At 33.5% G+C, this 72089-nt stretch overlaps 4 protein-coding genes and 2 long non-coding RNA genes across 6 annotated transcripts; 4 read left to right on the plus strand and 2 right to left on the minus strand.

The window, feature by feature from the left end:
* Positions 1–725: 725 nt before the first annotated feature.
* LOC123539473 (uncharacterized) lies at positions 726–7301 on the minus strand. The gene is made up of 3 exons (XM_053529533.1): positions 6458–7301; positions 5681–5794; positions 726–5113 (listed from the first exon to the last, which is right to left on the minus strand). The coding sequence occupies exon 3, from the start codon at positions 2376–2378 to the stop codon at positions 753–755; it is 1626 nt and encodes a 541-aa protein (XP_053385508.1). The 5' UTR covers positions 2379–5113; positions 5681–5794; positions 6458–7301; the 3' UTR covers positions 726–752.
* A 2815-nt stretch (positions 7302–10116) lies between these two features.
* LOC123539249 (uncharacterized) lies at positions 10117–12464 on the plus strand. Its single transcript, XM_045323808.2, has 3 exons — positions 10117–10444; positions 11887–11949; positions 12173–12464. The coding sequence occupies exons 1-3, from the start codon at positions 10259–10261 to the stop codon at positions 12266–12268; spliced, it is 345 nt and encodes a 114-aa protein (XP_045179743.1). The 5' UTR covers positions 10117–10258; the 3' UTR covers positions 12269–12464.
* Positions 12465–22867: 10403 nt separating this feature from the next.
* Positions 22868–31768, minus strand: LOC128550451 (uncharacterized). Its single transcript, XR_008368295.1, has 3 exons — positions 29474–31768; positions 28745–28878; positions 22868–28094 (listed from the first exon to the last, which is right to left on the minus strand). It is a non-coding gene; the product is annotated as an uncharacterized LOC128550451 (long non-coding RNA).
* Positions 31769–35028: 3260 nt separating this feature from the next.
* On the plus strand, positions 35029–38768 carry LOC123537889 (uncharacterized). The gene is made up of 3 exons (XR_006683652.2): positions 35029–36548; positions 38057–38116; positions 38351–38768. It is a non-coding gene; the product is annotated as an uncharacterized LOC123537889 (long non-coding RNA).
* Positions 38769–44339: 5571 nt separating this feature from the next.
* On the plus strand, positions 44340–47547 carry LOC123537887 (uncharacterized). The gene is made up of 3 exons (XM_045321793.1): positions 44340–44650; positions 46216–46275; positions 47174–47547. The coding sequence occupies exons 1-3, from the start codon at positions 44459–44461 to the stop codon at positions 47267–47269; spliced, it is 348 nt and encodes a 115-aa protein (XP_045177728.1). The 5' UTR covers positions 44340–44458; the 3' UTR covers positions 47270–47547.
* A 10473-nt stretch (positions 47548–58020) lies between these two features.
* On the plus strand, positions 58021–59947 carry LOC123537888 (uncharacterized). The gene is made up of 3 exons (XM_045321795.2): positions 58021–58362; positions 59348–59410; positions 59648–59947. Exons 1-3 carry the CDS (start codon positions 58177–58179, stop codon positions 59732–59734), a joined length of 336 nt encoding a protein of 111 aa, XP_045177730.2. The 5' UTR covers positions 58021–58176; the 3' UTR covers positions 59735–59947.
* Positions 59948–72089: the final 12142 nt, after the last annotated feature.

Consider the following 72089-nt stretch of genomic DNA (forward strand, 5'->3'; position numbering starts at 1 on the left):
CTTCCTATGCTTATGCTGGCCTTTTCTTGGTGCTTTCTTGTGAAAGGGCTCCCCACAAATACCCTCAGTGCTGCAGGAACCTCCAGGTGTTACTTCTCTTGCCATAGGTTCACTGGAGCCTAAAACTGTATTCTCTTTGGATGCATCTGTTGACTGCACCACATAATCAGCTCCATTATCTACATCTTCAGTGCTTTCAACAAACATATCTAATGAAGACTCTTCCATTGCTGGTGCAGTGACATCACAAGCTACCTCTCTGGCAGCTCCACAGCAAGGTTTTGGCAAGCATGGAATCTCCTTCCCTCCCATCACTATCACATTCTTACTTAGTAGTATATCTACTGGACCAGCTTCACTTCCTGCCAAAACGTCACAACCCAGGAATGCATCATTTTCTATGTCTGCTACCACCATTTCTGTCATCATCTGGACTTTCCCCATAGTAAGGTTAAATTCACCCTTTCCCAATGCTTTTTTCTTACTGTCACTTGCACCAGGTAACCTTGATGGTCCTCTCAAAGATGGCCTCTCACCATCCCCCATCCTCTGGTACACCCTGTAAGACAAAATAGACCTTGGGGCCCTTGTATCTATGGTGAATGTCACAGGTTCGCTGTCAACCTCGCCCTGTACATACACACCTTCTCTATGTTCCCATTCAGCTTTATCACTGGTGGCAGCCTCCGACATGACATTTCTTGCTTGATTTATTGCTGTTTTGCCCTCTTTCAAACTACACGAAATCTTCTTTACATGGACCTCTCTCTGGGCGCAAGAGCCGGTCCCTTGTAGTTTAAAGGATCATCTGTTGTTGATTCCTGTGTGGCTACTGGAGAGTCACTCATGAAATTCTTGCTATCTCTGGAAGGACAGTCTCTTGCATAGTGTCCCCTCTCATGACAACTGTAGCATTCAACATCACTTCTGGTTTGTCTATCCTTGGCTCGAGCAAAGGACTGTTCTAATCTCCCCACTCTCTCAATGAGGCATTGTAATAGCTCCTCTTGAGTGTGCTTCTTCTCTACAGGTGTACCAAAGTCTGAACAGCTTGTGTTAAGGTCCAGCACCTTATCACTTGGTACCCTGTTTATAATTTCTGTGTTGTGGTCTGGTTCCACTTCAAGCTCATAGAGGGAATCATCCTGGATCCTGTTTACATGTCGCTCACCATATCTGATACGCCTTTCATTCCTGTTAGTGTTATCTCTGGCATAATCAGGTTTCCAGCTAGAGTTCTCCTGTTTGTAAACATCAGCCTGTCTAGAACTATATCTGCCTTGCCTATCGTATCGGCAACCATTCTTTGTCTGTATCAAATTCACCACATGGTACACTGCTTCGTCGATATCCATGGGCTCTTTGTGATATTCGACCTCAAATTTCGTATCCTGGTCGAGGAGGCCATCAAGGAAACGTCTTACCAGGTCTTCGTCACGAATGTGTCTGTCCCTGTGTCCGTGGGCTTTGCCATAGAGACGTTTGAGCTCGGCTGCATATTCTTCCACCGTCTCACCATGCTTCTGGTTTCTACGGCTAAACTTGGCGGCAAATGACCTACTTGTTTCTATGACCCGGTATCGCCTTGTCAACTCGGACATCAGCTCACTATAGTTGTCCAATATTTCCACCGGTAACTGAGAGAAGACAAACTCACTGGCCTGCCCTTCAATCTTCGGAAGTAGATTATCCAGCTTATCTTCCTCAGTCCAGCCATAACGGTGTGCCATGGCCTCAAATTTTGAAGACCACACAGTCCAGTCCTCTTTGCCCGTGAATGGAGGAATTTTCACATCAGTGTATCTAGGCACGTGACCTCGTGCTTGCCAGGAACGTCCGTGTTCATGTCTAGGTTCAAACCTCTCATTCAGTGTACAATCATTATATGCATGCCTGTTATGCATTCTGCTTTGAAAGGTCTGATTCTCGGGCATGGGCTCTGGGCAGCCATTGTTGACATTCTGGTCAAAGGGTGTCGCCCGAAAATCACCATTGCCTTGGTTTCTCAAACCTGCATGCCGCATGCGCCAAGGTACTTCACCGGCATATCCCATGTCATTTGTCTCGCGATCTGCTTGTAGACCTTGCCTCTGGTTTAGATTTTTGAACTCTGTTACAACATCTCTTAATACCCCCCTGACATCTCTCATCATTCTGCTTACTTGCTCTATTGCCGATCTTTCTTCATTTTCCTGTAAGTGCGATGTGTTAACTGCTACATCTGTTCTGTCGACGGTATGGTATGATGCCTCAGATAGCCTGTCATCCTCTAGCTCAGTACCTGTCATGTGTGACCTTTCATTCTGTTCTGCTTGCCTAAAGAAGATTTGGCCTTGACTGTCCACTGCCTGTGGCTCACATTCGTTGGAAGCTTGCATGATGACTCGGGTTCGTATCACAGGATCCAGACGAAGTTTTCCTTGCTGAATCCCACCGCTGCCACCAAAAATTGTTACGACTCAGGGGTGTTGCGGAGATGGGTAAGCTATGCGTACTGTAGAACTCTTGGTAAACTTTACTCAAGTAGTCGAAAGGGCAAATAGGGTATAGCCAGGTTGATTCAGTGTACCGTAAAACTAACTAAACCAGAGAGACTAATAAGACCCAGGTTAACAGTTAATGAAATTTATTAATGTTGATATATCATACTCCAGAAAATACAGGTGAAGTCATCACATTAAACAAGCACATCTAACTGATAACAAACGTAGTCACAAATTCTTCTTGATAATAAATGTATTCATATATTGATAGTTAAATTCTGCCAGTATAAGTGCAAACTTGTCAAATAAGATTAAGACTGTTCCGGCTTTCCATAGTTTACAGGTAGCGAAGCGAGTTTCAATGAACTTTGAAAATGTTTTACAAATCAATACTGAGCACTTTTACAGGTACAAAATGCAAGATTTAATATACATCTCTTTTTAGATTAATCTATTTATGACTGATCTGGCGTTCCATAACTTGTAAATATTGATGCAGATTCAAAGACACTGTTCAGCAACAGAAATTCCTTCTATAAAATATAGTCACTTATATTCTCAGTACTTTATATAAATCCATTAATTGCCTTTACTTTAAATAAGGCATGAATATGTAAATACATCTGTGTAGATAAAACTTGTAGAAATGTTACTAAATGAGGTATCAAAAAGGGCTTTTATAGACCAATGGCTTTTAATTAATATAAATTCTGATTGCAGAGCAACTTTCTTACATCTATGTTCAGCATAGTGTTCATTTTAATGAAAATCTATTGAAACAAGCCAAACGTGGCTTTAGGTCTGAAAGTTTGAGCTGAAGTTATTGCAGATGGCCAAAATCGGGCCCTTTTATAGTTTTCCAGAGAAAGTGACCCAAAAAGGTTACCAAAACAGTAAAAATGGGTTACTTTGGGTAAATTGACCAAATGGTTAGTGACCGACGGGTCACAGTGACCGAATGGTCACAGTGACCTAAAACGTTAAACTCTGCTGAATACTGCCGTATCATAAAAATGGCGACTTTAAATGGTGTAAGGATGAAAAGAACATCAAAATATGCACCATTGAGTTAATTCTAGCATGTACAAGTGGTTTAAACATCTTAAAAGATGACAACGATAATTTATGTTGCTTAGTAACGGTAAATAGTCCAACAATGCAATGCGAATAAGGATGCATATCCTGTCAGGAAATGTGACAAATTCAGAGAGTTATCATGAAAATATTGTGATTTATGCAAAATTCAGACTGTACAAAATGATGACACTTATCTTTAACAACAATTAAGTACTGTAGATTAATTGTGCAAAGTCTATAATGATTCACATGTAGGAAAATGTTACAAAATCTGGATTAAATGTGCACCAGCCGAAACGGATGTCTCTCGGTAAATGTAAACAGAGTTCGGATAAGATTAAAACGAACATGGAGGTGTATAATATGAGTTTGGTCTGTCATATTATGTAGATCAACACATATGTGTACAATTCTGTGTTTCGTTACTGTCAGCTTGTGAGGGAATGTCTCTTAAACAGTTCAAATCACAGCCAAGATCGATGACTTATTTTATAAAACATGAAAATGGTAAGTCCCCATTGTTCGAGTCGTTACAATATAACGACAAGCTATGCGCTTCCTCTGAAACCCATTCGATTCCATCAGAGGTTTGTCATAGTTCTGTGACGAGAGTTATCGTATGCAAGAGTGGTCGAAGCTTGGAATAGCATACTCCTTATTGCTTAGATAAACACTTTTCTGTGATTGTTTCCTGTCTTTTCTCACTTATCGGACAGAAAAATCTCTATTTTTAGCAGTGCTGGAAAATCTTATCTCACATGGGTTTATTCCACACTCCGCGTGGGAAGTACTTTCTTATTCTTACGCCTTACATCAAGGGAGGTAGATATATGTAAAATCACGAGATCGCTTACATAGAGTTGCTTTCCTTGGCGAGTACAAAATAACGCTTGTGTCAAAAATTGTAAACAATGCATGATTTTTCGGTCGGGGACACTGTTCAAGTGGGATCGAATGGTGAGAAAGGTAAAATAACGGACATCGTTCGCCCACTAGGAACTAATTGCATGTACAAAGTGCAGTTATTCAATGATGGACAAATTATAACGGTGGCAAAACATGAACTGGTGAAGGGTTTACCAGACTGTTTTTTTAACTTTGATAAACAAACAAACAAGAGAACTGCTACAGATACAGTGTCAAGAAATGAAGTCTACACAACATCTTCTAGTTCCATATTTCAGAGAAATGAAACAGATGTATTTGAAGATTCGATCTTGGATGATTTTGACCTTACAGAGCTGAACAACCTGTTCTCCTTTGTTGACAACTCAAACATGCAATCCTTTGATCAGGCTCCTTATGTTGCAGAAAAGTTGTGTGAAATGCCTGCATTCAGCATTGAGTCTCCCACTGAATCTAAGCCTATTTTGCCATTACCAGCACAGGTTAGTTTGAATGATAAATCAAGTGAATTATTAGTAACTGGCCTTGTACCAGTCTTGATTTGAGCAAGCTCCCTTTCTAAACTACAGGTATCATTGATCCACTGCCACATCTTAACACACTTGGCTTTGAAGTCCATTTAAACAAATGCTTCACAGCAATAGAGCCTGAAAATGACAAATATATGTTTAGATGAATCAGCAAAAATGTATTAAAGACCCTGTTTCAAGTATAAATGTTAAAAATTTGCTACTATCTCTGTTCCTAGTACAGTTATTAACAAAATGGGTAATACATGTATGTTAATATAAGTTAGATCTAATACTTGCGTAAAAAGTATTTTTTTCATATACATTTGTATAAAACTTATAGTGAAAAAAATGTGCAGCCAGACCGGGACTCGAACCCGGGGACTCGGAATACCGTTCTGATGCTCTAACGATTGGACTTCCCGGCCGCCTACAGATTTTCTCCCCGTTTTAATATTCAAGTCCTTTACCGTGACATAAAAAAAAATGCTATATTTCACCAGGACTATATGGTATCCACTTGCTAGATGTTCATGTCAAAAAAGCGATTGGTAAATATTGTGTTCAAAATCTGTAACTTATCATATCTTTACTTATTAGGCCAATCGCTTTGTCAGACCTGAAATTGACCAGTACCTCTTAGAAAATGAAAACTCATCAACTAGAAGAAAAACATCAAGTCATCAAAAACTTCTTGAAAATTACCTCGCACTCCAGAATGAGCTTCGTCCAATTCACCAGATACCTGCATCAGAATTGGATGTACACATCTCTCAGTTTTTATCGGTGTTCGCCAAAAGAATGGGAAGGAGTATGAACCTGTAACATTAAGAAGTATGTTGAGTAGCTTTGAACGATATCTAAAGAGACACAATTATGGCATAAGTCTTATCACCGGCTATGAGTTTTCGAAGACCCGTGAAGTCCTAAAATGTAAACAAAAAGACTTAAAAAAGCAAGGTCGTGGTAAGAAACCACATGCTGCTGATGAAATCACTGACGAAGAAATTGATCTGTTGTATGACGCCAAACAATTAGGGCCTGCATCACCGTCATCATTGATAAACACTCTATGGTTTAACAATACCCTGCATTTTGGAATGAGGGCTGGTGCTGCTGAGCACAGAAACTTATGCTGGGGAGATTTGAAGCTGCACTACGACGATGACTTGAAATGTGAATATATTGGGTATCACGAACGCCAAACCAAGACGCGCACTGGCGAAGATATTGGCAATGTCAGGGCATCAAATCCAAGAATGTATGCTACCGGAGACGAAAACAGATGCCCTGTAATGATTTACAAGAAATATGCCAGTAAACGACCTTAAGGAATGCAAAATGATGACAGCCCCTTTTATCTAGCTACAGTAACAAATAGTGAGCTACCAGCTGAGCATGAAAGGTGGTTCATTTCACAGCCCATTGGAGATAACAAAATAAACAATCTTATGACAAAAATGACTGAAAAAGCTAACTTACCTAGTCGTAACAACAAACGCTTGACAAACACCAGTGTCAGAAAGCATTTGTGCCAGAAACTTTTGAACAATAATGTTCCAGATGGTCAAGCAGCCCATGTAACTGGTCACAAAAATCCACATTCTCTAAACAACTACAGGAAGATCACTAACAGGCATCAGCAAAATATGTCCAGAATCGAATCTTGTCTTCAACTGACCAAGACTTGAAAGAGAATGTCATGCCACAGCATAGTAACAATTTAAAACAGCCACAGGATCTCCACCATTCAGCACCAACAAGAAGCTCCCAAGTACACATATCCCAGGCACAACTTCAAGAAACATCCTCCTTCAACATTGACACCAACCGTGCACTGAGTTCCATTTTTGGAAATTCGAACATTTACGGAGGCACATTCAATATTTCTCTGCATATTGACCAACCAAAGAGGCCACGCATTGACCAGTGATAGTTTTCAGCGTCGTTTATGTTGTTTTCACTGAATTCAGCTGTCTGAACTGCATGTATAATATGCCGTGTCTAAAAATAGCTCAAAACTAATCAATTCCGTATTTGACTCCCAACAGCATAATTCACTGTTAACAGTTGTTGTTACATTTCTTAACGCGTTTTCTTCTCCACTGTTATAAGTTAAACATTAAACACTGTTTAATCCGTTAATTTTCTTGAATTTGATAATTTACTGTTGACCTCGCTGTACACTCAAATCGATGATGTGTGATAAGGCTTCATTACGTTATGACTGTATGCGCGACATAAAATAGTTCCGTATTTTCATGCTTCTGTTGTGGTAAGTGAGAAATAGAATCCATCATTGGTGTTCGGTGAAGATCGAAAATCCCAACCCTCGGGCGCACCGCTCAAGTCTTAAACTCGGCACAGCCTCGTTTAAGACTTGAACGGTGCGCCCTAGGGTTGGGATTTTCTGATCTTAACCGAAGACCAATGATGGATTCTCTATATCTTTTATTTGTATATACAGAAACATTTTATCTAGGCGCTGAAATAAAACTTCTACAACAATGACATAACTACTTACGATTCTACGGTTCCAAATAGCAAAAATGAGACATGATTGTATTATCGCGGTGTTCTAATTATAATAAGCAAATATTATGACATGTTGAGAAAGGATTCCAATTTGCTTTAATCATAAAATTATAATTACATTTTTGTCAAAGACGGTCACTGTAATTTACCGTTCTTACCTAGCCCTCTTTTCTCAAGATATTAAACTTTATGTGTGTCCGTTTTATTCAAGATCAAGCAAATATCTCCAGATATACTCGAATCTGATACCTTGATGCACTTCATTACAAAGTTCGACACGTACGGAATAATTTCAGAGGGGGAAAATTAAATTTTGATCATTTCTTAAAAGGCAAGGAAGCCTTTCAATAAGTAAATTTTATATGAAAGCCAACCTCAAGCCTTTCATAATCCAGAAAGAATTTATTTTACTCGGATAGCTATTAAAAAAGCTATGGCAATTTGAAATTTAAGATAATGGCTGTGAGTGTAAGATGTAAAACATGGTAATGTCTTTCATTTATAGAAATTATTTTACAGAAATAAGTCGTACAGTTCAGATATGTATCTAGAAATTTAATAAATCCGACATTTTGTTTTTTGTTGCCATGGAAACAAAATTGCCACTATTTTCATCAAATATTTAAATGCTCATAACTTTCTCTTTTTTAAGCAGATTTTGAAAATTATTCAAGAAATTCTAGCAGACGGAATTAACATATGAGAAACATTGCCTTTCCCTTTAAAATCGTTCGTCCATATTAACATAGTGTATTTTTGTACCATATAATTAACAAATAAATAGCGACCTCCAGATGCATGTACATGGGCGGTAAGCAAAATGGACCGAAACGACGCGCTGGCCAATAAGCTGTCAAAATACAAAATGGTTTGACCAATATATACGGTTTTATGGACTGTATGACGTCTTATACCGAAGGATGAGTGAAAAATGTACAGTCGGGTGTTATTAAATGTACAGTCATGCTTCAAAGATGTAGGTCCATAAAGCATGTACTCATTGCGTAGTTTGTCTTTTATAAGGGATATCAATAAAGATGAAACAAAGTAAGACTTTTGTTAAAATAAAAGAACTGTATGAATAAAGCTGTGTTTTCCATTGTCCTGTTTACTTTTTCCGAAAAATTGATATGTGTTTTCTTTCACCTTAGACTAGAGACGTACCCTAAACCCTCTTTACACAAGGGAAATAATCTGTTAAAAGGGTGAAATTGTTGAGTGAACACCGTTTGTGAATCATAATCCTGTCCATGCTATATAAATGCAGTGGAAAACTAAGCCATGTTACCTGCTATAAATGATGACACAGTCATGCATCTAACAGTCCTAAAACTGTTTTCTTAGATTTTCTCATATTTTTAGATATTTTCCCATATTTTGACGCATACATATTGTTAGCAGAGATTGTTCTCTTTCCAGCAATAGATTTCTGTGTGTTTTAACTTTTATAACAATGTCGTCTGTTTGTTGACAAATTTCTCCGCCCCCCCCCCCCCCCCCAAAAAATGCCACACTTTCCCTAGGGCATTAAAAGATTTGATCTTTACATATTTTTCTTCACTAAGTGCTGACCCTTGCAGTACTTATGCATGTTTTTTCATGCCAAGAGGTAAAAAGTGAACCTAAGCCTACAATAAAGTTTAGCAGAGTTGTCTCCATTTTTCCAAATATTTCACCCAGTGTCATTGTTTTCAGCTCAAAATAACTCATATTTTTCAGAAATTGATATTTTAAGTATTATTTCAGACTGTTTTGCTTTGATGCATTTAGCTGCACATATATCTAAAACGCTTATTTGAAGTTTTGTTTTTTTTAATTTAATGCCTACTAAAACTGGTTAATTGTAAATACAACATTAAGCTAATTACGTCATTTAAAATTTTCAACTCAGTGAAAATATGTTTCAATCTAGTTATGTAATATGAAAAATTAATTGAATAGCTTTATCAACTACTATAATTTTCATTTCCCTAAATGACCGTTCTTTTCTTATTTCCATGCACAGTGAATATAAAACACACAAAAGAATCAAATTTTTGTAACCAAGTAAAAAAAATATAACCAGACTAAATATATACCTTTTGCAAATGGTTGGGTTTGGCATTCTAAGCAAGGATGTAACCGCTGGAGGAAGTATACTCTTGGTACGGTAATAACATACAAAACTAAGATCGCTAGAATTTATTTATTTTTTGTTCTTCTGCAGACAATATGGCTTTGATTCGGTTCCTTATTGCATCAAAATTACTAGGAATAAAGGCTAATTACAAATATTGAATTTATATTCAATTTGCTAGACCTGTTTTTTTTTTCCTACAAATATATTATTTAATAACAGACATAGAACTACGTTTTGGAAAGCTTTGTTTACTGGTTTGCAGTAACAGATTGGCCTTCTTCAAACCCATGATTATTAATTTTAGTTGAAGTGAGCCGCAACACCGCCGCCAATTATGTATTTAACAGAAGGTAAGTACAAATAAAAAGGATATACTAGATAATAAACATATCAGGTTTTTACAAGTAAAAAAACATTGTTTACATTATACTGCACAACGCGTGATTATCACCTGTTTGTTTTGACGTTCTTTCCGTGCATATCTGCATGTCGTCTGCTAATAATAATATAATCGTAATAAGAATGCGTTATGAAACGTGCAAATAAAGGTGATGGCATGTAAATAAATACACACATCAAAAAAGCTCCCTCTGTTGAGAGTACGTTACAAATCATCATTACATACGACGATGGAGCTGGATATATCAAAGATTTTTATTTTATTTGCATTGGTATCAAGTGTTTCCAGTGTGCCTAATGAAGGGTGGAGAGAAGTTCCTGTAAATTTAAAAAGGGCCATTGGATCTGCATCCGAAGCGGCAGCCGATCGAGGTGTTCGTTACATTAGCATGTTGAAAGCATACGAAAAAATAGATGTAAGTGATAATACAAAAAATATGTTGCAACACGTGTTAGTACTGTTCGGAAAATTCTAATAAATACATTTTACAGTGTTTTTACAGTGTTATATCTGCATGGCATAATTTATTTCCTTTTTTAAGGAAGTTGCATATGGTGCCACGGTGTATATTTCAATGTTAGCAACTTCTCCATTTCAGCATCTTATGATTTTGTTAAGTTAGATATTTCAAAAGCTTAAACAGTACGAGTGATAATCTCTTTCAATTTTATTAAAAACAATATCCTTGTTTAAGATGCATAGCTTTCGTAAGAATATATATAATCATTCAAGCTTGTATCTTTCACTCTGTCATATTAATAGAAGTGTTCATTTTTATTGATTTCTTTTATTCAAGTGAGTTTCTAGTATAGACTTGAATAGTATATGTCACTCAGCTCGAAAGTTTTGCAATGTCATGGGTTTCCCCAACACTATTATTTTTCAAATTTTATTATATTAGGTTTTCCAATGTTTCAGATTCATTTTCTTACTGTAGCCGATTATATGTATATTTATGCAAAATTCTGTGCTCTTTTCATTTAATGTTACAATAAGTCAATCGTTTTGTGGCCACGGAAAACTGTGCAATCAAAACATTTTTCGTTTTATATTTGTTTCAGTTTCTTTAAAAAACATCAAGTTCACATATACTCCATATCTGACTTTTGTACGGATACTTAAATTCATTTTGAAATTCGTCTGATGAGCTGAAGGCAAGAGCATCATGACATAAAAGCATCATGATATACTTGGCGACGTTGTTTAAAAACATCATCGCATACGAAACTTCGGTCTTTATGTATTTGTCTTTTTCTTTTTATGTTAAGTCAAGTGATTTGAGGCGACCAAGCAATCGCTGATAAGGTGCTTACTTCCATCTATTTATTGGTATTTCCTCTGAGATATAAGTTTTCGGATATGTCGAATAAATAAAAACTAAACATCACTATACACTGAATGAACTTGTATTGATTGCGTTTTTATTTTTTGAAGATTAATACTTTTTGCACACGGAACTAGTTTTTAATTTAAACTTTACGATATGCTGAGCGATTTGCAGTGTAAACATAACTTTTGACAACTTTCGGTAAAAACTCACGATTTATGGTATGTAATGTGATTTGCAATGAAAGCTACAATGCATACGAAATTAACTTTTTATGTTTATCTTTAATACGTACGTGTAGTTTGAGAGATTGCTTTAAAAATCACCATATTTGGCATTTTCTATATCTTTGTCATGATTCATGATTAGTACATTAATTGGTTTGTTGTGTAAACTTCTTTTCAATGAAATTGCTGCTTTTGTTGAATTTTAAAGCTTTACAGTGTTGATTTTCAGTGAGAACATTTTCTGCATATTAAGGATATACTTATTTTCATGCATTTTAATACTTTTCATGTTTCATATTACAGAATGTTCCAGGCTTGAAGGAGCACTATTGGGTATCATTTATAGCAGTATCTATAGAAGGAGAAGTAACTATACATACTTCATATTTAGTAAATGATTTTTACAGTTTACAAAATAACCTAATTTGTTTTTCAACGTTTTTACTAAGAATGAAAAATTCATTTTAAATTTCATCGCAAAACCTAAGGTTACATGTTTTCTACTGGCAATCATGGCATAGTAGGCTTTAGAAGCTTATGTCAAGGAAGCTCATCTCAATTTTTCTATTTATTTGTCCATTTAATTCAGAGTCAAGAATGTGAGGGAATAGTTCTGTGGACAGGGCTTAGAAGGATAGTGAAACGTGCCAGTTGTAAACCATGTACCACAGGGAAGATACGTTGATGATGCATGAAGATATTTTTCATGTGGCCACAAATTTTGTCTACGTAAATTTTGATGTGAACACGACAGGGACAATTTATGATGTCATTGAAATTACAAAAAGAATTTTAAAACATACTTGTACCTAGAATTCAAAGTCGAAGAATAAAATTTGTAAATAGATTAATCATTAATTAATATTAAATTTTCAGAATAGTATCGTTTACAAATATTACTTGAAGTAAATTTGAAATACCTTTCTCACCAAAGTTCTTATCAGAAAAAGAGATCTCATAAATGGCATGGGCAAGTTCACGTAACTTTAAACCATGCTGATAATACATTTTCTATTATGAAATAATGCGTTTTGGGGAAAACATGCAGAATTGAAACAAAGTATTTCATAGAAAGCCCTCAATCTCGGTACATCAACCAAGTGTGCTTTACTGAGATTCTTCAGTCATGTTCGGAATCAAATGGCAAAGAAAACACTTTTTGTATTGACCATACAGTTTAATGCAACGTCATGAAATTGGAATAAAAAGAAGAGAAATCTCCCTCTCTCTATATATATTCTAACTTTCTGTAAATATCACAGTAATATGATTTTTAAACCCTTTTTAAAATACCAAGACAATACCTGAAGCATTCTTAAATATGTTGTTATTTTAGATTTTATAATCAAATTGTACATGTTTCGGAAGAAAATGATACTAGGCACCATGCCAAAATGGGGTCTTGAGATCATGTTCGATGTTTATACAAAAACAAACGCAAAACTTCCTTATATTATCCCATCAAACATTGTTAATAAAGGTAACGATCAATACTGTCGCAATCAAAGTACAATGAACCTGGTAAAACAAAATGAGCGGTTAAAATCCCAGTTCATGCGAGGCTACTTCAGCAGACTAAGGGTCGGACTCATAATACCCGATTTACGTAGGACCACGCAAAGTGTGTCAGACGAAGTTCATGCCATATCTGATGTTTCAATAATATAATTGAAAAATCTCTAAAAATGTATACGAGAAGATCTTAAATCGTAATATTTCTATTCTATAATATGTACCCGCGTTCTACAAGAATGTTTTAAAAGGCTGATTAAGATCTAGATCTGCAATTATCGGCATGAGGTAGCGCAAAGATGAGCATACTACTCTAAACTGTGCAAGCAGAAAATATGAGTGTGAGTTGAGTGCATTGCCCTTATATCATAAAGTCTATGAAGTGAATTTCATGACATAAGTGTTTAACTTGAGTCTTGAAATTAAACATTTGCTACAGAATCAAAGTTCCTCAAGTATCATTATTCAGCACTTGTAGAAACGACAGCATAGCCAACATCAGGCTCCGTCCATATAAAAAACACGCTGTAGAATATTCATCCTCTATCATGCAGAAAGATCACTTCCATATATCAACAAAATTTTAATTTATATGAAGATCTTTCGGAAGAAAAGAATACGACCAAGCAAAATAATAGCAGATTCGACTTGACTGAGTCTGTTCATTAGAGTTAACGGAATGTGAAACATCTCTCACACCCCTTAGCAACGGCTTAAGCGGAACTCTATTACAGTGGTTTTAAATAGACTCCATGATCCAAAAGCAACGAGTAGCCCTGGAGGTCCCTTTTGACTTACGACTTTTGACTTATGGTTTGTGACTTTTTACTTATGATTTGTGACTTTCGACTTATGATTTGTGATTATTTCTGACTTTTGACTTATGATTTGTGACTTCTCACTTGTGATTTGTGACTTATGACTTGTGACGGAATATTGCCGGTCTCTTCAACCACCAATTACGTGTTTCCTTCTGGCAATCATGGCATAGTAGACTCTGTATTTTTTACTGGTTTTAAGGTGATCAGGAGAGGATTTATTGCGCTTTCGTTTGTTGTTCTGTTTGCGCGGCATTAATTCTCGATAGCAGTTATACAGTTATTGTCTTTTTCCGTGATAAATGCTCACCGTTAAATTATTAATTTCCAGTCACAATAAATATTCTCAACATATTGTACACATTATATCCTTGATATCTAACTCAATTCGGGTTAAATTCCAAATTTTCTACATTTGTTTTGTTGGTTTACAAAAATGCCGCCATATTGTTTACAACCGGAAGCTATCAATTGGCATTTATACGGTAAAGTACACAATTAGGCCACATCGTAACGATTCGTGTAAAACAAGTGGTCCAATATACGTTATCTAAATTGTTTCCATGATACGTTTACGTGTACTGGTACTGGTACAGCAAAATTACAAGAATTGAATTATCTGTGCATTAGTACATATTCTGAAATGTGTTATTGAAATACATCTACATAACCTCCAGTTTTTTTCCTGGTTTCTTCATGAATTTTTATCAATAAAACTCATTCTAATATTTTTTGATCCGACGAGATTTGTTTCCCTTTGACTGTTGCGTGACAGATGGTACAAGTTGTTCAGTTGTACTAAGACTGTAAACAGATTTTACACGTACTTATTGAAGATAATACGACGTGTAGATTTCTGTTCTCTAACTTACAAATATAAACGCGAGTTGTTCGCACTATTAATTTAATTTAGAATAAAAGTATATGAGTCATTTAAAGTTAGTTTCGGCAATGTTAGTGATTTTTTTTCTATACGTATACGGCGGCATACACGTTTACATATCAGTAATGTTATTGCGAAATGGTGTATTACAATTGTAACAACAACAATAGTTTGTCCGTAGAAGTATCTAGAGCATTTCAAACCTTTAAATTATAGAAAATTATGTCACGAAGAAATGAACGCGATGACAACTTTTTAGTATTGTTCATAGTTTCGACCTTTTTGTTCTAACGAGAAACGAAATGCTATTTCAATCAATCAAAAACACCAATGATTTTTTTTCTAGAATAACCTTTTGTTAAACTTTTTATAGCATCAGTTTCGTTTAGGGTTTGAAGCTTTAATATATGATATTTTGAAAATACACAAATATAATGAAAATTTGTATCATATTTAAGCAAATAATAAGAGATATCTATACGGAGCCAATTTATATCATACTGTCGGTAATTTTTACCACATTCAAGTAATTATCGTAGGTATTACACCACAGAATATACTGAAATCCGATAACAACTATTCCACCTAGAGGGTGAGCTATTTGGCCAATTGATTCGATTTTTTTTCTCTATCTTCAAGTCGTCAAGTCGTGCCCAATTGGATTCGCAATGAGATGTGTAAATCAGTGCAAATAGAAACAAATACAGAGAAAATATATGTAAATTTCAGTTTAATACGATCCTTGAAATTCTTACGACTGGCAAGTGTCATTCTTGCGACTAACAAGTTTTAAAGTAATAAGTATATTTTATCTACCCTGTAAACAGAAATCAAAGAAAACGATGAGATAAAGAACGTAAATATGACCAAAACACTGAACCCGCTTTCCCGCTTACTGTGTAGTAATATTTTTGAAATTGTTTATCTCATGGATATAGGTTTAGCAGAAGCTTCTTGTTATTTATTATTTACATGTCTTCAAGAGCAAGACGTAACATAAACTGAGAAAAAAAGATACGTGAGTTTCTTGTAAACAAACTCCTTGTGTTTGAATGTATTCGTTCCTCAAAGTTTGGCTTTGAATATGTTAAAGCAATGGTAAGCGGAAGCGATGAAATCTAAGTTCAGCAGAAAATGATAGCGACTTCACGATTGATACTGACTTTGATAAACACGAATATAGACATAACGTCATGGTTGTAGGATAAAATAATTTAATCAAACAGAATGAATTCTCTGAAAACGTTTCAGATAAAGGCCACCACTTTGAAATTTGTCTCAACTTGAGCTTTAGGAAATACCATAAATTACACAAAATTTATTAAAAAACTGCACGGTAAATGTTTTTAAAAATTTGCATATAAGTGCGAAGCACTGTAAACTGTAAGAATATACCAAGCAAATGCCATTTTTTAAACATTACTATTAGGGGCCTAATACCTTAAGCGAAACTCTGAATGGACTCCATGATCCAAAAGGACCAGACAATATAACAACACGGAATTCAGGTACGAGGAGACATTTTACAGCCGCGACACGGCACTTCGACATTGCTGATGTGATAGTTAATAAAATCTCTTTATGAAGATCCTATGGAAATAGAAAATTTATGAACCATTAACACGAGTAACTCAGACCATATAAGGTAACAATACTGTATATCGGTCAAAACGAAAAATAAACATGTGCAAAATATAGAAAACAAATGTCCACGGGCAAATGCCATGATCACTTGGGCCCATAAGTTCATCTATGGGGCCTCCACGGCCAAGTGGTTAAGAACGCTGACTTCCAATTACATGCCCCTCCCTCGGGACGTTTAATTCTTCATGTAAGGAAGCCATACAGCTGGCTTATGGTACTACCCAGGTGTCCGCTCGTGATGAAATAATGCACGGGGTGCACCTGGAGTCTTTCTCCACTATCAAAGTATGACCTATAATTGTGTCGGTGCGACGTTAAACAAAAATTCATCTATATTATACAATAACATAAAAGTAAATAACATTTAATCTTAATTTAAATACTGAAATCATTAATTTGAGAATATTGTTTTAAATAAACAATAATGAGCATATATTTTAAAAATGTTGAATTAATGAAAAAAGTTATACATGTTAACTGTGTACAGTTATGTTGACTTATTAATACAACAAAATAAATGATTTTAATAATTTATGTCTTCACATGTGCTGCAAAATAAAGGTGTTGCTCATCGCTTTGTAAATATATTACTTGTAATATCACAGAGACCGGACAAAAATGTTTGTTAAAATGGGTGTACCAAGTTGTAAATTAATTTGAAGCAGCATTTTCAAATGAATTTAGTTTTGTTTTTAATAATTATAGATGTTTTGAAACACAAATGAAAATAAAACTGTAAATGCAATGAAACGCAATTCGGTATAAGTAATTTTCTCAGGTGTAATATTCATTTGTTGTGTTTTAAGCGACAAAACATGTACTTTTCTTAGGTAGTATGTTCTTTTCCCAGTTCGGAGTTAGACGGAGTTAAACCATAGTTTTCATATTTAGTAACACAAAATATGATACACCTACATTTTCAAGATAATATTGTTTAGTAAACATCTTTCAGAGACTGTCTAGAAAGCATTAAATCTGTTTAAAACTGTTCATGCTCTAATGCATTAAAGATTTGTTGTAAGAACTCTTTCAGGTAAACCTGATCATCACAGTATTCGTTCACATATTTTATAAAATTATATGCTCTCTATAATATTCCATCGTTTATTACGTAGGTCCGAATGGAAAATTGCTGTCTAAAAAAAACCATACGTGTCCTAGTAACATGATCTGTTTCTTTTTCACTGACTTAGGCAATACTATAATCACTAATAATGACCTTTAGGTCATAACTAAAAAAAAAAAGAAAACAGAAATGGGATTCATTTGTTTTAATGTATTGCGTAGGTATAGAAATTTATGCAAGTAATAAATGTAAGTTTGTTAACTTTACCAAAGTTTAACTCATTTTAGTTAAAGCTATTGTGTCGTATGCACTATAAACAGAAATGAGTCACAATATTCTAGTTCATTATGTGTGTGCTCTTAACATGTTCAACTCGGCACCTTCAAGTAAACAAAAAATGATAACAATGATGCAGAAAATACATTATTACCAAGCTGTCACCTAATGTGAGGTCACAAGTGGGAGATCGCACAGTCGTTCACGATTTCCGATAATAACAGAACTATAGTTAATATATATGTTTATATGTATAACTGCAAGAACATCCCAGCAAGTCGAATGACTTACCCCTCACCGATATTGGTTCAAGCCTCACTCGGGCCGTTAAATTCTTCACGTAAGGAAGCCATCCAGCTGTCTTACGGAAGGTCGGTGGTTCTATCCATGTGCCAGCCCGTGATGAATATTTAAATAAGGCACGGGGGAGCCCCTTGAATCTTCCTCCACCATCATGACTGGAAAGTCATGCAAGTCTTTACAATATTGTTTAATAAATTTCTTGATAGTGGTATTGTTCTCTCAGATTGGTCTGAGGCTTATGTAACACCAATCTTTAAAAAAGGTTAAAAGTTTCAAGCTTCCAATTATAGACCAGTCTCATTGACATGTATAGTTTGCAAACTATTACAGCACATTGTGGTCAGTAATATTTTGAATCACTTAGACAAATTTAACATCCTGATGGACAACCAGCAAGGTTTTCGTGCCCGGCGAGACCCAACTTGTGGGTTTTATTCATGACTTAGCTAAATCAGTACAGCGAAGCCAAGTTGATGTTGCCATCATGGACTTTAGTAAAGCATCTGATGTAGTTCACCATGGCCGGCTCTTATTAATATTAGATCATTATGGCATCAGGGGCTCCGCACATTCCTGGATCTAAGCTTTCCTAGGACATAGAACACAAAAGGCGGTGGTAGATGGGGCAACATCTGGCTTGGCTCCTGTTATATCAGGCGTCCATCAGCGGTCAGTCCTGGGACCTCTACTATTCCTGCTCTACATAAAAGACCTACCCAGTTCTGTATCTTCCAATGAGAGTCTTTTTGCAGAAGACTGTGTTATGACTGTGACTCAGCTCAACTGCAACAGGACCTTAACTGTCTGTCATTATGGGAGCAGAAATGGAAGATGTCCTTTAACGTGAGCAAATGTCATATTATGCATGTTTCTAGACCCAGTAAATACTGTCTATACCTTACATGATCTGCCTCTGTCTGTTGTCAGTCAAGCTACTTACCTAGGTGTAGAAGTAACATCTAACTTATCTTGGTCCCCTCATATAAACAAAATATCTAATAAAGCATGTCACAAAGTCTTGGTTTCTTAAAACGTAATTTACATTCTGCTAAGGGAAGTACCAAATCAGCTGCCTATAACACCATTGTTAGACCAACTGTAGAGTATTGTTCAAGTGTTTGGGATCCTTATCATCAGAAGGATACAGATAAATTAGAAAACATTCAGAGGCAAGCTGCGAGATTTGTAATAAATAATTATAGCAAGACCCCGGGCACAGCCACAAATATCCTAACAAATTGAAGTTGGAATTTCCTCCAATCCAGAAGGAAATATAGTAAGTTGGTTTTATTTTATAAAATGGTTCATAATTATGTTGATGTCGATCCTAAACAATATCTCGCTCCAATCACTAGACAATCTAGACATTACCATCACTTAGCTCAGCAAATACCGTCTACCACAGTTGACTACTACAAAATACTTCTTCTTCCACAGAACTGTGGTAGAGTGGAATATCTTACCATCACATGTAGTCAGTGCTGAAACAATCAGCACTAGCTGCATCGATGTTCCAACCATAATTACTATTTATACTTGCTTTTATCCTTTTTTTAACCCTACTAGTATTTCTTTCTCTTTGCCTGCACAACAGCTTATGTATGTACATGTTTTTACACTTAGGGCTATAAGGTGTTAGGTTTTGCACCTATTTTATCACCAACTGTCAGGGAGTACTAGGTGGACTGAGTAGCTTTGGAAACCTGGGAAACCTGATAGTCTTTCACTTCTTAACCCCTCCCCCCCCCCCCCCCACCCCCCACCACACGCATTGCCAAAATGTATGAATAATTGAACAAGGCCATTATCGTAAAAGAAGAAGAAGTCGCCTTATGAACTATAATTGTGCTGGTGCGATGTTACACCAAGCAAACACAAACAAAATACCGGCAAGGGGCACAAATACACAAAAAGAATGAAAATTGTCAAAAAAAAAAAAAAAAAAAAAACTTTCGGGCCGGAGGATGTGAAAAGAGAATTAGCGTAAACAAACAGTTTTTATATATCATTTACTCGCCTACATACTTTAAATATTTATGTATATAAACTGGCTGGAGTAAGACATTTATAAACTTTTGTCTATGATTAATACATAAGCAAACAGTCATTCGCGGTCTCACTGATGGTCAAGCGACATTTGGAATTTGACAGGATGAAATTTATTGGTATTTTTAAGAATTCAATTATTTTACCTGTATTTTCCAGAAATGTATAAATAGTTTCCTCTTTACTGTTTCGAATATTATCAATGATAGATATAATACCTTAAGTGTTAGTTATTACAAAAAGTAAGTATTTGATATCTGTAATTCTAAATAATGAAATGATATTCTATTCTTACTTGAAGTTGTCAAAGACAGTGTTTGATATCTTTTAATATTTAGTGAAAAGCTAGATGATCATTAGATGACGTTTAACGCGATTCCAATATAACTAACTTACAGACAGTAGGGATTTGATTCTTTGAAAATGCACCAAGTCTGATTATGTGTATGTAAAATGAATACACCAAATAGCATAGACATAGCATCTTAAACAGTATGTGCCATTCATTTAAATTTCGTTCTAGGATAAACGTTGTCGGGAAGATGTTTTGTGACAATTTTATACGACTGCAGCCATTTCTACATTTTTGAATGAATATTTTTTACAATCATTTCCATGATTTGTTATGTTTAAACATATACCAATATCTTTTTTCGAAATCAAACTGTATAAGTAAAGTCTGTTTCAAATAAATCACAGAAGCAATAGACAGGCTGAAACAAGCTACAAATTCCAGAAGCGCCCTTGGTTGAGGAGTGTATATTCTGCGAAGTATACCAAGGATAAACTACTCTGCGGCTTTCTGGTCATGTATATCACGAATGGAACATACGTTTCTGTTAAAAGTGATTTTATATGGGACAGGTGTATGCAATATGCTTTAGGCGTTTTTTTATATATATATTTCTTATGGACAGTCTAAAAAGTTTCTGAATTCCCCTCGACTTGTTTCATTTTCAGGTGGCCTACAAGTTTCATAAAGGGTATCGTCTTTCGAATAACAAACAATGAATTGTGTAATCAAATTGAATTATTGGCAGCCTTTAATGTAAAGAATTTACAACAATTGAAAACTAAGTCCAAAAACGGCAATTTATTGAAAATTAACCTGAACCTGCACCATAAATTTACTTTTTCTTCAAATAAATATTGAAAATACATAATTGTGCATGATTTGATAGAAAAGTATGGTGTTAGCAACAACATCCAAAAGTTATTACCGAAAGTTAAATATCCTCAAGTCACACTAATGTGTCATTTATAATAAACAGAACATACGTATATCCCAAAGGTGCTCATTTATTTCAATGAAGAACTAAATATGTGGCCGCAAATAGTTATGTATGACAGTGTATTTTGAAAGTATACATGTTGTTCAAGACATTTCGAAATGTCAATAAATTCAAATTATGCGATGGTAAGAATTTATTTGCATTTTACAAAATTTATAAGCGTTAAATTCATAAACACGTACGGATGACACACACTACAAAAATAATGATGATATATAACGGTTACTAAGAATAACAATTAGTTATTTTTCTGTTCTGTGAATACGTCTGTGTTTTAATTTACGCTTTCCACCAGTATTAACATTTTTTTCTCAGTGTGTATATTTTTTTCTAAAACGTTTTAAAAGTGGGGTGTGTCACAAAATGAAAACAATGATAGAAAAAACATCATCCATTCATATATTCATACTGTTCTAATACCTGGAAATTCACATTGCAAATGGTCTAGATCTTTTCTCAGTACAATAAGCAATACCACTCAGCAAAAAATATAACTGCCACATCCTCATATGACTCATATACCAGATTTCATCAACAGCACTACGTTTTGGACTTCTTCACATGTTACACTGAGTAGTCACTTCCTGTTTGGTGTAATCAGTCCTATATGCTGTTGGTAAGCCGTTGAAATGTTTCTCCGTATCCACAGGACAATTTCAGGTATTTCAGGAACGACAATAAACCCTAAATCAACAATGAATTTGTCTTTAGAAGAAAACTATTAGGAATATTTGTAAATGAAAAAAGCCATGCCACTTCGCTAGTGTTCAAGTCAGTTTACACAAAATTCACGAGTATAACATTTAAAAATATATTTTCGTGCACCTGCATAACCATAGCAAAACAGTTCCTCAGCCCCATCAGGTGTCTGAAAGCTTTGATTTATTTTGAAGCCGGTACATAAAATGTCACAACTTGTTGATATTGAAACATCATTTCAATGAAATTTAGTATGTATATCATTCTATATTCTCCTTCATACCTAGATGTGATTCAGTGTATTATTACGCCAAAATGGGATGTATGTGGGTGTACAACTACTTTTTGGGCCTGTTTTATTAGGAAAAGCGAACTATTGAGAATGAGTTCCACTGGAGGTTTGCTGTCGCATCACCGTCAATTTTGCATCTAAGAGAATTGACTCCATTTCTTTAATAAAGTATAAATGAAAAGGATATGAGGTATAATAACAAAATATTCTATCAGCATATCCGTGTATAACTAAATAAATTTGTCAACATCATAAGATAAAGTCAGTCGTATTTAATCAGGAAGTTTCCGTGCAATTTGCCCGTCGCTTGCCAATAACAGAAATAGAAACGTGCAGGTTTTTTCTGCACATTACGCATATACCTTGTGACAAGTACGTTTCAACTATCTTAGCCAATGACATACAAACTGTGACGTAAGATATTAAATCTAATGAAAACTAGACAAGGGCAAGGTATATAAATATAAATATATTTTAAAGCAAGCGAGTTAAAAGGTTCTCTCTATTTGATACATGATAAATTATTACCGGAGATAATGTTGAATATATCAAAAGTTTATATTATACTTGTCGTGTTATCAAGTGTTTACAATGTTTCTTCAGAAGGTTGGAGAGAAATTGGTATAGGCTTATGGAAGTCTGTTGGATCTGCGCACCTGGCGGCAAAGTATCTTAAAGTGAGATACATTAGCATGTTGAAAGCATATGAAAAAATTAATGTAAGTAATAATAGAAATATGTATGAATAAGGAACTTAAATAATATGAATAGATTGGTGTCTCCCACGTGGTAGTATTGTTCGGGAAATGTTAATATATTATAACAATGTATTACATCTTATACCTGCGATATATAAGGCTGTTATAATTGTGTACTGCCTTTCAGGATGCTATACAATGTATATCGTGTGACGATTCAAATTTTATCAGGAACTGCCCCGTAATTGAAACAAGTCAGATTAATAATTAGCTCTAGCGATAGTATCGGTTTTCAAGAGTAAATTTAATATTTTCTTGCCGTTTTCATTCATTCTACTTAGTTTAGGCTCGTGAAGTTTCACAGAAGTTAGCCGTAAACGCGGAATAAATCTGTATAGGAGACACGGACGTTGAATTTTTGTTTTCAGTTAAATCATCATAAAGCAAAGGAATTTTCATATTTGATACTCAACAGTTTGTTGTAAGATCATTTATCTACGTGCAACAGGAAATGAGATGAACGCCGAAGTTTCAAGACATTTGTGACATCGTGAAATCTGGTGATTTTCGAAAAGATGGAACAGAAAGTTTCTAAACCTTTTGATCTAAGCCAGTTCATAACCTGCATAAATGAGCTTTTGTGTTTTGTGATTTAATCAAAATACAGGTCATTGTGCATTTTATGGCTGGTGTAAATCAATTATAAACAAAACATGATGACCAAACAAATCATTGCAGGAGCCCAGTCCGACAGTATCTGTAAGTAGCTTTGTTAATTTACAAAAAATTAGATTATACCATGTAAGTAAAGGGTAGTCGGCAAGATAAAATCGTTACACAGCTTGTTGGTGACAGGATACGGGATATACGCTGTCTTTGCTCGAGCCTGATATGGATTTTCGAGACAGCGTATATCCCGTATCCTGTCACATACAAGCTGTGTAACTAATAATACATGTATTTCTAAGATACACAGTGAAAAGCTATAAGCAATCATCTATGAACTTCGAACAGAGACTGATGAAAAAAATCTTCAACCCCTTAAATATTGATATATATTCAATGAGTTAAATAAATTGAGAGTTAAAACAAAACTTACTTCATTTTTCTATTTATCAAAATAGTAGCACAATTTGGAGAAAATCAAGACATTGTCTTAATTCATTCGACATTATAGATAAATATAATACGAGAGAAGATAGGTTCTCAAATGTTTGTTCCATTTATAAAAAAATCGAACTAACAGTACGTCAGCATGCATATCAATGGGTAAACGTGTGTAGCACACGTGTAAAAAGAATACCACTCTGATGTGGAAAACTTCCCAAGTGCATGCTTTTGTTTTCAATGAGTACTTGTTATAAATGTTTCCACTTCGGATGAAATGCACTACATATATAGAATTAGGACTACTAAAATTATCAGTCAGTTGTCATAAACTGATGTATTTTGATATGACCTAGTTGCATTGAGTGAGCTTATTATCTCTTAGCTGCCTTCCAACGGATTTATGTATTCCCGTACACCAGACATATACGGGAATACACGGTGTTGTATACGATCAGAATAACCCTTTTTAGAATTTCCCGTATTTCAATAATATACGGGGTATCGTATACTAAGAATTCCGTATTTCATAGTATACGGAAATCCGTATTTTATTAGTATACGGACTTTTAAATATACAAGCCCCGTACACGCCCGTATTTTAGTTTTCCCGTATTTCTTCCCGTATACGGGTAATATACGGGATCCCGTACACTCCCGTATATTAACTCTTTTTTCGCAGTGTGAGCTCTTGCAAAGGCAGATGAAATTCAAATACAAACAAAGTTCTTAAATACGGCTTGCTCAAATGATTTAGGGATATAATTTAAGTAACTTAAAACAAAATCGTTCTTACCTACTTTGAAAATAAGCAAAAACGTGGTTGTAAACCAAAAAGAACTTGTCTACCAATCACAACATTTATAATACTAGTCAGACCAGTCATCCTCAGAACAATGCGAGTTATTTTGCTTTTACAGATATGTCACTTTATTATTCGTTTTGTCAGACTCTTACTTTTGACAATGTAAAACCTAGTTTTGTTGTTGAAAATGCACTGATATCATAACAGCAACTCTTATGAATACACGTATACTCGATTACAATACACTCTTTTGTAACCATTTAATATTTCATACTCGAGCAAGAAAGTTTAAACTATGTTACGCAAGTGAAGTACTAAGACAATAGATAAACTGAATTCTACATTTCAATTACCAACATGTATCAAAATACTCGTATGAAAGCATATTTGGCTATTATTATCAGACTGGCAATATAAAGTTTGAAATACCATTCTAAAAAAACGGATTCTGTGGATTCTGTGGATCACCCATGTTCTCTTTCTCCGAGAAACACTCGACAAGCATACGTTCTGGATATAAAATAAAACAGAAAAACAACAGTCATTAAAATGTTAATTTCAACTCACGTAGCAAGCACAAATTTAAATCAGTACTATTTATAATTGCTTGGATGGTAGAAAAGGACAACAACGAAATGTAAAAGCTATGCATTTGCTCAATTATTGTTTGATCATTTACAAATTAAAACTGATAAAATTGGGTCCATGCCACTATATATACTAAGTTCTGTTTAATATCTAATTTGGAATATATTTTTCTCTTAAATATATTCATTACAGTTTTAAGTTTTGTTTTAACTCTTAAATTGGTGAACTTTGAGAAAGGGTTTTTAAGCACAGTTTTTGAAATGCGATTTGTTTTGTAAGGCATCTGTATCAATATTAAATTCATTTTTCCTCAGGTAGACAACTGTCTGAGATGAACAAAAGCACTATTCCTTGTGGGTTTTTACACACTTACAGACCGATGTTTCATTCAGTATGAAGTTCAAGTAGGGTGCCCGGCAGTGATACTTGCCATGTACATAAACCTACCCGGCAGGCAAACGCCAATATCGAAATAACCTTCGTGAATAAAACTATAAATTGGTCGAAACCTTAGTGTATAATCAGCTGTATATCCGTATATACACCTATCAGACTGACTATTTCGAAAATTCGACAGAGCAAGCGGGAGAGAAAATGTAAAATGTTTTGTTCATATTTGCGTACTACTTTATCTCCTTGTTTTGTATAAATTCTGCTACGTTACTACGCTTATTATTTTGTTACTTATTAATCACCAGAATGAAATCTGATGATCGTGTCAAACTGAAATATTGACATATCAGCCGTGCCATGAGAAAACCAACATAGTGTCTTTGCGACCAGCATAGACCAGCCTGCGCAAACAAGATGTTAAACCTGGCACGAATCCCTCCTTAGTGTGTCCTTAAGAGCGCACTCTTTACTACTTAGCGTGTCCTTAAGAGATTACGTCATACAAATTGAACGACAGAATATAATCTGAAAATCTATGTATTGTTGTAGCTACACTTTGCCAATCATATTTTTTCATTGAGTTTGCATGAACCCCGACAAATAATTTCTTATTACTACGTTAGATTTCCTTCCCTTTTGATAACAATTTAATTTCTTAAATTGTACATATTTTGTTTTGTACGTTATCAGGCCTAAGACCACAGTTATTTTTACTATATGTTCTATATAGGCACTGGACACTATAGCAATTTTGCATGCATTCCAACCCCTATAAAAATACCTGAGCTCAACAGAACTATCCAAGAGAAAAAATTCCAGCCACAGTAAACATTGGGTTGACCGGCTCTTTTTTCCACCATTTTGAACCAAATCACATGCGTATGAAGAATACTCTCTAGATGGCCGCAAACAGGCAAAACAGGCCCTATCAAAAAGTCATGTTATGCATATTCTGACATTTTTATTCTGTCTAATTGTACATGTACCTACTATTTCATATCTCCTCTATTAAATCATGCCATTTATTGCAGGTCTTTCACTCAAAAATTCACCAATATTCACCATCAAACAGAGGAACTATTTTCCGCGTAACCACTTCCGTATTGTGGTCAACCAAGGGCAAATAACTGTGGTCTTGTGCCTATTTAGACCTATTTTTCTCTCCAAACTAAAAAATATTTTACCAGTATAATCTCAGATGTATAGCAAATTAAATCTGAAAGTTACACTTTTGTTGAACTATGCACTAAAATTTGACAGCTTCCAATGTTACACATGGTATCGGTCAAATCTGAGCAAAAAAAAGTTCGCGTACTTTTCAGATGAAAAAAACGCAACATTCTATAACTTTTTTGTTTGATGAGATTTTCACCCAAAATAAAAAACAGCATGTTTCCTTAATATACATCTATCCAAATTAAGAGCCACTTCAAGTCTGATTACAATATCACTGTTCCAATTTTAAGGAAAACTATTCATATTACAAAAAGCACGTCAAAACGCGGAGTCTACTCACACGAAAAAGTAATATGTGAACTAAGAAAAATCCTGTAGCTGTCAAATTTGCCTTTTTTAAGCAGCCCAGTATGTGGCAAATATGAGAATGAATAGCTTTTGTACATATATGTGTCATATACTTTTCAGTGATCCTTCATTTATGGCTACCCTAGGTAAAATGAGCCAAACAGCTCTGAAAAATCCAATATGTGAGCCTACTAAAAAGCTTATGAGTCTTTCTGGAATGAATATTTCACTCAAATCTTACAGTTTACAGGCATTCAGTGCACTCTGTAAATGAAACATGCACACCATGACCATTTACACTGCACAAAATCTTACACTGTGTATCACAGCTGAGCATTCTGGCAAAACAGCCCCTATCTCTATAAAGAATGATTTTAATGTACATCACTGCCTGCTGAATGTTCCAAACTGGCTTAATTTCAGCAAAAACCTTAATAAATATCAACCTGAGAAACTACAACTGGTGCTCCTAATTTTTCCTGTGACTAATATCAATGGAAGTGACCCTTCGTGTGACCGAACCAGGATCTTCTGTGTGACTGGAAGGCCTTCGGCCGAACAACATCTGAAATATGAGTCGAGCTAGTCATAATTTCTTAGAATGAATACTTAATCAGTTTACATGATTGTATGTATGTGCAAACTATATTTCAAAACAATCGGACTGCAAAGAAAGTGTGAAATGCTAAAAAGTGCCCCTCAAAGCAACTTTTCTATGAATATTTATATCCGGTCTCCTTTCCCCATACTGAAACTGTCATAATGTAATATAAAACCTCAAATTCAAGTCTTATGTAAGTAAAATGTGTCATAACAAACAGTCTGAATAACAAAACTATCAATCACAAAGCAGTCTGTCCAGTTTCCTTGCTTTACTGACTGCTAGATCTGAAGCATTGTTTACTATTTTCAGCTGAAATTAGCTACAATCTGAACTGAGTATTCACACTGGGAATACAGCTTACTGCATCAACTATTATGAACAGATTCCTGTCCAATTTCATGGTAACTGATTATAAATGTTTTCTCACTACCACACATGATTTAGAAAGTAGTCATTATGGCAAAACTGGCTGAAATAATGTTATTCCACTACAATTCTATTTTCTGGCTTTTTTTCGCTTGCCGACGCAATTTAACGAAGTCTATTAAATTTTACAAAATCACAGGAAGTACCTGATCTTGATTAAAAGCATCTAAAATGGAATTATTTACCCATTCACAACACCGAACAACTGTCTTCGGTCAAATCTGAGAAGCTGTAGACATACATGTACAAAGGCGGTCAATCCCCGTCTATGCGACAAACTTCACATTGTCCGAGCGCTCTCATTTCAGGTTTTTAGGTACTAAAAGTGTAAGAAATCCAACAGAATAAGTAAATATACAATTCAGGACCTTAGATATGATGATTTATACTCAATTAAGCATTAAGGAAACCAATATGCAAGTCTAGTGTGTGAAAATCTGCCTGTTTTCCTTCAAAATCAATTAAAATATGCCAATTTCAGGCCTAATCTGTCCAATTTTCAAGCCCTTGAACTGATTTTTCTTGCACAGATTATGATTACACATATTTCACTACTCAGACTGTGTGTACTGTGTAAATTCAAGTAACCAAAAGAGCAATTTTATGTAAACAAGAATAGAAAAAAATACATATCTGACTTTAGGTCAGATTTCCTCAGTCGCAGCTCAAATTTCTAAAAAATAAAAAAAAAATCACATCGCGGCATTTGTAATACCCCATTTTGTTTTCCGCATACCGGTTTCAAACAAAGAACTTATAAAAATGCATTTCATGCATGAAAACCTACAAAATTAGAAAAAATCCAGAAATATGTAAAATGAAAGTAGGATTTTTCACAAGTTTCAAGTGCATGTATACTTTTTATCCAAACTGAAGCAATTTCAGCAAATGTAATGATTAATCTAAATATTTACCAGATTTCTATGCCTACCAGCCATTCACTGTCAAAATTTCAGCCATGTAGATTGAAAAATAACAAAAATATTGACAATTTACTTTCTGACATTTTCCACTATATCAGGCCTAAGACCACAGTTATTTTTACTATATGTTCTATATAGGCACTAGACACTATAGCAATTTTGCATGCATTCCAACCCCTATAAAAATACCTGAGCTCAACAGAACTATCCAAGAGAAAAAATTCCAGCCACAGTAAACATTGGGTTGACCGGCTCTTTTTTCCACCATTTTGAACCAAATCACATGCGTATGAAGAATACTCTCTAGATGGCCGCAAACAGGCAAAACAGGCCCTATCAAAAAGTCATGTTATGCATATTCTGACATTTTTATTCTGTCTAATTGTACATGTACCTACTATTTCATATCTCCTCTATTAAATCATGCCATTTATTGCAGGTCTTTCACTCAAAAATTCACCAATATTCACCATCAAACAGAGGAACTATTTTCCGCGTAACCACTTCCGTATTGTGGTCAACCAAGGGCAAATAACTGTGGTCTTGTGCCATCACCAAGCGGCGTTATTATACTTTCAACGCTTTTCCTCAACGATAAATACAAATTGAACGTCATTAAGAGCGAATGTAAATATAATTTATTATCAAATTCTTGACTGCCTTCTTTGTTGAACTGACAAACAATTTGAATCATGTTACAATATAATAGAAGCAATTACATAACAGTATCGTTAGAAAACGGGGATAATTAATCACCGAAACCGGTAAAAGAAAAGAAAGAAAAAGAGAAAAAAAGAAAGAAAGAAAAGAAAAAGAAGAGAAGAAGAAAAAAATAAGAATAAAAATAGAATAAAAAAAGAATAAAAAAAAGCATAGTATTTGGTAAAAATTGCCGGCAATATTATATTATTATCATTACAGTAGATTGGCTCCGTATAGATTTGTCCATAATCTGCTTTAAAATATGAAACAACCTTTTTTTTAGATTTTATATACTGAAGTTTGAAACCCTAAACGAATAGAATATGATATACGTGAAGAACCCATACCAAATGTTGATTCTATTCATATTTTCAAAATTTGCACCCGTTTGCTCCTTTCAGATATATACGTAAGTCATAAAATAGAATATATAATAATACAAACATAAACGTTTAACAAAAGATTATTCAGGCATCACAAAAGTGTTTTTGATTCTTAAGTAGCATTTTGTTTCTCGTTGATAAGTTTATTGAAATATTGTCGTCGCGTAGGTTTCCTCATTGAATAATTTGCATGAAAATTAAAAGGTTTGAAATGCACAACACTTCTAAGGTCAATGAATCATTTTGTACAAAAACGACAGCGGCAAAATTATATGAAATGTTCATATTGAAGTTATTATAGTCATGATTAACTTATGAATATATATCCATGTCAAGAATACAAACCATTCTTGTTGTTACAATTGAAAACATACCCGTTTAAAGATAAACCATTTCGCAATAGCATTGCTGATATGAAAACGACGTGCAATTATGCAACTTCTAGTGTTGAAACACCAAAACATCAACCTAGGACAGATTTACGTCTGATGCAACGTGACAAATTAATAAAGCATTAAGTCGGAAATAGGAAAAATGCGATTGAAAAATGAATAAACAATCCGGTTTTGATATGAATCAATTGAATTTCTGTGTGAAAAAACACAACATGTACTAAATGTTATTGTAACAACCTTATAATACATCAAAACATCTATGCGTTTTCTAGAATTAATAGATAAACTTGTTAAGTCTAACCTTAACCTACTAACATTTAAATTTCCACAACTACAATTTAGCATTTGTGTAAACTCATTATTTGTAGCAGTGCACGCTTTTCATGAAAAGGAAATATGATTCTGAATACAATGGAAATTGTTACTACCACCTAAGCTATTGTTATTGATCGCGCCTGGAGGCCGCGATAATATGGAATAGGTGAAGTATATGCGCGCTGGAGAAAATATTTCATGATGGACCTCTGAATTCTTTACTTATGGGTGAAACAGGTCTCATAAGCGTAAATACGACTAGCTTCTTCTGATTATAAAACATACCGTACGATTTGTTGTGAATTAACTGTTGTTGTACATTTTGTAGTTCAACCGACACCCTTGTTAATAGCAACATTTAAAAAACACGTTTTTTTTTCATCCTCAAGTAATAAGTAAGTAGACTCACCCAGTGTAATCAATAACCCACAATTGACCGATCCCTCTGGTACAGTATCAAGACGCATAATCTAACTCTATATATAGAGCGCCTACTTCACCCGATTTACATTCGGAACATTTTCACGCGTTTCGGGCTTTATCGTATGTTTAACATGGGATTTTTGAACCGTCCAAAGCTGTTGGAAATGTTTGTCTCATTGTTTATTTTTTTTTTAATAAAAATGTTACTGCTTTCATTGTCTACCACTTTTTTCCACCCTTGCCTGAAAAAACAGTAATGTGTTTGTACACTGTTCAGACAATTGTGCTCTGTTGAAATTTAACCAAACACAAGTTTACCTGCATAAACAGAAAGCATGATATCTTAAAGGTATGTCACTATATCTGTCCAGTACTGGACATTATGGTAAACGCTTCTTTCCTGCACAAATGACAATTTCGCAACTTCTGTCCGGTTTGTACAAATTTCTGGCCGCGATAAACCATTTGACTTGTTCGTAATATTGTATATAACAAATAAACAAATAATGGCACATTACATAGTTTGCTATGTCGTTCCAGCAACGAAAAATTGAGGAAGGCACAACTACATAACAATATTTACTCAATTTGTCCTGATTAATGCAGCGCAGAAAACGAAAAAAAAAACAACAACAACAACAACAAAATACATTCATCGCAAACAGCGTCTTGTAATTCTGTCGTTGCATCGGGACAAACAAAATGCGATAAGGAAAATAGGAAAATTCGCAATGTCGTTGTGTTGGGAGCGGTTAACACGGCATAAAGACAAATCAAATTTTATCAGCTTATCAAACTTGATTTTTAATTTAAATTTATTCATTTGTTGTTGCGGGAGCAAAAGAGCGATACGACAACTGAATTGTAAATATATAATGTCATTGATTAAAAAGCAGCATAACATTTTACAGAACGATGGAACTGGATGTACTAAGAACGCCATTAAAATGGACTACGAAAGCTCGGACATTTGGCCTAAATGCCTTCAACGTTTTTATTTTGTCGCGTTGGGTGATCTTTGTGTTGTTTTTGCAAACTGAATTGAAATTTTATGAACATAGAAATAATTCTTATTGTAAACGATATATTTATGCGACGAAAACTGTTTTCGTTCATTTAAATATCTTTCTCTAAAATTAGTGAACAATGGTTCATTGTTGTCTATGTGTTGATATTTCCTTGAAACGACGCAAAACTGGACAGTTTTATTGATACACGAGCATGTAGTCAGAACACGATACAAGGCAGTTACATACATTGAAAACATATTTTACTAGAGTTTAATGTTCACTTAAAAAACAACGAAATATATAAGACATAACTTAACAAAATATGAACTACCCAAAAGCTCGGAATCGATAGCAGGTAATCAATTAACTATGAAATTTGAAAATATACTAACATCAATTATAACCGTAATATATCAACTGTTCGCTTCCTTTGAAACCCATTCGATTCCATCAGAAGTTTGTCATACTTCTGTGACGAAAGTTATCGTATGCAAGAGTGGTTGAAGCTTAGAATAGCATACTCCTTACTAGATAAACACTTTTCTGTGATATTTCCTGTCTTATCTTTTATTTGTATGTGCAGAAACATTTTATCTAGGCGTTGAAATAAAACTTGTACAAAATTGACATAACTACTTGCGATCACCAGGGTTCCAAATAGCAAAAATGACTGTATTATCACGGTGTTCTAATTATAACAAGCAAATATTATGACATGTTTAGAAAAGACTTGCTTTGAAAATGAAATTATAAGAACACATATAAGAACATTTTTGTCGATGACGGTGGCTGTAATTTACCGTTCTTGCCTAGTCCCCTTTTCTCAAAACATTAAACTTTATGTTTGTCCGAATCATTGAAGATCAAGCAAATATCTCTATCCTTGATGCACTTCATTAACAGGTTTGACACGTACGGAATATTTTAAGAGGGGGTAAATTATTTTAATATAAGACACGACTTTTTACAACAACATTTATGAATCATAAAAGAAAATTAAAGAACATAACACGATGTATTGTTTGTACCATAGTATTAATAAATAAAAATTGACCTCTATATGTTGTCAAAATGCAAAATAATTTTATCAATATATACGGTTTTATGGATTGCGTGCCGTCTTGAAGGATGAATGAAAGATATGCAGTCGGGTGTTACAGAAAGTACAGTCATACTTCAAATCTGTAGGTCCGCAAAGCCTTTACTCCTTGCATAGTTTGTCTTTTATAACAGATATCAATAAAGATGAATCAAACTAAGCAGTCTGTTAGATTTGTTCGAATAAAAAAACTGTATAAAAAAAGATGTGAATTCTCTTGCCGGTTTACTTTTCCCGAAAAATAGATACGTTTCTTTTTCTTTCATCTTAGACAAAAACGTGCCCTAAGCCCTCTTTACACAAGGGAAACAATCTGTTCATAGAGTGAAATTGTTAAGTAAACACCATTTGTCAGTCATAATCCTGTCTATCTTATATAAATGAAATGGAAAAGTAATTTATCTATGTTACCTGTTATACATGATTACACAGGCATGCATCTTAATGTCCTGAAATAGTTTCATTTGCTTTTTCATATTTCTAGGTATTTTCGCATGATTTGACGCATATATGTTGCCAGCAGAGATTGCTCTCTTTCCAGCAATATCTTTCTGCGAGTTTTAACTTTTATAACATCATCATCTGTTTGTTGACAGATTTCGACACAAAAATGCCACACATTTCCTAGAGAATTTCAAGACTTGATTTTTTATATATTTGTCTGTACAAAGAGCCGACCCTTGCAATTGTCTCCATTTTTATTCCAAATATTTTACTTAGAACTCTCAAGATATTTTTTCAGCTGGCCCAACCGCTTAGCTCAGTAGGGGGAACGTTGGTCTACGAATCACGAGGTCGCGAGTTCGATTCCCGGGCTGGGCGTATGTTCTCCGTGACAATTTGATAAAAGACATTGTGTCTGAAATCATTCGTCGTCCACCTTTGATAATTCATGTGGAGGAGTTGGCAGCTACTTGCGAAGAACAGGTTTGAACTGTTACAGAATCCAGGGACACTAGTTAGGTTAACTGCCCGCCGTTACATGACTGAAATACTGTTGGAAAACGGCGTTTAACCCAAAACAAAACAAAAAAAAATACTTTAAAAAACACAACATTTTTCAGCTCAAATAACTCTTTTTCAAAAATTGATTTGTAAGTATTTTTGGACTGTGTACTCTGATGCATTTAGCTACACATATATCTTAAACCAATAGCGTTTAGTTTAAGTTCAAATTTTTAATCACAATGCCTACTAAGACTGGTTAATTGTAAATACAACATTAAGCTTATTACGTCATTAAACATTTTCAACTCGGTAAAAATATGTTTCAAACTACGTTATGAATAATTGAATAGCCTTATCAAATCTAATTTTCATTTCCGTAAATTCTTTTCTCATCTCCATGCACATGAATATTAAACACACACACACACGCGCGCGCGCGCGCGCGCACACACATACACACACAAATATGTAACTAAGTACCAAACACTAACCAAACTGAACCTGGAACCTCTTCATTCTAAGCAAGGATGTAACCGCTGGAGGAAATCTACTGTTGCTTAGGTAATAATATACAAACACTAAGATCGCTAGAATTTATTTGTTTTCTTCAGACCATATGGCTTTGATTATATTCCTTACTGCGTCAAATTTACTAGGAACAGTTCCTCATTACCAATATTGAATTTCTATTCAATTTGCTAGTACTGTTTTTTTCCTACAACTTTATCATTTAATAACAGACATAAAGCTACGTTTTGGATACATTTGTTTACTGGTTTGTAGTAACAGATTGGCCTTCTACAAATTTATGATAACCAATTTTAGTTGAAGTGAGCCTCAACACCGCCGCCCATTTTGTGTCTAACAGAAGGTAAGTACAATTAGTATAAAGGATATGCCAAATAATTATAATTATTCTATGCTCTTCTGTGAAATACTGAAATTTATCAGTGAAATAAAATTGATATTTGCACTGTATGAAACAGTGAAAATATCATTTTTATTTTTCACTGATACGGAACTACATTTGAATGCGAAATGATATGAATTATAAATGATAGGAATTTCCTTGCAAAAATGTCTTCAGTAAACGTAAAGATGTATAAGAAGAATAACAGGATCATAAATATTTACATTTTATCACAATGAAATGTAAAAGAAATCAGGAAATGTAATAGAACTATTTATAGTTTTTCTACAAAGACATCCTGACGTTACAACATTATGACGTTATGATGCGATGCACGTGACGTTGCGCGGACAAACTCGTGAACACTATAATTTACATTTTCACGAGTGGCTGCGCCACTCGTGAAAATATTGCATTTTAGTGTTTACTCGGTGAAATATATTTCGATCTTACACTAAAACAAACAACTATCCTCTATGAATATCAAGTTCACATTATACTGGACAAAGCGTGATTATCACCTGTGTATTTTAACTTTCTTTTCGTGCATATCTGCATGTCGTCTGCTAAAAATGATATAATCGTAATATGAATATGTTACGAAACATGCATATAAGGCGATGGCATGAAATATATACACACTTTAAAGCAAGCTTCCTCTGTTGGATATACGTTACAAAACATTACATACTACGATGCAGCTGGATAAATCAAAGACTTTTATTTTAGTTGCATTAGTAGCAAGAGTTTCCAGTGTGCCTGAAGAAGGATGAAGAGAAGTTTCTGTACAATTAGAAAAGGCCAATGGATCTGCGTCTATTGCGGCGGTCTATCTCGGTGTTCAATATATTAGCATGTTGAAAGCATACTAAAAGATAGATGTAAGTAATAATAGAAAATATGTTGGAACACGTATTAGTATTGATTGGAACATTCTAATAAGTACATGTTACAGCGTTTTTACAGTTTTTACAGTGTTATATCTGCATGTTATAATTGTGGAAATTGCATATGGTGCCACGATGGAGTATATTTCAATTGTTAGCAACTTTTCAATATCAGTATCTTATGATTAAGTTGAATTAGATATTTCAACAGCATAGCTGTCGTAAGAATATATATAATCATTCAATTTTGTATCTTTCACCCTGTTATATGCAGGGAAGTGTTGATTTTTGTTGATTTCTTTAATCCAAATAAGTTTCTTGAATAGTTTATATCACTCAGCTGTAATTTTGTGCAATGTCATGGGTTTACCAAAAGCTGTTATTTTTTTCACATTTTATTCTTAAATTATTGAGTTTCCAATGTTTCAGAGCCATTTTCTTACTGACATATGTGTGATAGCCGATTATATGTATATTTATGCAAAATATCTGTGCTCTTCATTGAACGTTACAATAAGTCATATTTCGTTTTATATTTGCTTCAGTTTCTTTTTAAATCTTCAAGTTCACGAATACTCCATCTCTGACCTGTGTACGGATCCTTGTCTTTGCTTATATTCATTTTGAAATTCGTCTGACGTGCTGAAGGCGTTACGTACAGCATAAAATCATCTTGATATAGTTAGAGTCTTAGAGTCTTTGTTTAAAAGCATCTTTGCATACGAAACGTCGGTTTTTATGTATTTGTCTTTTTTCTTTTTATGATAAGTTCAGTGATTTAATGGGCTTACTTCCATTTATTAATTGGTATTTTCTCTAAAGATTTATGTTTTTTTGGATAAGTCGAATAAATAAAAATTAAGTATTACTAGACACCTAACTAACTTCTATTGATAGCTTTTCTTTTAAGGTTTATACTTTGTAATAAAAAAGTGATTTTTGTGTGAAAATTTCATCATACGGAATTAACTTTTATTCATGTCTTGGTCCTGTCGTTAAAGGTTTTAAGCTATACGATATGCACTGTGAAAACATCACTCTTCACGAAACTAACTATGAAACTGTACTACAAATCCTTTTGTTAAATGTTTAGGATTTATAATAATGTTAAGGATTTTCTAAAAATCCATAAATGCAAAAGAAAATAATTTTTTATGTCTTAGCTCTGTCGGTAAATATTTATGCCCGATGATATATTCCATTATTTGCTGTGAAGACTTTATCCTATTTGCTTAGTTATCACGTTTTCGATTTTTCTTTGAAGCTTTTGTCTGCATAAAAAATAAATTATTTGTTGCTTAATCACCATATTTAATATTTTCTGTATCTTTTTTATGTTTATTACTTTAATTGGTTTAAAACTTCATGGAAAAGAAAATGCCACCTTTAATGAATATAAAAACTTGATAGTATGTAAAATAATTATCTATGAGGAAGGATTCCTGCATATTAATCGTATCTGTATTTCATGCATTTTATTACTTTTTATGTTCATATTACAGGCAGACAAAGGCTCACACATTTATTAGGTATTCTTTATAGCAGAGTCTATAGAAGGAGAGGTAAATATACATACTTCAGTAGTAATTTTTCAGTTCACAAAATAACCTATTGTTTTGGGTTTTTTTTCAGCATCTTTACTAAAAATTAAGACAATATTCAAAATATCATGGCGAAACGTAAGGTTATACAGTTCGATAAGTTTTTTTTACCGGTAATTATTGCAAGGCAGACTTTAGAAGCTTATATCAGGGATGCTTATCACCATTTCACTATTTTTTCTTTTTTGTTTTCAGCAACAAGAATGTCAAAGAAAAAGTTTTGTGGTCTCAAGTTGTAGAGAAAGTTACCAGTGCAAGTTGCGGCCCTGTTGCAGAGTGAGGATATTGAAAATGTGTATTGTTATTTTAATGTAAAAGCGACAGGGAAATTAAATATTACAAAAGGAAATCTTAAAACATATCTCTGATATCCTAGTTTAAAAGAAAACTTTTTAAATTGATAAATCATGATAAGTCTGGTTAAAATTATAGTAAGTCACTGAGAGATTCCTCAGCCATGTTCGAAATCAAAACCTTTGTTTCCGCAATTCAGTTTCATCCAAACGGCATCAAATTGGAGAGTAATAGGAGAAACCTCTGCTCATAAATATATGCTTATCTTCTGTACAATTAAGTATATACTTTACCCTTTACTCCATATACATTTAGCCTAATTAGGCTTATCATATCCATACAGCTTTACTAATAATCAGTACACTATCTCCATACAGGATATTGGGGAAAAATGCAAAATTTATACCCGTCTTATTCAATTCAATATTACTATATTTAATTTTGTTTTAAACACTTAGTAACCAACAAAAAGTTTTTTTCACAATTAAATTTTCTTTCTAATGGTACATTTTACATAAAAGTGTGATAAATATTTCTTGACATACAAAGCTTTAAACCCATTAGTTTACTTTTCTATAATAATTTTAGCTACTTTTCTATTGATGGTACTTATTTATTTCTGCATTTTTACATATTAAATATTATTTTGAAAATATTTTTTTTTGTAAATAAAATTATTTTATTAGATTCAAGAGAAAGGCTGGCTAAAAGGGGATTTCTTCAAGGATTCATGAAGACAAGGGCTTTAAAAAAGTAATAAAAAGAAAGAAAAACACATTTGTTACTGCCAACTTATTTTTGTTTTCCTTTTTATTATTATTTATGACAGTATTGTTATTTTTTTATCCGATTCTTCTTTTTCTTTTTTAAATATATTTAAGAAAATCTGCAGTTTTATTTTCCCATACAAATTATAATCAGCTTTTTAATTTTTTTAAGTCCTGTAATTTGTATGATTAATTTGCATATTTGACACCCTCTGGTTTGTTAAGTTTTCCCAAGGTATAATTAGTTACATAATGTTTTTTTTTTTTAAGAATAATTGATCAAAAGCAATTTTATCAGCTTATAAAAACACTTACCAGTAAAATTTCTTAATTGGATTAACTTCAAAGTTGCCTACAATTATCCATAGCACACGCCAATTATCCAAAGATCACCCCAATCAACCATACCCCACACTGATAGGTAATATACAGACATACGTTGTAAAATTCCTTACTGCAGCAGGTAATTAGCTGTTAATTTGTCTTCAGGGTAAATCATACCAATATGTATTTGCAACAGTTATTTTTTTAATCTATCATAAAGTGTATATTTTTTATATAAATCCATTGAAAAAAAAGTTTCGCTTTCTAAATCACCTGGGAAATGCGGAAACCTAAAAAAATTTACAGTATTTTTTTTAGCTTGCACAAATTCACAATTTGTATAAAAAAGTACTACACAAATTCATAATTTGTAAAGATAAACTTGATGGTATAATAAGCCTTGATCAGGCTAGTTTTAGCTCAAGATGAAATTTTCCTCACAGTAATTTTCCATAAATACACTACCACATTTCAGGTTTAAATTACCATTAAAAATCAAATATAAACCATATATTTTTTTGACAGATATCATTTGTACATGGTTTAAACTTTACAAAAATGTTTTTGTGGGATTCCTTGATGTTGTACTTTATTCATAATTTGCTTTTAAACTTGAAGGCGTCAAAAAGAGTATCTATCAGGGAATGGATAAAGGTGGTAAAAAGGGTATCTATCAGGGAATGGATAGAGGTGGTAAAAAGCGTATCTACGGAGTAAAGGGTTAATGGATTAGATGAATAGTATCACAGTACTATGATTTTTTTAAAAAACATTTAACATTGAGAACATGTTTTCTATTTAAAAAAAAAAAGCTTATAAAATACCATTAACAAAGTGAAGACAAAGATCAATATTGTCTGTCAAGGACGAGGGACGATGAACCTGATTAAACAAAAATGAGCGGTTCAAATCCCAGTTCATGCGAGGCTACGTAAGCAGTTTTGCCTAAAGGATCGGACTCTTAATACACAATTTACGAACGACCACGTAAAGTATGTCAGACAATGTACAGGCTATATCTGATGTTTCAACAATAAAGAATTGAAAAATCTCTCACAAATGTATACGATAAGTTCATAAATCGTAATATTTCTGTTTTGTAGTATGTACTCGCGTTATACAAGCATTTGCAAATGCAGGTCAAGATCTAGATCTGGAATCACTAACATATGATACCACAAAGATGGGCATTACTCGTTTTAACTGTGCAAACAGCAAATATAACTGTGAGTTGAATGAGACACTCGTATACCACTGCCACTGTGTAATAAAGTCCATGCCATAAGTGTTTAAGTTGTATCTTAAAATTGAATATTATTTCAACATATACAAAGTTCCTAAAATATTATTTTTCATCACTTGTAAAAAATGAAAGTAAGGTCCGCATCACTCCCTTTCTAACACCCCGCACGCGTACACTTGCACGGGCTTAAGCGGACCTCTGAATGGATTCCATGATCTCAAAAGACCAGTCAATATGACAACACTGAATCAAGGTACGGGGAGACATTTTACAGTCGCAACACCGCAGTTAAAGATTTCGGTTGTGATAGTTAATAAAATCTATATGAAATCCTTTGGAATTAGACAATTAATGAATCATTAAACGTGAGCAACTCAGACAGATAAGGTAACACCAGTGAAGCAACAAATTCTGCGTATCGGTTAAAACGAACAAGAAAATGTGCAGAATGTAAGCTAAACAAACATCAATGGGCTTATCATTCTGACTGGTTGACCGCATCACGCACCGCTGCATACAAGGTAGTCTGTATGTCTTACATGAGGTACATAATGAAAGATGCGATGTATCTACTGTTACCTGAGATAAATTGATAAAACTCGAAGAATATCATCTCAAGATGCACGATATCGACCAAGGCCGGATTCGGACCGTATCAGATACCATTTCTCCTTCTCGTTATATTCAACTGCCACGGTCACTAGGATTCCACAATTGTATCTATATCATACAATAATATAAAAGTAAATAAATTTTAACCTAATTTCAAAACTGAAATCAATAATATGACAATATTGTTTTAAATAAGCAATGATCAGCATATCTTTCAACAATATATATATTAAACTTATTTCATTAATTCAACATTTTGTAAGTAAATGCTGATAATTTTTTATTAAAAATAAATTTCTCAACTTAAAAGGAAAAAAGGTCGTTTGACTTTTGTGTTTACCGGCTTCTTTGCTTGTGTCGAAGTGCAATACCATATTTTTTTCAACATGGAAAAACTTGTCAAAATTGAACAATTTTCATTCATTTTCAGATTCAACATCGGATTAAGCAGCTCATTTAATTAAACGTATAATGAAATCTTTTGCGATGCCCATTTTTTTTTCAAATTAGTTTAGCAAAAAATGACACATGACCAAATTTTTTATTTGCTGAATTATCAAAGCTTTCACGACAGCATTTCTGGAAATAATGGTTACGTCGAATTCTTCCTTGTAGAAAAAAATATTCGATTGTGCAGAACTACCATAAAGTTAAACAAAGCAAAGTTAAACAAAGTTGGTATAAAATGCTGACCATATAGCAAAGTTTATACCCGGCTGTTTGTCAGAAAGTTGATATCCAGATGCCTGTCATAATATTATCATCCAAATGCTAACACCCTGTCGTTTGCCATAATAATTTTTATCCCGATCCTAACAATCAGTCGTTTAATGCGTATACTGGAAATAAAAGTAACTATCAAATTGAATGCTTTTTCTTGCCAGAGAGTATAAATAAATAATAAAAGAACGATTTCCCTTTGCATATTGGCAGGTATGGTATGTACATATATATATATATGAACGAAACGGAGCGGTTGTCCAAGGAACGTATGTAAAAGACAATGACGTCAGTGTACAAGAAAAAGTTCACCTATATAATGTTCATCTACCAGATGAACTACTAAGTAATTTATTCAAAAAGAATGAAATATGAACAGTTGCTCGTCTTTGCCTAAATTAAATGAGAAATGACTTATTGGTGCGTGGTTGTTTTTTCCCCCCTGTTTTAAGTCAATGTTACCATTATCTTGCACGTTGACAGGTTTAACAGGCAATAATTGCATTTATTATACCTCACATAAATGTCCAATGCAAATTTCCCATTAGTTCAACTTGAATAATATATCATATTCCCCAGTGATTTTATATCACATGCGCAAAATCGTTATTTTCAATTTCTGCGCAGGTGATATGATCCATAATTTCATATCACATGCGCAACAGCGTTATTTTGTTTTTCTGCGCATGTGATATTATTGTTTCATATCACCCGTTGAGAAATTGATACTTTCGCATTGATTATTTTCTTTTTTAAGCTACGTGCAAAATATTTCGAAAACAATTTTTCATCAAATATTGAATCGAGACTACAACAATAAGTTTGGAAATGATCTAACTAAGAAAATGAGTACTCACACTTATATGTTTCATTTAGAAAGAAGAAAGTTATCGCCGTTTTTCGAATGCTACTGTTGACGCAATGTTGAAATATTAGAATAAATATAGCTAGATGTCAGCGATATGTAATCGTCTCGACTAAATCTATCAAAAAAATCTTATTACAGCAAAGTCGCCAAATTATGAGTCCTAACAAGTAAAGACTCTTTAATTGTCTTCATTATTTGGTTAGTAATTACTTTTTAATGTTAAATAAATTATTTTGTTGATTTTCCAGTAATGCTTTGACCTTATAGCTTGCGGTTATAAAAAAATTGAATATTGCATTCCTGAGAGGGTGATATGAAAAATGTTCACCCCTCGAAATATGAATATAGACCTCGGCTGGCGTCTCGGTCAATATCCATATATCTCGCGGTGAACATTTTTCATACCACCTTCTCAGAAATGCAATATTTATATAATATAATTTAATAGATAACAAATACCACGTTACTATTTTATATAGGGTCCACCAAATATGTCCTTTCTTAGGATTCATCTAATCCCAAGATAAGAAACAACCTTGTTGAATGTAAGGGGCAACCTTCTTTCTCTGTATGAAGCTCACATTTACAAATTGCGCAGTTTTGTAATAATGCAAAAAAGTAAAAATGAATTATTACCAATATACGTTATTACGAGAAAATGAGCAGTTTACTAATAAACTAAACAAAAATCTGATTAAGACCTAAGTTCGACACTGCGCATCATCACATGAGTCAGGAACTTACAAAATCAAAGGGGTTTGTTTAAATGCAGTCGGTTATAGTACCATTGGTAAGACTAATCATTGTCATAAGTACTATAAACTGTTTGGTCTACTTGAATGCTTCAGTGATGTAACCACAGGTAAGACTATTGATCACTAAATGTCTTAAGCTTTTGTAGCAGATAGAAAGATCTCCCCCTATTGCAACCTCTCTCCACCAAAAGAAAATTCGTCATGAAACAGACCGCCTTGGTAGTCTGGTGGTAGAGCGCCAACTCCTTCGCGCTCAGCATTAAAAGAATAGTGCTGGGTCTGGTCAGCCGGTGTAGTGTAATGTGACCGGGTTGTATATCATGTCACGTGTCTACGGCGTGATATTTTATTAAGGCAGCTCTATGAAGTTGTGCATTGTGCTCACTGCTACAAGTAGACACCGTTGTTTATATAACGAAAAAGACGTTAAACCCGAACAAGCACACAGACGCACGCATGCACTCGTCATTAAACAAGACTTTTCGCAAGAAAAACCATTTGGTAACAATGTAACTTCATGTACATTTTATTTGTATAACGTAAACAAAAACATAATTACTGTCTTCATCATGAAGTAAGACACCGATTGAACGAAAAACAATTACGTAAACGCCAGTCAAGGATGTCGATCAAATGTACATAAATATAAACAATCTTTGTAATAAGCGACTTAAGAAGTTATCTCTGTAAGATTAACAGTGATTGTGATTCTAAGTGATAATGCAGTTGATTACATCAAATACTCTTATTTTATTTGCCCTGGTTTCATTTGTTTTTATTGGGCCTGTGTCATCACAGTGGATAGAAATAGGCACAGAGTTGAGAAGGTCAATCGGATCTGCGATTGCGATTGCACGCTACTTTCAAATTGAGGGAAATATTAGAGTGATTGAGGCATACGAATGGATACCTGTAAGTACTTTTTTTAAGAACTTTATAGTTTGTTGACATGTGAAAATGGGCACAGATATAAACTAAGATCTATAAATGATAAAGGATAGTAAACTGCAAAAGTGATCGACTAAATTGGCGAGCTAAGTAAAGTTAAGATTTTACAGCAATGGTATTTTTCATGGTGTAATTCTTCTCTTATAAGTACATGCTTTACCATGACACAAGGTTACTTATGAACGTTCAAGCAACTGTCTAATATCACAATATTTTATTAGATCAAATTGCTCAATAGCTAAACTAATTCCTTTGTAACATACATAACTCTCTTAAGAATATGCAATTACAACGTTTCTTTGTGTTTTTATTGGGTGGGTTAACGCCGTATTTCAACAATATTTCAGTTATGTAACAGCGGACAGCTAACTAAACCAGTGTTCCTGGATTATGTACTAGTACAAATCTGTTCTCCGTAAGTAACTGCCAACTCTCCACATGAATAAGAGGCGGAGGACGAATGATTTCAGAAACAGTGTCTTTTATCATATCGTCACGGAGAACATACTGTTTGCCCTCTCTATTGAGCTAAACGGTGGGCATTACTTGATTAATATCCCTGGAAAGAAATGAAGACATTTGAAAGGAACTCTTTAAACTATGAAAGTAATGTACTACGCTCCATAAAGTTTGACAAAGGGAACATTGGACTTGGGATCAAATGCCTACCGTTGAATCAAATTTGACATTTTTCTGTAAAAACTCTCAGAAAGTTTTATTTAGGGCAAGGCAATGGTATTTTCGTTCTGGTTTCTTAATTAAATAACAGCACAACTTCATAAATATTTCACTTTTATACAAAACATTATGTTACATTCATTTTTATTTCAAATATTGTGAACACTTTCAAAGCATTGGGCATGTATTTATCCAGACAGGTATAAACATTTACAGATTGCTTGAAAACTATGATCTATCTTTTGATAATTACTTCATGTTTTCAGCTTTATGAAATAAAAATAATGTATTCGTGCGTTGGTGCTTTCAGATTGTATCTCTACCATGCATAATATTATGTGGTTTATGTAAAGCACAGCGACAGAAAAAAAACGGTGTTCACCTTTTATTAAGGAGATTTTAGCTTTTTAGTGTTATAATGTTATAATTATTTCTTTGTGAAACAGTAATACGTCAGAATACTTTTTTCATTACGTTGATCTTTTCTTAAAAGAGTTTAGCTTTTTGATATATTATATATTGGCTGTAAAAGAACTGTGCTGTATCAATACAGTACTGTTTGGTTTTGATCCATTCTAAGATATATGTTTATGGTATGCCATATTGTTGCTGTAATATCTTCACTGCATAAGAAAACACATAAAATGTCATAGATTACACTTATTAAATTACCTGTTGGTCAATCAATAAGCGTTGTATAAGGTGACATCCGAAATATTTTTTATGGCTTTTTCTTCAGACTTTCGCATTTGTAGCTGAACCTCTTACTGTTAAATAGTACAAACCATGGATCGGTCATTTTTATGAGTCATGTAATAATTTTTTATTTATTTTTTTGTTCCAAATGACAGACGGGTCCAGACAGGAACTACTATTGGGTGATATTTAGTGTACAATCTACGACCGGAGCTGTAAGTGTATATACATTTAGTTCGTTAATTACTTGTTTTTCTACTCAAGAAATAAACAGATGATTTATTTCAAAAACAATGATGAAACCGTGACTGAAATTACAAACTTATATGTCATCGCATGATATGGCAAATTTTTCGTTGACAATGTGATTTAAGGCCTGTCATAAAAGTGTTTGTGGTAATATTTATAAGTTTAGAGAGAAACAACAACATTTTATTGTATAGATATTCTTTAAAGCTGGTTAATTGTTCCTCATGTTTAACAAAGAAAAAAGGGGGACATGACCTGACCTGAGTTACATGACCTGAATATGACCAAAAAATGTTTAATTTTGCAATAAAAGTAGAGGTATGTTAAATCAGCCTAGGTGTAATCATAGATAGTCTCTGGCACAAATCATGCCAGATTTGGATATCTATATGTTGTATTTATCTGTTATTATTCTGTATATATTCATTGACAAGTTTAAATATACTGAATATAAATGAATTGTAGTAAAACTACTTGAGGTGAAACCATATACAAAACTTGTTTTCTTTGGCCTGAGCATCTGAGTCCTTGAAATATTCACAATGTGCCTGTCAATCAAATCATCTTCAAAATTTGTAAAATTCTTCTATGGTTATGTGGAACAAAGTAGTTGAAAGATAAGTAATAAATAACTAATTGTCAATGAATAAAGCACCTTAAGAATATAAACTAGAACAAAATCGATAGCAGTCGTACACTCAGATTAATATCTTTCGCATGTTGTATATATGATGGTATATTTGTTTTTGTCCTTTAAATTTTCCAAACATATCCGTACGATTATCTGATTGAAGTGTTCTTCCTTAATGCATAATGTTGGTTTACAAATCATTAATTAATTGAAATCATTGTATATTGTTTCAGCGTTTTTCATGTCATGGAGGAGTTTTGTGGGATTTCCGTCCTGCCAGTGGGCTAGTAAGGATTCCATACTATCCAAGATGTGTTCCAGCTTACTAACGTTTCACAACAACTTGAATATAAGAAAATGATGTCCTTGTGGTAACGAAGTTAGTTCATTTCCATGTTGCAACATTCTACATATTCATGTAAATTTCCATCTGACGGCACAAACTATATCTACGTAGATTTTTATGCGCCAAAGACGGTGTTTTGTTTTTACAAAAATAAGTCTGACAATTTATTTTTCTCGTGCATTTCTGTCACAGATCTATTTAACAAACTGTATGACTTGAAACAAATAAAGGGTTAAGTGCGAATAAAAAACAATAGACTAAGTGTTATTTACTTTTAATATATTTGGCTTTCTTAAAACTTTTTCATGTCATTGGAAATCTGCTAGTTTTTCTTGATTTTACTTTCCGTATTGTATTGTCTACAGCATTAATTAACGCCTGTAGATCAATTTGAAACTGTTTATGACTGCAGAATTTCCGTTTACATTTCAAATGATAGAGATATAATTGTCAATGTAAACACTTGACAAAAATAAAGCAATTGTTTTTAACGTCAAATCATTACACACTCAAATTCATACCAGTGCTAAAAAGCTTCATCTTTTTTGGGTATTCAACACTAAAAATAATTTTCAAAACACCTCAATGAAAATCTACACTGTATCAAGCCTTTTGGCGAACATAGGTAAATATACAACTGGTCAGATGTTAACGTTACTAACAAATTCTTTACTTAACCAAAATCTGACTACCCGCCTTTAAATGAATCTACTTACAGAATTCACAAAGTCATTGTTATGTTATATTTTATTCGCAATAAAATCAAATGAAACTATCATCTAAGTTCTGTGAAATATGCCGAAATCGAGAGGCATGTCCATCTAAAATATAAGACTCTGATGTAACTTAAGTAATGCACAATAAATCTTATAGCCCTAGTTTTTTCTTTTACCTATCTTCAGCATTGTGTGGTAGCACTCGTGCATTGTGACACTCTGTCTCAATATATATTTCTAAACAACATTACAACCCATATCTGCGCTATCAAAATTAAAGGCATGAACGAATAAATTTTTGAAAACGCAGCTCTCTTCAATATGAACAGCTCAGCAGTGTATGCATGATTCAACAATAAGAACGGTTTGAGGACTGTGAACTAAGTCAACTGAAAATTTACGCTAAATGAAATACTCTACTGCATCAACCTAACCGCTCCGATAGCCTAGTGGACTGCTTCGAGCCCGGGAAGTCGTTGGTTTGCTCCTATGTAGCGTCACACCGAAAACCGGAAAATAGTACTACAAGGTGGCCGCTCAGCGTTAAGTGGACATTGTTAAGCCTGGTCGGCCCGTTATCAGTGTAATGTGACTGTGTGAATTCGTGTCATGTGTCCAGGCGTAATATTCCAGTAAGACAGCACTATATAAAGCTGGGCACTCTGCTGACGCCTACAAGCAGACCCCTTAAAATAATGTATGAAAAGGCGCTTATCTCGAAAACACACACACACACGCACACGCGCACACGCACACGCATACGCACACGCACACGCACACGTACACGCACACACACACACACACACACACGGGCGTGTGCGCTTAGATGCATGCGTTGTAAACTGCATCATATTCGATGGTACAAACTTATTTGAAAAAAAAAGAGTTACTTGAGCCACCCTTAGCAAATTGTAAAAACTTGCAACTACCCCGCTACACTGTATTTATCCTTGGGAACTTAATATCATGAGGCAGTTTTAATCTTCTATAAACCATGTATTTTCATATTTCCATGGGAAAACCGTGAAAAATTACTGCATTTTGGATTTAAATTTGTCAAAGTATAATTACTGTTAGAAATAAGAAATGTCCTAGCACGGGAATTTGTCATTGAACAGACGAATTGCTCTGCTGAATTTTACAGGTGGCATTTGTTTAGGAAATAACAAAAAGAAAGAGAAAGTTTTTTTTGCACAGATATCTCAAAGTAGTCAACAAATGTCTATAACATGTACAAGGGCGGGAAAATCAAACAAAACAACTTGAGGACTGTAAACAGCGCGACCGCGCTATTCATTTCTGCAAGTAGCTTTCTCGGATCAGTTTTTCAATAGCGTTGAAAAGAAAACAAATAGTTGTATAGAGTATGGAATAGAAATGTGTGACATCAAAATTATAAAATGGAAAACTATTTTTTTCCTAAGGTAAACAAGGTTTAGATTAAATTTCTATTTAAAGGCAAAAAAAGCATTTTCCTACCGGATGTCCCTTGAAGACATGTAAAATGTAATAACATTAAAACATACACACATCTATAAACGTCTTAAAATTATAATGGACACTCTTGATGAAACAATCAGATGAGTAATTGCGCATTGTTTTCGCTCGTTGATATGCGTCTGCGTTGTCTCATGAGTATGTACAATGTCAAACAAATTACCTCATCATTTATTATATAAAATAATACTGATAAGACCGCACTCTAAAATGCTGATAAAACAAAGCAAACCAGCCATAGTCATGTTCTCTTATCAATAATTAATCTACATACCGTTTTACACATCTGCAACATTTTATCTCCGTCTTAGCAACATGTTAATGCTAGGCATAATAAAATTTGCCATATAAAAGATTGTTATCTAATAAATGAAGTACAACTATATATTGCCATCATCTTAATTTTTGCCTTAAATGTTGAATTATATTACATGGATTAATACATTGTTCAAAAATATAGTTTCATGAAAGTTAAAACAAAACAAAAGCTCAAGGTTGAAATAATATCAAGATAAGATCCATTAATTTTGCGCGGTTATTGACACGTTACATGATGACGTGTATGACGTCATTTAATGTAACCATGTTTGTTATCGTTTTTTCCGGGAGTAAAATCATTTTTAGATGCAGGCCTATCCGACTAACTTAGCCTAGCTCTTTGCGAATAGACAATCTGGTTCATTAACGTGCCCGGTGTATAGCACCGATACACGCGAAGCCGTCTTTCCTGGGAAGAACCAGTACAGGCCTCTTAGTTAGGTGGGAGACACTCAAGATCATCTCAGAAATTTCCAGTGCCTGGACCGGGATCATGTTTCTTCCTCTAAATTCTGAAAGCAAAACCTTTCAATCAGTAAAAACTAATATAGTACATTTAAATTCGAATGTGTGCTTTGTTATGAAAAATGATAATTTAAAGGCTCCTGACGTTGAAACGTGGTCTGTAAGTGACAGAAATGAAATCAAGTAAACCAACTTTCATTCTGATGTTATACGTCTTCTTCAGTGACAGGGAGATAATTTACCAAAATTTACCCCCTTTTAAGATTTAATAAAGGTAAGATTTTTATTTGTTATGATATATTTTACCAGTTGTTAATTTTTCAGTGTCATCGTTCATCATTTACAAAGTTTCAGTTTTTGACAAGACAATAGTGTTTTTATAGACAAAAAAAATGCATATTACTATTTTAAGGTATGCTATATAATGAATAAAACTCTGATGAATTTCTCTATCGGCTTTGACAAAATAGGCAAAACTACAAAACTATCGAAATGTTATTTTGTATTTACTTCTCTGGTATGACAGTTTTGTCTAACATTTTATTTGGATTGAAATATATGAGCCTTTCAACCATTTTGGGTCCTGTTTTGCGAATAACGTTTACACATTCAATACCAAACTTCAGACTGGTGATATATAGATTTCATTATAATTTACTGATAAGGAAAAAGCCTTATTGTCTGCAACAAACTTTTACAGGAAATCTTTTAATTGTGTTTTATACAATATCATATTCAGATACATACTTACTAATACTTATTTTAGATTATATCAGATTCAACTGACACAAACCGTAACATAATATATTATTTGTATCAAATCTAATAAGATGTATTTGACGCACTTTGTACACTATGCAGACAGTTTAAGAATTAATAGAAATATTTCGAAATCCTTTTATCGTGGATATATACTCCCTACTTTTAACAAATTATGTTGAATTAATTAATGACTTACATTTTTTTTAATCATTTAAGGACGCTAGTCACTAGTTTCCACAAATTATTAAATACATATATCGAACAAGACAGTAGTGCTAATATAATAGTATAAAAAGGCTAAACTTTCATGATTTTACAGTATCATTTCAAACACTTGACGACTGTCGAGGTGTCCTTGTGGCAATTTATAGTTTTATAGGATGCAACCACTCATTGTATATGTATTTATTATTTGCTGTTAGGTGAATAACTCCACATATTTATCCATGTGGTTTGAAACTGATTATTTTTGTTCAACCAAAGTCTGGACTCAATTTATGCAGCCACACGATACATCGGTGCAAATTGCCCTACAGCAGCATAATCTCAACAAGGGCTCGAAGTTTGTCTCGTTTCTTTCTTTCTTTATTTATTTCTTTCTTAGTTTTTTCTTCTGTTATTTGTTACAATTCTCATTATAAATGGTTTACATTAATTACACTTTTAGTAACAAAAAATATCAAAATTGTAATTCAATTTGTTGAAATAAAACGCTAATCAATAAAAATGATTGTTATTATTTACATGCACATACTACTTAAAGCGCATAAAATTTACTGTGAAATAGGTCTGTAAGAAGGTGGTCTCTTAACATATCTGGTCCCTTAATACAACATAAGTTCTTTATCAACACAAAACGAAACTGACAAGGTCTTCTCCTGCGCAAGTTTAAATGTCACGAAGGCGTGTCCGAAAGATTATACTTGATAAGTTTTTGATTATTCGAATCAATCTACGACAGGGCGCCTAGCCGTACAGTCGGACCGCATATTACACTACCACTGTCACATTTACAAAAATAAATGCTTCGTTGATAGCTTACAGTACAACACATTGGGACTGGTATATTATTGTCATATTAACATTTAATTATCTCTGTTCATGTCTCAGAATTCAGAAATGGCTTTAACAAGCCTTTTCAACTTATCCGGACTAGAGATTGAACGTCATTACAAAATAACATTATCCGTGTCCAGACGAAACGCATACTCAGTTATTTTGTTTCTCGCAACAGATAACGTATTAATTCGTCGTAAACGGGTGCATTTGAAGTTTCATATTAACATTCGATATTTTTACGTAAGTGCATGAATGCCTGTTAAAATATATGAGAGTGAAACAGCGAAAAAAGAAAGACATAAAATAGGCAGTCTATAATTATAAAACATTTAATTTTTAAATGCGTTTTGCATGTCTGAATGAGATAGATTATTTACAAAAAGACAAAACCGCATAAACATAATCCAGCGTTTTAATTAATTAAATGCTATTTGTAACTATTACAGCGCAACAAGTGTATGCTATATAAATTAATAATGTACTTCAAAAATTGTTCTGTCGTCACTTTTACGTTTTAGCTGTTTCATCTGAAGTTATTTCGCAATGTCAAGTACCTTTCAATGTTTAAGTCTCTGAAATCTTGACAAAATACTACATAATTACATCCATTGCCGGAGCCCGCCCGCATAGCTCGATAGGTAGAGCGCCGATCTACAGATCACGGGGTCGTGAGTTCTATCCCCGGGCAGGACGTATGTTCTCCGTGACGATTTAATAAAAGACATTGTGTCTGATATCAATCGTCCTTCACCTCCGACTCATGAGGGGAAGCTGGCAGTTACTTGCGGAGAACAGGTATGTTCTGGTACAGAATCCAGGAACACTGGTTAGGTTAAATGCTCGCAGTTACATAACAGAAATACTGCTGAAAAACGGCTTTAAACCATAACAGCAACTCTATGGTTACACATACACTCGATAGAAAAACACTCTTTTGTGAACATTATGTATTTCGTACTCGAGCAAGGAATTATAATCTGTGTTGTGCAAGTAAAGTACTAAGAAAATAAATATACTGAATTATACATTTCAATTACCCGCTTGTATCAAAATACCCGTATGAAAGCATAGCTGGATGGCATTGTTATCAGATCGGCAATACAAAGTTTAAAATACCATTCTAAGAAACGGATTCTGTGGATTATGCGGATCACCCGACGTTCTCTTTCTCCAAAAAATTGCCAAGCATATGTTCTGAATAGAAAATAAAACAGAAACAACAGTCTTTTAAATCACAACTTCAACTCGCGTAGCACGTACAAATTGAAATCAATACTGTTTATAATTGCTTGGGTGGTAGAAACGGACAAGAACGAAATTAAAAAGCTATGAATTTGGTCACACATTGTTTGATCATTTACAAATCAAAACTGATAAAATCATGTCAAATATTCATGCTCAAAGTATGTGAAATATTCTTCAGAATATTGCATCGTTCGAAGTATATTTGCTCAAACGTTTCCCAGTGGACATAATGCCACACAACACCTTCCCTACCACTATATTTAAAGGGAGATACAGATTGTTGAAGTTCTGTATACCATCTAATTTGGAATAGCTTTTTCACTTAAATATATTCATCGAAGTTTTAAGCTATGTTTTTAACTCTTAAATTGGTGTGCTTTGTGAAAGGGTCTTTTGGGCACAATTTTTGAAATGCGATTTTTGTAAGACATCTGTGTAAATATCAAATTCAGTTTTGCTCAGGTAGACAACTGTCTGGGATGAACAAAAGCACTGTAATTCCTTGTGGGTTTTTACACACTAACAGACCTATGTTTCATTCAGTATTCAGTTCAGGTAGGGTACCAGAAAGTGATAATTGCCATGTACATAAACCTACCAGACAGGCCAAGGCCCATATCACCTCCGTGAATAAAATTATAAATTGGTCGAAAACTTACTGTACAATCACGATGTATATCCGTGTATACAGCTATCAGACTGACAATTTCAAAAATTTGACAGAGCAAGCGGGAAATAAAATGTTCAATGTTTTGTTCATATTTACGTACTTTATCTCATTCTTTTGCATAAATTCTGCTAAATGAATACCCTTATTATTTTTGATACTTGCTCGTTGCTAGAATGAAACTTGCCAGTCGCAAGAACTGCAATGATCGTATCAAATTAAAATGTCGACATAATTCTCTTAGTATTTATTCTGCTTGCACTGATTCATATGTCCTGCTGCTAATTCAATTTGACACCATTTGATGTAAAGGGGGTTAAAGGTGTTAAATCAATAGGTCAATTAGCTAACACACTGGGTGGCTGAGTGAAACAGTTGTAAGGCCGATTTCAGTATATCTCTTCTCTAAATCCTGCTATAATTAACAGCATAATATGTGGTAAAAACTGCCGACAGTATTAGTTAAATTGGCCTCTTATAGATTTGTCTTATGATCTACTTTTAAATATGATACAACTTTTTATTGCAGTTTAAAGCCCTAAACGAATAGAAGACGAGCATATGATATACGTGAAGAACCCATACCAAATGTTGATTCAATTCATATTTTCAGAATATGCACCCGTTTGCTCCTTTCGGATATATACGTAACATGTAATAATAAATACATAAAGGTTTAACAAAAGTTATTTTCTGGCAAGACAAAAATGTTCTTGATTTTTGAGTTACTGTAGCATTTTGTTTCTCGTTGATATGTCGAAATGTTACTAAAATATTACTATAAATATTATTAAAATTGTCGAAGTTATTGAAATAGTGTCGTCACGTTGATTTCTTCATGGCATAATTTGCACGAGAATTTAAAGATTTGAAATGCACACCACTTCTACGGCCAACGATTCATTTTGAACAAAAGGTGACAGGGGCATAATTACGTGAAATGTGCATATTTAAGTTAATTTAGTCATGGTTAACTAAATTTGTCAAGAATAAAAAAAAAACATTGTTATTGTTACAATTGTAAACATACCTGTTTAAAGATAACCCATTTCGCAATAACATTGCAGATATAAAAACGACGTACAATTAAGCAACTTCGAGTGTTGAAACATCAAACCGTCATCCGAGAACAGATTTACGCCTAATGCAAACAGATAAAAGTTATAGCATATAATCAGAAATAGTAAACAATGCGAATGAAAAATGAATAAACAATCCGGTTTTAATATGAATCAATTGAATTTCTGTGTGAAAAAAAAGCAACATGTACTAATTATCATTGTAACAAGCTGATAATATATCAAAACATCTATGTGTCTTCTAGAATTAATGAACTTGTTAAGCCCTACCTTAACCTACTAACATTTAAATTTCCAACATAACAAATTAGCATGTGTGTAAACTCATCATATGTAGCAGTGCACGCTTTCTATGACAAGGAAATATGATTCTGAATACAATGGGGATTGTTCCCACTACCTGCGTGGTTCTTTTAAAGCTATTGTTATTCGTAATAACTTATATAACAAATAAAGGTACCTTACATAGTTTGCTATGTAGTTCCAGCAGCGAAAAATTGAGGCACATTTACTGTTTTGTCTGTCAACCAGCCAACGTGTTCACCTGATTAATACAGTGCAACAAAACGAAAAAAGCCTTATATCGCAGCAAACAACGTCTTGACATTGTGTCGTTGCGGCGGGACAACGGAATGCGATAACGAAAATAAGAAATATCGTTGTGTTGGGAGCGACAAACACGACATAAAGACGAACCAAATATTATGAGCGACAAACTTGACTTTAAATTTACCTTTTTTATATTCGTTGTTTCGGGAGCAAAAGAGCGACACGACAACTGAATAGTACACTAAAATGCCCTTAAAGCAACGTAACATTAAACAGAACGATGTTTTCTGTGACACTGTGTCTTTTCTGAACCTACGCCAGTCTGACGCCACTTTTATGCCGCCATTATCGACATGCGTACAAATATCATCTTTTCTTTCTTTCACCATGCAGGTTTTGCAAAACTGAGAGGGTAATGCAAAAACAAAGAAACAAAAAATCTGTCTTTATGCCTTTCTGGAGTTATAGCATGGTCAAAGAAACGAGTCAACGACGTCATTTAAATGGATAACGTAAGGTCGGACGTTTGGTCTAAGTGCCTGCAACATCTTTATTTTATGAACATAGAAATAACTCTTGTTGCATATGAAATATGCGGCGAAAACTGTTTTTGTTCATTTAAATATCTTTATTTGAAATGAACAACAAATGGTTTATTGTTGTCTATGTGTAGATATGTCCCTGAAACAATGCAAAACTAGACAGCTGTAATTAATACAGACGTACATGAAGTTAACACGATTTAGAGAAGTTATTTCCTTAAATACATTGAATGAAGTTAACACGATTTAGAGAAGTTATTTCCTTAAATACATTGAAAACATATTTTTCTAGATATTAGTGTTGTCATAGTGACTGTAAAATGAAAACGAAATATATAGCACCATATAACAGTTAACTTAACAAAATATGAATTACACAAAAGTTTGGAAGCTGTAGCAGGTAATCAATTAACTATGAAATTTAAACATTTTAACCGTAATATAACAACAAACTATTCGCTTCCTTTGAAACTCATTCGATTCCATCTGAGGTTTGTCATAGTTCTGGGACGAGAAAAGAAGCTATGGTATGCAAGAGTAGTCGAAGCTGGGAATAGCATACTTCCTTTTTGCTGAGATAAATACTTTTATTATATACCTATATAAATTCTGTAAAAAAATCGGCTTGTATTTCACAATTAAATATGAACAGACAGACAAAAATTCCGTATTGTACTTTTTAAATTCCGTATTGTACCTTCCGTATTGTATGCTGCCGGACTATTTTCATAAAAATGTATGACCCGACATATTTCCATAAATAGCGCACATAAAAATTTCACTAAGTTCCATTTAATATCGATAAACATTGAAGATTTCGTTCAAGAACAAAACAAGAATCAAAATGGTAAAGGTATATAATAAAAGGGTCATTATAACAGTAGCTAGATCTGGGACTTTGTATTCGGCTCTCGTGGATTTTGCAAGGTCGGATCACACTCGGCGCTTGCGCGCCTCGTGAGATCCGATCTGGCAAAATCCACTCGAGCCGAATACTGCATCCCAGATCAATCAACTGTTATAATAACCCTATTTTCTGCGAAGTTTCCTGTCTTATCTGTCTTATCTTTTACATCTAAAACTGACAGCGCTTATTTGAAGTTTGTATTTTTAATTTTAATGCCTACTAAAACTTGTTAATTGTGAATACAACACTAAGCTAATTACGTCATTGAAAACTTTCAACGCTGTAAAATATGTTTAAATCTAGTTATGTAATATGAATAATTAATTAAATAGCCTTATCAACAACCCTAATTTTCATTTCCGTATTTTCGCATATTTTGCTTATTTCCAAGCACAATGAATATAAAACACACAAAAAATCAAATTTTTGTAACCAAGAACAAACAAAAAAATAACCAGATTAAATATATGGCCTTTGCACATGGTGGGGATTAAACCCGAACTCTCTGCCTTCCAAGTAAGAGTATAACTGCTAGAGGTTGTCTACTGTCGCTAGGATTTATTTGTTCTTCTGCAGACAACATGGCTTTGATTCAGATCCTTATTGCGTCAAAATTACTAGGAACAAATGCTAATTACAAATATTGAACTTATATTCAACTTGCTAGACCTGTTTTCTCCTACAAAATTATTATTTAATAACAGACATAGAACTACGTTTTGGAAAGCTTTGTTTACTGGCATGCAGTAAATGATTGGCCTTCTTCAAATTCATGATAATTAATTTTAGTTGAATTATGTATCTAAGAGAAAATAAGTACAAATAAAAATGATATGCCAAATAATAAACACCAGGTTTCTACAAGTAAAAACATTGTATTCATTATACTGGACAAAGCGTGTTTATCACCTGTATGTTATTACGTTCTTTCCGTGCATATCTGAATGTCGTCTGCTAATAATAATATAATCGTAATATGAATACGTTATGAAACGTTCATATAAAGGCGATGACATGTAAATACATATGAACTTTAAAGAAGCTCCCTCTGTTAGATGTACGTTACAAATCATTACATACGACGATGCAGCTGGATATATCAACGATTTCTATTTTATTTGCATCGGTATCAAGTGTTTTCAGTGTGCCTAAAGAAGGATGGAGAGAAATTTCTGTTGGTTTAGAAAGGGCTAATGGATCTGCGTTCACAGCGGCAGTCTATCTTGGTGTTAAATACATTAGCATGTTAAAAGCATACGAAAAAATAGATGTAAGTAATAATAGAAAAAATTTGTTGCAACACGTGTTAGTATTGTTCGGAAAATTCTAATAAGTACATTTTATAGCGTTTTACTGTGTTATATCTGCATGTAATAATTTTGTAGGGAAGTTGCGTAAGGCGCCGCGATGTATATATCAAATGTTAGTAACTTCTCAATATCAGTATTTTACGATTTTGTTGAATTAGATAGTTCAACAGCTTAAACAGTACATGCGATAGTCTCTCACAATATCCTTGTTTAAAATCCATACAAAAAATGTAGCTTTCGTAAGAATATATATAATCATTCAATTTTGTATCTTTCACCCTGTCATATTCATAGAAGTGTTCATTATTATTGATTTCTTTAATTCAAGTTAGTTTCTAATATGGACTCGAATAGTATATATCACTCAGCGCGAATTGTTTGCAATGTCATGGGTTTCCCAAACACTGTTATTATATTGAGTTTTCCAATGTTTTATAGCCATTTTTTTACTGACATATGTGGGATAGCCGATTATATGTATATTTATGCAAGAATTTATGTTTTGTGGACACGGGTAACAGTGGCGTTTACAAGGTGCAATCAAAACATTTTTCGTTTTATATTTGTTTCAGTTTCTTTAATAAACAAAGCTTCAAGTACACCAACACTCCAAATTAATGTATGATGAAATATTCTGTTATTAGCTGTGAACACTTGATCGCATTTATCATTTTTTCGTCCTTTCTTTGAAGCTTCTTTTTATATGACAATATGAGTTATTTGCTGCAAAAATCAACAAATTTATCATTTTCTATATCTTTTTTATGATTCATGATTATCATATTTGTTGTAGAAAATTTCATTGAAAAGAAATTTCTGCTTTCGTTGAATTTTAAAGCTTTATAGTATGTTAATGGATGTTTAGTGAGGGAGGATTTCTAGAAATTATTATTAAGCATATCTTTATTTCATGCATTTTAATACTTTTCATGTTTCACATTACAGACAGACCAAGACTCGGGCGACCTCTACTGGGTATCATTTTTAGCAGAATCTAAGGAAGGAGAAGTAACTATACATATTTCATATTAGTAAACGACTTTTTAATTTCAGTTCACAAAATAGCTAATGTTTTTCAACGTTTTTACTAAGAATGAAAATATCATTTTAAATTTTAACGCAAAACCTAAGGTTATACATCAGTTCAATATGTTTTCTAACGGCAATCATGGCAACACAGACTTTAGAAGCTTATTTCAAGGATGCTCATCACTATTTTACTATTTATTTCTTCATTTAATTCAGCATCAAGAATGTCAGGGAAAAGTTCTGTGGCCACCTGCCGGTATTAGGATAGTTAAAAGTGCAAGTTGTGGACCTGTTACACAGTGAAGATACACAGATGTAAAGATTAACGATACATGAAGATAATTTTCATGTGGCGACAAATTTTGTCTATAACTAGTGAACTCGAAAGGAACAGTTTATGATGTCATTGAAATTGCAAAAAGAATTTTAAAACATACCTGTATCTCTGAAATCATAGTCGAAAGACAAACTTTGTAAAATGATTAATCATAAATTCATAATAAATTTTCAGAATTGTATCGTTTACGAATTTTACTTTTAGTAAATTTGAAATACTTTTCTTACCAAAGTTCTGATCAGAAGAAGAAATCTCATAAATGGCATAGGCAAGTTCACGTGAGTAAGCTTAAACCATGCTTATAATACATTTTTCGTTATGAAATAATGCGTGTTAGGGAAACAAATGTATGCAAAATTGAAACAATGTATTTCATACAATGCCCTCAATCTCGGTAAATCTGACAGGTGTTATATGCTTCAGTCATTTTCGGAATCAAATGACAAAGAAAAATGTTTTTTATTGACCATACAGTTTTATGCAATGGCATCAAATTGGAATGAAAAGAAGAGAAACCTCTGCATATATACATGTGTATATAAATTAATTTAATATATATCTGTTCTTACCTTCTGTAAAATTTATACTTTATTGCATTGATGAATAGTTGCACAGTAATATGATTTTTTAAAAGAACTTTTTAACATACCAAGACAATGCTTGAATAATTCTTAAATACGTTATTTTAGATTTTATAAATAAATTGTACTTGTTTCAGGTGAAATTGATACTATGCACCATGACAAAAATAGGGTCTTGAGACCATGCACGCTATCTATACAAAATATACAAAAACAAACGAAAAACTTTCTTATATTATCCCGTCAAACATTGTAAATAAAGGCAACCATCAATACTGTCGAGAACAAGGGACGATGAACGTGGTTAAACAAAATGAGCGGTTCAAATCCCAGTCCATGCGAGGCTACTTAAGCAGTTTTGCCTAAGGGGTCGGACTCTTAATATCCGATTTATGTATGACCACGTAAAGTATGTCAGACGAAGTACGGGCCATATCTGATGGTTCAACAATATAATTGAAAAATCTCTCAAAAATGAGAAAAATACGATATGTTTATAAATTGTAATATTTCTGTTCTGTAATCTGTACCCGCGTTTTACAAGAATTTATAAATTGCTGGTTAATATCTAGATCTGCAATCATTGACATATGATAGCACAAAGATGAGCAATACTCATCTAAACTGTGCAAACAGCAAATATGAGTGGGAGTTAAGTGAGACAATCATATACCACTGCCCATGTATAATAAAGTCTATGCAGTGAATTTCATGTTATAAGTGTTTCAGTTGTATCTTGAATTGAACATTTTCTACATGATAATCAAAGTTAAACGGTTATGTTCATTTAGATATCTTTATTTTAAATAAGCAAACAATGGTGCATTATTATCTATGTGTAGATATTTTACTGAAACAATGCAAAACTAGAGAGATTTAATTAATACAGATGTACATGTAGTTAGGACACGATTTAGAGAGGATATTTCCTTAAATACATTGAAATCATATTTTACTAGATATTAAACTTTGTCATTGCAGAATAAAAAAACGAATGTATACTATTATATATCATCTAACACAACAAAATATGAATTACACAAAAGAACGGAAGCGGTAGCAAGTAAACAATAAACTCTGCAATTCAAAAATATATTGAAATCAGTTTTAACCATAAAATAATAATAAACTTTCCGCTTCACTTGATGTTCATTCTCTTCGATTAGAGCTTTGTCAAAAAGGGAACGTTGGTATGTAAGAAGGGAAAAGGCATATTTACTCTTTTGCTTAGATAAACACATTTCTGCAATGTTTCCTCTCTGAATTTTTTATTTGTATATGAAGTAACTGTTTTCTAGTCGTCGAAATAAAATCACTTATAACTATATATAGTCATTACTTTCCAGTCACCTGGGGATAACGAAGTATTTGTTTTCGCGCAAAGTTTAAGGTATTCTAGACCAAAACTTCATATTGGAAAACAATGAAAAATTTCTACACATAGTTAATGTAAACATTAATTAACTGGTGAACGTGTACTCATCGTGCTATGCATTAGGATAAAAGGTGTACACAGTACATGTATAATAGCTAAACACAGAATAAATGTGTTTTGCCAGTAAAGAAACTGGAAGTTTTATTAAACAAATAACTGTTATGGCATGACGTTTTAATGATAAAGTAGCTCTGCATGTTCAGTTAAATTTTTATTTACCATTTTTGATGAGAAGTTTCTATATTTGAAGTAAATATCATAAGATAATATGTTTTATGACAAAGATGGACCTGAATACGAGGTTAGTTGATAATGTAGAGTACAATACCTAATTCTACTGGAGGAGTACACAGCAGTGACAATCCATATTTGGACGAGGCGGATGCCGAGTCCGGGTTATAAATGCTGTGGGCGAATCCAATTGAATTCAGTATTGTACTCAACACTGTTAAATTACCTCTTTATTTCATACCTTGATAAAATCAAAGTAATGAAAGTACAGAAAGGCTGGCTACGAGAAAATACCGGATGAAACTCTACGGGAAAGATGTTTGCAAAATCTTAATTTTATTGGTTTTCCATATCAAACTAAGGAGAGCATAGGGTATTGTTGTGCGTAATCATCTTGATTAACTTGAAAAAGGTAGTGTTAGGATATTACAGACTATAGCTGGTGCAAAAACACATTGTGTTTGTTCCATAATGGATAACATAATTAGTGAGACAAACGGCAATTAATTCTCGCTTTGAAATCTGCAAAACGGAAGGATTAATATTTAACAGAAAAAATTAGGTTCCGAGAACGCAGTCCCATCAGACCTCAACCCCGTAGCAGTGTATGTATTGATGTATACACATAAACATGTGTACACAATATAAACGAAGTAAAACTTATAAACAAAAGAAGGCAAAGTGAACTATGTGGCACCGTCTTGTAACTCTCAGAGGCAAACACTTCACTGGTTGATTTAAACAGGTTTATACAACGCGTGTAACCTTTTTCTTGGCCCCACCATGATTCCAAAATCAACACTTAAAAGCCAAGTTGATTCATTGACTTACAACTTTTCCACAGAGATGTAGAGAGTACCGTTCTATTAAAAAAATGCAATTCTAAGAGGTGCGGTTGTTGCAATCATTTATCGCACAGGTCTACAATTACCTCCAACGTTAACGGCAGACTTTTTAATGTGGTACTTAATTCTGACGTTGACTGAAATACGTCCCACATGATATATGTACTGACTTGAAACGCACCCAATTGTGGTATTCAATATGTTGGCCAAACAGGACGTTCTTTAAAAATTCATTTCCGTGAACATTCATACAAAATACGTAGTCGGAACAAGTTTACTACATTTTTATACCAACACTTTCGTACATCTGGCCATACATTTGATCAGGTAACAATGCAACCAGTAGAGCAAATCGTATATGATACTAATTCCACATCTAGTTTTAAAATTAAAGCCAGGCATGTAGCAGAATTCAATTGGATTAAAAATTTACAGTCACTGTTTCCGTTGGGCTTAAATGATAATATTTATCAGGAAGGTAATATCTCTAAAAACCCTGATATCGATATATTGTCTATTTTAAATATTAGGAAACGTAAATCCAGGTCTCATGGAATTAGACGAAATGGTAATGTTAAACGCAAATCTAAAGTCAATATATCTGTTGCTGACCTCGATTTAATTCTTTCAAACTCTGGTAGACATTCAATGCTTTCTCGTCTTACATCGTTATCTGTACAGTCTCTTAAAAAGCTAGACGAAGAAGCGGACCAGTATGTTATTCAAACAGATCCGTTTTACACTGTATCATATCTTATTCAAAGTTACACACAACATGTTCTCCGTCCACATATTGACACCCAATCTGACCATGAGAGACATTTTCTTAAAATTTATTTCATGAACAAAGGTATTGACTTCATTGATGTACCTAGTATATTTCGTGATAAACGTGGCATTGATTCTGTGGCTAAATATTTCAGAAACTCCGAAGTTCCTATTATCTGTTATAAATATAAAACACCTGTAAGAAATGTTATTTTCAATTACAATAAAATTGTTTCCGACTTAGATGTTCTAACAAATACTCCTTCTTACTGCGAATGTAAAAAACTCAAAATTTTGCTATTCAGATGCAGGTCATGTCATCACTGGTAATTTTGATATTGTTAAGGACAAGCGTATTCGTAATTTATTCTTTAAAGGACCTAAATTTAGAATTTCTTCAACTATTGATTTTAATGCTTGTCGTGGTCAGATTGCAGAATCCATCGAAACCTTCTGTGTTAAATGGTGTCGTCGTGAGAACGCTGATCCCAATGCATTAACGTCTTGGAAACGAAATATTTTTAAAATTGTTGATTCTCGAATAAAATTTTATCAAACTAATGAACACCTACTTCCACCAAAACCCAAGTTTACTTTAAGACATTTGAAAAAGGAAATCCAAGAATTTCATTCTAAGTATGTCTTAGTTCCAGCAGACAAGGCGGCCAACAATATTATCATCATTTGACGCCTACATTATATTAATCATTTACAAAACGAACTAAATAGCACTAACAATTATACATTGAGTCCTTCTGTTGAAAATAAGTTGATTACTGATCACATCACTGAAGTTTCTAATTTAAAAGTTCGTATAGACGATCAACAAATTAAACTACCGACCATGTATTGGATTCCTAAATTGCATAAACAGCCATATAAAGCTCGCTTCATCGCTAATTCAAGCTCTTGTACAACTACAAATATTTCAAAACTATTAACATCATGTCTAACTGCTGTGAAAGCCCACGTGGAAAGATACTGCGATAAAGTATACGAAAACTCTGGTAAACACTTATTTTGGTCGATTAAAAATTCTGGTGAAATCCTGGATAAGTTGAAAATTAATAATTACAAGGTATCTACAGTCAGTACATACGATGTTTCTACTTTGTATACCACTTTACCACATAACTTAATAAATGACAAATTAACTGCCCTAATTCAAAAGACTTTTGCCAGAGAGAATGCTACATTTATTGCTTGCAATTTTGATAAAGCTTTTTTACAATATTATTAAACATTATACAATGTGGACCTGTGACGAAGTTCGTAAAGCCCTTTCCTTTTTATTGAACAACATTTACATCAGGTTTGGGAATGCAGTTTTTAGACAATTTGTTGGTATTCCCATGGGAACAAATTGTCCACCCCTTGTCGCACATTTGTTTTTATATTGTTATGAAAGAGACTTTATGTTGAGCCTCTCTCCAGATACGCAGGCAGATATTATGACGGCATTTAATAATACATCACGCTATCTAGATGATATTCTTAATATGGATAATCCGTTTTTTGGTCAATTGGTGGGTACTATTTATCCTAGGGAGCTTCAGTTAATTAAAACTAACAATTCGGATACTGATGCTTCATTTTTAGATTTACATCTCTCTATTTATGACCATTTTATACATACCAAAACCACTGGCACCAGATCAGAAAGAAAATGCCTCCGTACGTGTTATACCCTACCCCTAGGTATTCTATAAGAACCATGGTCATGAACGGGAAAGTGCACTAACCCGTTTCAATCGTACATTTCTCAACTTAAACGCGCAGTTCGGTGAATGGGTACCTAGTATATTGAACAAGCGATAATTTATCTTCCATCGTGCACCAGTCACATTGTCTCAATATTCCATATTGCTGAGATTATAAACATATTTTATGCTTTCGTCAACGTTACAGAAAAAACTTGCTTGAACTTCCCTAATGAACATCCGGTCTAGAGGTCACGGCAGTGCGCACATGTTTGGCGAAACGTAAACAAACAAAAACAGATTTTTCAAAAATCACAATTTTACACTAAAACTCGAAATGATGAATGAAATTCATCTTGTATATGATCTTTAATTTGAAATCGTACATTGGTCTGCATCTGTTCTTTATATTTTATTCATTTTGCACATTTTGCTGCATTTTCACATTTTAGCGAACACGTGTAGTAAAATGACGATTGACATACATTTTTACAACAGCCAATCAGAATCGTTTTATAATCTAGAACGGAACTTCACCAGGGAAGTTCAAGCAGGTTTTTTGTGTAATGTTGAAATTACTATAAACTACGCGTTGTTTTTCTAAGATAAAATGTATTGAAAAAATGTGACCGGTACACAATGGAAGATAAATTACCACTTGTTTGATATCCATAGTACACATTTACCCCACTGCGTGTTTAAAGTATGAAATGCGCGATTGAAACGGGTTAGTATATTTTTCCGTTCACGACCATGGTTCTTATAGAATACCTAGGGGTAGGGTATAACACGTACGGAGGCATTTTCTTTCTGATCTGGTGCCAGTGACCAAAACTTATGACAAGAGGGATGATTTTAATTTTAGTATTGTAAATTTTCCCCATTTGGATGGGGATGTACCTCAGGCTACATCTTATGGGGTATATATTTCTCAATTAATTCGGTTTGCCAGAGCGTGTAGTCATGTCAAGCATTTCAATTAACGTAATCAATATATTACAAGTAAACTTCTTCAGCAAGGCTACTGTTATTACAAATTGCGTAAATATTTTGCTAAATTTTATTATCGTAATTCTGATTTAGTTTTAAAATTAAATAGTAATTTAAAGACACTTCTGCGAGAAGGTATTTCTAAACCCGTTTTTTATGGGGATGTGGTTTACAAACTTCGTAAGATCCTGGGTCACGGTAATTTTCCAAATGTATTTGGAAAGATTATCAAACGTTTTATTAAAAGAGGTTACGACCCAACTATTTTGAGACATACCGCATGTTTAGTGTTCAACCCGTTTACAGTTGGACACTACGCTTCCCTCTTTGATTGCGTCTGACGGAAGAGGGGGAGGACTCTATGATAAGCAGTTTTTAAATCCTACCAGGACTGAACTGTTTTGATATTTTGTCTTCTGGCCTGTTTCGTCGGGCCCTTAAGGGTGTTTCTCTTGTTGCTCTGTCTTCTGAAAAGGCATTGAGTACATACGTTTTTGGTTCTTAAGGTTTGTTTTTTATATATTTATACACCAGCATTTTTGTGTTTTACACGCCATGCCTTTTTGTTTCCATTATGTGTGTAAGAGATTCACCTGGTGGGGATTACTTTTATTTACACTGTCCCATGTCTTTGGAACATGGTGGGGGTAAGAGTGAGGTTAGGTGCACCATAAACCGGTTTAAGCTCCCCAGTGGTGCTTTTGCCACTGACCGTTCCAAGGCGGTGCCCCACTGTGTTCCTTTGTTTGTTCGTTTCGTCTTATGTGTTGGCTTTGTGTGCGTGTGTGTTGTTCGTTTTGTCCTTATGTGTTGGCTTTGGGTGTGTGTGTGTGTGTGTGTATGTGTGTGTGTGGTGCACGCGTCTGCGTGCTGGGGGTTTCGTTTTGAGGAGGCTACGTTTTTGGTGCGTGGCATTCCCTGTTTGATATTTTTCTTTGTTTTTTTTTTTATATAGCCTCGGCTTGCATAAAATTATAAATACCGCTTTCCTAGACCTGATAAGTAAAAGCTCATATCAATATACCGTGTTTAGAAAACTATCCTAAGGACAATGAAATTGCTTACAATGTGTATGTTGTAGGGGGTACAAACAAGCAAATATTGCAGAGCAATACAAGGCTTCCTACTGGTTAGGAACATTGCAAACAAAATTGATGTACATTTGTGTTTTATAAAGAGCAATAACCAGAAACAAAGGAACTAAAATTTAAGAAGAAGTAAAGATAGCCTACGTTGCCAAATTAAACCTCCGTTGATGAATAAACACTCGGCTTTTACTCTTGAATTTGATAACGATTTTGCATATCTTGACAGTCAACGTTAATATATGTTGCTTTTTTTTTGTTTTTACATTTTTATTCATTTAAGTATACACAGATTGCACATGTTATACATTTTAAACACTTACAGATATTGTATATTAACAATGTATGTTAGAAAAATGAAAATATAAACATACTGTATAACAATACTTTGATATAACCTTGATATAACCAATATTAATATAGTGTGTCATCCGATATACTTAAAGATTTTTTTATGAATAGGGGATAGAAAATTTGGAAAAATTACCCAAACATTTGTGAGCAAGAATGTTTAGAGAGAACATGTTTTTCGATATTATATTCTGCGCTTCTGCATATACATATACATTTGTATATAAATATAAGAGTTTAAGTTATAAAATCATTCCATTTTGTGTTAAATATATCTATTTTGTCTTTCAAAGTTGCTATTATTCGTTCAATGCCAATACCCCGTGTTAGATAAAGTTTGAAAGATTCAATTTCGGGTATATTTTTGTTATACTTGCATTTACTTATAAAATATTTGGCCAATATCAAAATGAAGTTAGGCCACACCAAATTGATAAGTTGTTCATCGGATTTTTTTCTGAAAAATTTGAGGCGGCGAGCGAAAAAATAATTTAAATATTTTTTTTGGGTTTTAGAGAAAATCAGGAGCGAGCGAAGAGCGAAGAAATATATTTGTCTTCATTTAGCTCTCGACTGACTAATAAAACCCTTAAAATAGAATGTATAGCCCTTTTAAATTAAAAAGTAAGTCCCCAGGGATTGAGAAAATCTGACCTGCAGACGCACAACAAAGCGAACTCGTAAAAAAAGGTAATAACATTGTCATACAGTACACTGTAATCAAATAATGCATGCTTTTGAAAATGCTGTTAGAAAATATGTAATAAACAACAATGCATAACCTTACACCATACTTATCACATACATATGTAACTTGATTATTTACTGCTATGAAAATATAGCATTCTTAGCTGACTTTACAAAGTTTTTGATACATCAAATATCTATGCGAGTGTTACTAGATCTATTAAAGCTTCTGATTTGAAACTTAGAACAGTTATTTACTACACCAGGAGAAACAATACTCTTAAGTCTGACTCTAGACAGAGTTATGCCCCTTTTTAACATAGAATATTTTTAATTAAGTTTTATATAATGACCAATAGCTCTGTACTTTAATAGCTTCTGACTATTATGACCCTTTTACTGGCAATGCTCTGATTCAAAAAAGTCGAGCATGATGTCTTATGTACAGCTCTTTTTCTAACTTTAAACTTTCATGACATATTAAATTTGTTGAAAACAACTCGTAATGTAAATTCCTTACCCCACAAATTTCGTATGCAAATGCTGATCATTTGGACAGGAAAAAACAGAAAACAGATAAGTGACATGCATCAATAAGTATTTACCCTTACCAAAATAATGTAGATTGATGTTATCAAATAAATTTATATGTTTTTCCTCATCCAGTTTTCAATGAAATAAATCGATTTTGTAGCATGTAATTTGGTAAACATTTGAAGAAAATGGCGTAACTGCATAAAGGGGAAATAACTTTAATGCAACTAAATATAAGTGTTATGATTTATTATAGACGATGTGTGCGTAGTATGTATTTATTTTGATTAAAATCCATTTGAGAACAATCTGGGACTGGAATTATAAGCATTTATACACTTTTACGTCCGTAAAAAGTAGCGCACCAAAAAATTTTGGATTGACTTTTTTCAATGAGGCGAGCGCAAGCCAAAAACAAAAAAAAATATTTTTTTTGTGTTTCTGAAAATATACCAGCGGCAAATCCGATGAACAACTTTTTAATTTGGTGAGGCCTTAACAATATTTCTTTTTAAAGTATCCGTTTCTTCTTCTAACCCTATGGACAATGTTCTATAACTAAGAATATCTAACTGAATATTTTTAGTTCTGAGAAGTCTTTGTAGATTAACCCAGAATTGTTGTATTATTTGACATTCCCAAAAAAGGTGCCTCTGTGTTTCTGGGACCATTGAACAGAAATCACACTAACTAGAATTTGTGAGTTTGCATTTGTACAGATAATTGTTATTTGGTAATATTCTCATTAGATATTTATATTGATATTCTCTTAACTTTGAATTGATAGTACACTTCGTTGGTATTGTAAAAACATGTTTCCATCTAAGTTGTTCTCCTAATAATTCTGAATCCTATTTCTTTAGATTTTTGTTGATACTGTGTATTTGTTTAATTTGTAATTCATACAACATTTTATTCATTTTTATAGTTTGATTAATTGTATCTATTAAATATCCAGTTCCAAGTGTTAAGTTGATTTGCTCTTCGGCTAAGTGTTTTTCCCATTTTTTGTCAATTGCTCTGCTCAATGTCAAATAGTTAAGAAATTCACCATTTTCAATACCATATATATATTGCATTTTGTTCAAATGTTAAAGGAGAGTTTAGTTCGGAAGTCAAAAATATGTTCCATGTATAAAATGCCTCTTTCCATCCAAGGTTTGTAAAGAAACAAGTTTCCATTTGTCTGTTTTATATTTGAGTTATTCCATATTATATCTTTCGAGTAGTTTTGTATACATGGTTTATAATTAATTGTGCACCAGGATATTACTATCTCCTTAAGAAAGGTGAACTTGAAATTTAATTTAGCTGCATCTGCTTTGCAAGTGTTATATTTAAATATATGTTCTCCATATTTTTCTAGGTCTTTGTTATAAATTTTATTCCATTTTGCATCACTTTTATAAGTGATTCTTTTTACCCAACGTTAATATATGTTTATAAAGGAGCTTACTTCTTTTACTCGTGATTTTATAACGATATTTTACTTTTTAAGAAAAAATAGGGACATAATATCAGATAAATTATAAAGGTAACAAACAACATCTGTATTTCGATATACAATCCCCCACATTATGTATGAACATTAATCAGGTTGAAAAGACCTATGTTTTTTATCAAGTTCTAGTAAATTATTGTGAAATTGAGTGCTAAAGTAATAAATTCCTATAAATATAGTCATATTTGGTTAATCAAAGGGTCCCTATTAAATTTGTTTATAAAATTTTGACCCGACAATCAGTTATAATCAAAGAGACCTACTTATATAAATATACTTAGCACAGTAATGTAGGAGAAAAGTGACTGCGGTACGGCTGTTATCATGAGTCGCAAATAGCCTAAAATAGAACATGGAAAAACCTTAATCTCAGGAAATCTAAAAATAGATTATGCCTGGAGAAAAATTCACGATTTATTTCGATGTTTATTACACCATGAAAATATGGAATATAGTTTAGGTTAGTATGCATTTATAAATTATTACCAAAACTCTAATTGCAAGATTTTAAGTGCGATAGTTTGTGCACATCGTGTTCGCACTACATTTACCTGAAATAGACTATCCCACAATCTAAACATAAATGTGTTTCCATGCATATACAAAAGTGAATGAACAAGGAGTGACCAGCCTAATAAAGAAACACGTAGTAAGTTTGAATATGTAATTAGCGACGACTTTATAAACGTCTGTTTTTACTTTTCAATATGTTTTCTTTAAAAGAGAACACGATTATAAGATGGTTGAAATAATGGTTTTTGTTGAAACAGGTGAGTTTAACAATCTGAAAACAAATCCACGGTGAAACTGATATACATGACAGAACTGTTTGAATTGGCACGGCATGATTTTATGTTGTAAGTCTCAACAGTTGGCTGATCTTTGTGACTTTCGATTGTGGTAATAATAGTTTGGCAAACGAGTTCGCCAGCCTCAAAATCAAAACTAAATATTCACACATTTTTAAATGACGAATGAAAACATTTCTTAATATATATTCTTCTCTCATGATATTTATGCTAATGTAAGATGTGTGCGTTATCATGCTTTAACTAAAAAAATGAGAACAACGTATCACCAATGTTCTAGCAGAAACCATGATCATCGGATAGGAATTGTTCTACTCAGAAACCGAGAGCTCACTCTTATATGCGCCGCCAAGAAATAAGAAAGTTATCAAAGGTTTTAATTTTACTTAAGTCTGTAGACGAAATGCGTTATACAAGGGAAGTATTCCATATCAACTCCTTGTATTAAGGAATCGAAAGAGTTGTCCCGTCTAATACGAAAAATATATAGATATGTTGGACTTAAGTCCAATACAAGAAAAATATGGCAATTCTGAACTGTAAGTTTGGACATTGCTATATATATATCTCAAAAAAAAACGAGAATACATTTTAAATCACACACTATAATACTGGTCACGTGGCAGAAAGAAAAGCTTTCAGTTGGTTAAATATATATAAAAGATGAAAGAAGTCAATAAGCTGTCAATATACGAAAGGTGTTGATCAATATATTTGAATTTTATGGATCATAGGACGTCTTATACCGAAGGGTCAATCGGGTGAGACAAAATGTACAGTAATATTTCAAAGTTGTAGGCCAAC

Source organism: Mercenaria mercenaria, chromosome 18 (assembly GCF_021730395.1).
Source record: "Mercenaria mercenaria strain notata chromosome 18, MADL_Memer_1, whole genome shotgun sequence".
NCBI classification, from domain to species: Eukaryota; Metazoa; Mollusca; class Bivalvia; order Venerida; family Veneridae; genus Mercenaria; species Mercenaria mercenaria.

Bases quoted from the DNA above. Each gene is read 5' to 3' on its own strand.
- LOC123537888 (XM_045321795.2), top strand. From the start codon at position 58,177: ATGCAGCTGGATATATCAACGATTTCTATTTTATTTGCATCGGTATCA. The intron at 58,363-59,347 runs GTAAGTAATAAT...TTCACATTACAG, and splicing joins AAGCATACGAAAAAATAGAT to ACAGACCAAGACTCGGGCGA. The intron at 59,411-59,647 runs GTAACTATACAT...CATTTAATTCAG, and splicing joins CAGAATCTAAGGAAGGAGAA to CATCAAGAATGTCAGGGAAA.
- LOC123539473 (XM_053529533.1), bottom strand. From the start codon at position 2,378: ATGCAAGCTTCCAACGAATGTGAGCCACAGGCAGTGGACAGTCAAGGC.
- LOC123537887 (XM_045321793.1), top strand. From the start codon at position 44,459: ATGCAGTTGATTACATCAAATACTCTTATTTTATTTGCCCTGGTTTCA. The intron at 44,651-46,215 runs GTAAGTACTTTT...TCCAAATGACAG, and splicing joins AGGCATACGAATGGATACCT to ACGGGTCCAGACAGGAACTA. The intron at 46,276-47,173 runs GTAAGTGTATAT...ATATTGTTTCAG, and splicing joins TACAATCTACGACCGGAGCT to CGTTTTTCATGTCATGGAGG.
- LOC123539249 (XM_045323808.2), top strand. From the start codon at position 10,259: ATGGAGCTGGATATATCAAAGATTTTTATTTTATTTGCATTGGTATCA. The intron at 10,445-11,886 runs GTAAGTGATAAT...TTCATATTACAG, and splicing joins AAGCATACGAAAAAATAGAT to AATGTTCCAGGCTTGAAGGA. The intron at 11,950-12,172 runs GTAACTATACAT...CATTTAATTCAG, and splicing joins CAGTATCTATAGAAGGAGAA to AGTCAAGAATGTGAGGGAAT.